Source organism: Gossypium hirsutum, chromosome A12 (genome assembly GCF_007990345.1).
Source record: "Gossypium hirsutum isolate 1008001.06 chromosome A12, Gossypium_hirsutum_v2.1, whole genome shotgun sequence".
NCBI classification, from domain to species: domain Eukaryota; kingdom Viridiplantae; phylum Streptophyta; class Magnoliopsida; order Malvales; family Malvaceae; genus Gossypium; species Gossypium hirsutum.
The window spans coordinates 7,235,219-7,307,307 of NC_053435.1; the positions used below are offsets into that span (position 1 = coordinate 7,235,219).

At 33.2% G+C, this 72,089-nt stretch overlaps 6 protein-coding genes and 2 pseudogenes across 9 annotated transcripts; 6 read left to right on the forward strand and 2 right to left on the reverse strand.

Moving 5' to 3' along the window:
- Positions 1–10,453: 10,453 nt before the first annotated feature.
- LOC107927831 (aquaporin-like) lies at positions 10,454–11,679 on the forward strand. Its single transcript, NM_001327278.1, has 3 exons — positions 10,454–10,567; positions 10,645–10,720; positions 10,802–11,679. Exons 1-3 carry the CDS (start codon positions 10,479–10,481, stop codon positions 11,543–11,545), a joined length of 909 nt encoding a protein of 302 aa, NP_001314207.1. The 5' UTR covers positions 10,454–10,478; the 3' UTR covers positions 11,546–11,679.
- On the forward strand, positions 11,662–16,339 carry LOC107920714 (probable aquaporin PIP2-7; annotated as a pseudogene).
- A 5,164-nt stretch (positions 16,340–21,503) lies between these two features.
- LOC107927860 (aquaporin TIP1-2-like) lies at positions 21,504–23,102 on the forward strand (annotated as a pseudogene).
- Positions 23,103–23,174: 72 nt separating this feature from the next.
- On the reverse strand, positions 23,175–26,065 carry LOC107927843 (uncharacterized). 2 transcript variants are annotated; one of them, XM_016858978.2, is made up of 5 exons: positions 25,768–26,065; positions 24,290–24,586; positions 24,004–24,210; positions 23,740–23,868; positions 23,175–23,556 (listed from the first exon to the last, which is right to left on the reverse strand). In XM_016858978.2, the coding sequence occupies exons 2-5, from the start codon at positions 24,500–24,502 to the stop codon at positions 23,350–23,352; spliced, it is 756 nt and encodes a 251-aa protein (XP_016714467.1). In that variant the 5' UTR covers positions 24,503–24,586; positions 25,768–26,065; the 3' UTR covers positions 23,175–23,349. The 2 variants fall into 2 exon arrangements, with proteins under 2 accessions (XP_016714467.1, XP_016714461.1); XM_016858972.2 differs by lacking the exon at positions 25,768–26,065 and having other exon boundaries at positions 24,290–24,723.
- Positions 26,066–31,040: 4,975 nt separating this feature from the next.
- LOC107927871 (pentatricopeptide repeat-containing protein At3g12770) lies at positions 31,041–33,246 on the forward strand. The gene is made up of 2 exons (XM_041082604.1): positions 31,041–33,056; positions 33,140–33,246. The coding sequence occupies exon 1, from the start codon at positions 31,041–31,043 to the stop codon at positions 32,496–32,498; it is 1,458 nt and encodes a 485-aa protein (XP_040938538.1). The 3' UTR covers positions 32,499–33,056; positions 33,140–33,246.
- On the forward strand, positions 33,004–35,543 carry LOC107927880 (transcription initiation factor TFIID subunit 14b). Of its 2 annotated transcripts, none has more exons than XM_016859004.2 (6): positions 33,004–33,246; positions 33,583–33,662; positions 33,772–33,993; positions 34,631–34,818; positions 34,902–35,023; positions 35,229–35,543. In XM_016859004.2, exons 1-6 carry the CDS (start codon positions 33,133–33,135, stop codon positions 35,304–35,306), a joined length of 804 nt encoding a protein of 267 aa, XP_016714493.1. In that variant the 5' UTR covers positions 33,004–33,132; the 3' UTR covers positions 35,307–35,543. The 2 variants fall into 2 exon arrangements, with proteins under 2 accessions (XP_016714493.1, XP_016714496.1); XM_016859007.2 differs by having other exon boundaries at positions 33,050–33,246; positions 33,586–33,662.
- A 1,359-nt stretch (positions 35,544–36,902) lies between these two features.
- Positions 36,903–39,128, reverse strand: LOC107927897 (3-oxoacyl-[acyl-carrier-protein] synthase II, chloroplastic). Of its 2 annotated transcripts, XM_041082606.1 has the most exons (5): positions 38,919–39,128; positions 38,633–38,836; positions 38,426–38,536; positions 37,397–38,334; positions 36,903–37,246 (listed from the first exon to the last, which is right to left on the reverse strand). In XM_041082606.1, the coding sequence occupies exons 1-4, from the start codon at positions 39,030–39,032 to the stop codon at positions 38,305–38,307; spliced, it is 459 nt and encodes a 152-aa protein (XP_040938540.1). In that variant the 5' UTR covers positions 39,033–39,128; the 3' UTR covers positions 36,903–37,246; positions 37,397–38,304. The 2 variants fall into 2 exon arrangements, with proteins under 2 accessions (XP_040938540.1, XP_040938539.1); XM_041082605.1 differs by having other exon boundaries at positions 38,426–38,836.
- A 9,142-nt stretch (positions 39,129–48,270) lies between these two features.
- On the forward strand, positions 48,271–48,976 carry LOC107939144 (auxin-responsive protein SAUR50). Its single transcript, XM_016872427.2, has one exon. It carries the CDS (start codon positions 48,321–48,323, stop codon positions 48,633–48,635), a length of 315 nt encoding a protein of 104 aa, XP_016727916.2. The 5' UTR covers positions 48,271–48,320; the 3' UTR covers positions 48,636–48,976.
- The last annotated feature ends 23,113 nt before the right edge of the window (positions 48,977–72,089 follow it).

The window sequence follows — 72,089 nt, forward strand, 5'->3', positions numbered from 1 at the left end:
AAACAAAAGAGAGAAAGAAGAAACAAAGAACAGACGAAAAAGAAAGAAAGGAAAGGGGGAAGAAAAGAAAAAGGGAGAATTGGGATTTGGAACCTTCAAGTTTAATTGGTAAGCTAAACTAAGTTTTTTTCTTTTAAATTTGATGTTTTAAAAGCTTTAAAACAAGGTTTTATTGAAATCAAGTTGATATTTTAAGAGTTCATAGGTTTTCAAGTTTAGTTTATGTTGAACAAAAAGATGAATTAGGGATTTAATTAAATGAATTTCAAGTTAGAATTGATAAAAGGATTAAATTGTGGAGTAAGCTATAAGTTTTATGTTGTAGGGACTAAATAGAGAAAAATTCAAAATTAGGAAAATATGTTGGAAATTTAATAGTTAAATTTGAGTTTGGATAAAATTTGAATAGAAACAGAGAGTGAATTGAATTAGGAAAGTAAGTAAACTTAGTTAGGATTAAATTGGTAATAATGTAGGAATTGATTAGAAATTTAATTATTTATTATAATTAATACTGTAATTAATAGTATAATTATTTTAATTTCCGTAGCTAGCAAAGAACCCGAGGCATCGGCACCGAAAGGAAAGGAAAAAGTTATCGAGGTGTAATAAAAAAAATTCGGGTTTGTATTACTGTTAGAATTAAGTGACCCGAATTCTTATTTAAATAAAATACGATGGAAAATAAAATAAAAGTAAAATCCATATAGAACTAGACTTCTTTTATTTTATTTTAGAATAAGGTTTTTTAAACCTTATTAAACTCCATCTATTTTATATTTATTAGGATAAGGTGTTTCAATCCTACTAGAATATGGCTTTACAAGCCTATAAATAGACATAGTTTATTCCTCTTGTATTGATTCAAATTTTTCGACATAGTAAATTTTCTTCTCCACTGTCCGTGGTTTTTTTCCCCGAAAGGATTTCCACGTAAAATTTGTGTGTTCTTTATTTTATTTTATTTTATTTTTACAATTACTATAATTCAAGTTATTTTTATTAAATGTTAAAATTTTAATTATATGTATGGTAAGTAAATTATGAGGTAAGTATTATTATGAAATTGAAAAGGAAATTGAATTGATGATGGATAAGTATTGATATTGAATTTTATATTGATGAAAAGTGAAATCGAATTGATTCGTAAATGAATTGAAAGTGATATTGAATTGAGAAAATGAATCCAATACCCTATTAACTAGTCGGGCTGAGTTGGATATAGTTGGCATGCCATAGGATTGGAAGAATTCAGGGATACTTTGACTCTAAGTTGATGAGACACTGGATGTCATACTGTTACTTCGGATAGATTCGATGAGGTACAGGGTACCAAATTTACTTCGGCTAGATCGATGAGACATTGGGTGTCAAATATTACTTCGAACTATCCGATAAGGCACTGGGTGCCAATTTGGTGTGTTTGGTTGGATCTGTGTATCCGCAAAAGTCCGAGTCTGTTAATAGGGGTAATTAAATGAAAAGTTAAATCGAACAAAATGAATCAACTGAGCCATTGAAAAGAAACGTGATTGTGAAATATGATTTGAAAATGTTAATTGAATATGAAAATGTGAATAAAAAGCATGAACTAAATGTTCTTGAGATATATAATGGCTCAATGTGATAGTATATGATGTTAACTAATGAAAAGCCAAAATGAATTGTAAATATTGAGAAATGGAAGTTATATATGAATTAGTTTGGTAAATTTTAAAGTTAAATGAATTAAATTACTTGGTTGTTTTATTATAATTTGAATTATAGTAATACCACTGAGTATGAAATACTCAGCGTACGGTTGTTTCCGTTCGTAGGTTAGTAGAAATTAAAGTCCCGGTTTAGCATCCAGAGTGATCCCGACTCCAGCACAAAATTTGGTGATGTAATCTTTCTTTTGGTAAAGTGGCATGTACTAAGGTGTTATATTGGTCACTTGAAAATGTCTTATGCTTTTGGTTGAAATTGATACTTAAATGATATTTTGATACTTGGTTTAATGAAATGGAAATAGAATTATCATAACATATTTGGTATAGTTGGTAACAAGTTGAAATAGAATGAATGAAGTTTATTAAATTAAATAATATATGCGAATGTTTATTTAGTAAATTACTAAGTTGATGTTTAAGTTATGTTTCGATGTATTTGAATATGAAATTGTATGGATTGTGATATTGGTTTTGAATTGGTTGTGACTTGAAATTGCAAGGAAGGTTAAATATTTATAAAGAAGTTATATTAAGTTTTCTTTAAAAAAAGAAAGAAAGAAAAATAAAGTCAATTAGCAAAAGTTTTATATGAATTTATGATTATATTATAATATGTTTTTTATTTATTTAAAAATTATTTGTAAATTGTCTGATATGTTCGGTAATGCCTTATAACTCTGTTTCGGCGATGGTTTAAAGTTAGGGGTGTTACACAGTAGCCAACGTCATATCGGAATCCTCGACTAAAAAGGGGAAGGATAAAATCACCGTCGAATAGCTCGGAATCTACGGTTTGTGTTTCTATAATCCGTACTAAGTTGTAAATTATTATTTTTTGATTTCTTGCATATGATAAGCATTGGAGTTGAGAGCTATTATGTTTTACAATTGAAATGGATTGATTTGGTATGTGATGAATTTATTGAATTTATATTGATTGGATTGAATAGGTGTGATAATGTGTTTATATGAAATTTGATATTGGATATATATATATTGAAAGTGAAATGGAACCATATTAACTGTGTAACAGCCAAATTTTTTAGTGGTGTCAGAAACAGTGATTCGAGATCACTAAATCCGACGAGTAAGTTTAGAAATTTTAACAAATAATAATTATAGGCCAAGCGCGAACTTAAAAGAATTATTTTTAATTAGTGAATTTTGTGATTTTAAAAGAATTAATCAGTTAAATTTGGTTGAAAACGAGGTATCGAGACCTCGAATTTATAAACCGAGCCATAAATATTTTTATAAATATTTATGGAGTGTTATTAAGTTAGTATTAAAGTTTCGTTAGAAAATTTTAACGTTTGGTTAGTCAATTAATTAAAAAGGACTAAATTGAAAATAGTGCGAAATTTATTAAATTGTGATTAAATAGTTTAAGTGATTAAAAAGGAGGGATTTAAAAGGCAATTGGATCCAAATTGTATGGGCTGGACGGTTGGGCAAGAAAATCAGCAAAAAAGACAAGGAGAAACAAGGGCAAAATGGGAAATTTTGCAAATTAAACATATAAAACAAGACAAATTTGAAAAATCTAGAGATATCATCATTTTTCTTCAGAAAAAATGCCATGGGAGGTCTAGAAGCTGCTGGTTTTTCATACTTTGACATATGTGAGTTCAATTCTTACCCTTTTCTTTGAGATTTTTATGTTTTTGTGACTTTTACAATTAGGTCCAAGTGTTTAATTCATTAGTATTTGATTTTATGAACAAAATTAAAAGCTATCGTTGATAAGTGTTAGCTGTTTATGATGAAATAAAATGAATTTGAAGCTTTGATTTTGTTGTTTGATGATTTTATCAAGTAATTTCAACAGAAATTGATTTTAGGACCTAATTGTGAAAAAGTTGTGAATTAAGGTTTAGTGTTAAAATTCTGATTTTCAAAGATTGTGTAATAGTTTAGAATGATGGAATAAAATGTTAATTGAGAAAAATTAGCTTAATAGATGGGCTACTTGAGCAAGGACTGAATTGTATGACCTTTGAAATTTAGAGGAAAAATGGTAATAAACATCTTGAACTAAAACAATATTGGACAGCAGAAGTAGACTAACTTTGAAAAATCACCATAAATTGTAGAAATCGAATTAGAAGATGAATAAAATATGAAATTAAAGCTTATTGAGTCTAGGTTTTTTATAGAAGAAACGGTGTAAGCAGTGGATTTGTAAATTATGAGATATAATGAATTTTGTGAGACAAGGTTAGAATGAAAACGGGTTCCCCTATTTTGACTTTGGAAAATCACCAAAAATTGGAGAAAATTAATTAGAGTCTCAAATTTATATGCTTAGAATCCTTAATGAGTCTATTTTCAATATAAATCAATGGGAACATTATCCGAGTTTTGTACTGTGATATAATTAATTTTTAGTGAAGAGAGGTCAGAACTGTTGGATAGTGAAACAGGGGAAACTTAAATGAATAAACTGTACTAATTGGCTAAACCAAAAATTCTTAAAATTTTATGGTGGAATTATATATGATTCTAGTTTTAGGGAAAATTTACGGATCTTAATTTTGAGCTCTGTAGCTCGAATTATAAATAATTGAGTGACTATGACTCGTGTGAACAGATTGATGTGAGCATTAATAAGTAAATTGTGAAATCGTACTTACAAGAATGTTATATACATTAAGGATGTGGAATGGAGAGGAGGAGGAGAAAAAATATATATGAATATTCAGTTAGCATGGCTAATTTGCATGTTTTAAGCTCATGGACTAAATTGAATAAAAGTAAAACTTTAGGGGGCAATTTTGTAAAAATGTCAAAAATGACTAAATTGAAGGGAATAAATTGTTTTATTATCTAAATTAATAAATTGAATGAAATTATCAATTTAAGATTGGGTGAAATTTGGGAAAATGGTAAATTACCAATATGCCCCTAAATCTTGGTATTTCTGCAATTTAGTCAGGTAGGTTCGGATACCCTGAATGAGCATGTAAATATGAAAATTTAAGTATTGTATCGTATTTTATATGATATTTTGAATTGAATATATGAAAAGGATGTTACATGAAACATGAAAATGAATACTAAATAATATAAATTAATTGAAATTATTCTGAAAATTTCGATAATGCCTTGTATCCTATTCCGGATCTCAGGTACGGGTATGGGGTATTACAAACTATATCAGGTTAAGTCGGATATAGATGGCATGCCATAGGATAGGAAGAGCTCAGAGATTTCTTCGACTTTGAGTCGATGAGGCACTAGGTGCCAATTTGCTTCGATTTAACCAATGAGACATTGGGTGTCAATTTATATAGCGCTGGGTGCAGTTATTACTTCAGATTTATTCGATGAGGCACTAGGTGCTAAACTGGTGTGTTGGTTGGATCCGTTCGAGTCCGAGTCCATGTCTAAGTCGTGTTAATAGAGGTAATTAAGTATTAAATTTCTATATTGATATTGGAATGGCATGATATATTAAATGGAAATGAGATAGAGAACTGAATCATGAAAAGTGAAAAATGTCGTGATCAAATGAAATATATGAGTTATGTATTCATGAATTGAACATGGAATGAATTGTGCGATTGTATAAATACAATGTTGATTGATATGTAAAAAGCTATTTATATAGCAAGAGATGTGAATTGGGATATTTGTTAAACAAATAAAAGATGATAGCATGTGCAATTTGAGTATAGTATGAAATGATATGCTATTATACATGAAATTGATATGGTGATAAATTTACAATTGCTTGTTGATAGAAATGCGATTATGCAATTTAAATTGAGCATTTATGTATCTTTATGTTTTTAAATGTTCAGATTATAGAAATATCACTGAGTTTTACTCAGCGTACGGTTTTGTTTTTTGTGCGCAGGTTAAGTACTTCACTTTTGATCGCCGGCTCAGCATCCAGCAACGATCCCGAACTCAAATGTGGTGATGTTTATCTTTTGCGTCGGCATGTACTTAGGATGTCTAGTTGATAATTATTTTGTGGATGGATTGTAAATGAGGTTATAAGTGTAATGTTGGTTTGGTTTATATGTAATCATGTGTTTGTGTTTGAAGCCATAATATGGTATGGTGAATTGAACCAATGCTTGATATGTGTATGTGATTTTGATGGATTTTGGCATGTTTATCATTTTGATTTGAATGATGCATTGATGATAGGTTTTGATGATATAAATGTAGTACCAATGAGGGTACATTGGTTAGGCACCTAGAATGATTGTTTTGGCATGTTTTGAGTGTGTTTGATCGTGTTTTGAATAGGTTAAACGAATGGTTTTTAAGTTACTTAATGCTCAAGCAAGTAGGAAATGGTAAACTTGTTGTTTAAGGCACATTTTAGGTCCACACGGCCAGACACACGGGCATGTGACTTGGCCGTGTGAGATACACAAGGTTAGCACACGGGCGTACGAGGCCATTTTCGAAGGGTACATGGCCTTGCACACGGGCGTGTGGCTTGGACGTGTGACCCAAGTCAATGAGTTACAAGGGCTAGGACACGACCGTGTGTCCCTACTTCGAATGCCTACACAGCCAAACATACGGATGCGTGACTTGGCCGTATGAGTCATACGACCTGACCACACTGGTGTGTGACCCTTGTAGTTAAAATTTTTCTAACTTTTTCCTAAAATTTTCAAATATTTTTGATTTAGTCCCAAATCGTTTCTAAAGTAATTTTAGGCATTCAAAGGCTTGAATAAGAGACTTTATGCATGTTAATGATGAATTGTTTTATGATTTTTGAAATGTTTGAAATGAATGATTTAGATTACGGTTACTTGGTAATGCTCAAAACCCTTATTCCGGCGATGGATACGGGCTAGAGCTATTACACATTGTGTCTTCAAGTTCATTTGCTAGTAACTCTATTGCACACCAAAGTATGGGTGGGGGCGAATAGAACCTTAAAGATAATGGCATGGTTATACGCCTTTAAGCCTTTGTTTATTTCTCATTTTTTTTATCACCATGCACCAACATGCACCACTTAACCCTTAATTCAAAATGTCGCTTTATCTTATTCGATATTCATTTTAAGTTAGTGGTCAAGTCTTTAAAAGTAATAAGATTCTTTTCTTCTTAATCTTTATAGTCTTTGATCAAGACAAGATTCTCGTGTTGTTATCCTCTTATCTTGTGAAGAGGCTCCATACACGTACATGTAGCCTAGTCTAGGTATATAATTTTGTTACATTTCAAGGTGGAATAAATACAAGTAATATGTCAAAAACTACAAACTAAAAATTAATTTGCCGATTAAGTCTTAACTCGATTGGCATTGGCATTATTACCAGTGTACGATGATGTGGGTTTGAGTGCGCTGAAGTGTTTTATCCTTTTATTTAAGGGTTGGGGAGGGGTTATGGGTAGTTCTAGGCATTGTATAAAAAAAGAGCAAATATGATAAGAACCTATAATGAGACTAACGTTAAAAAAACCAATTTTGTGGCGATTAAGGTTTGAAAGAAGCTCATGTACCATATCATTTTTTTATTCCCTCTACAATTAAAAGAAACATTTTACTCCCTACACGTTTAAAATTTTAATATTTTAGTCTTCCACGTTAACTTTGCTATTAATGGAATCACATGACTTAAAAGTGGCTTACGTGACATTAAATCAAATATTAAATTAAATTAAAAAGCTAAACAATAATTTTGTAGAATGAGTTGAGGTTAAAAACTAATTTTGATGTTTACTCCGTATGTTTTTTTTTTAAGTTCATTTTTGCATATAGTTATATAGTTGTTGTGTTTAAATTATTTGTAGTTTGGTCCATGTTACCACCATTAAGTCACATCATTCTATTTATTTTCAAGATTAATAATTTTTTTAAATTGATTTAATGCCACGCCAGTCACCATTAAACCATATAATTCCATTAACGATAAAGTTAATGTGTAAAGACTAAAATATTAAATTTTCAAATATAATAAAGCTGAAATACTCATTTTAATAGTAAAGGACTAAAATAAACTTTTTTGATATCATTGTGGGACTTTAGTAAACTTTAACCATGTTGTGGTACTGCAAGTCCAACCACAAAATTTGCTCCACACATACCCTAACATTTCGAGTTGAAATCAGACACCATTATAATCAATATATAGAAGGTTCCTTTCGCCAAGTGAGACCCTACTTAAATTACGAACAAGATTTTGCCAAGATTTCTTATAGGTTTAATTAAAATTGAAATGCCAAATCCATACTTATCGGAGAAAGGAATATATGAATCATTTGTATATTTTCTTTTAAAAAATTATTTAATATTTTAATTTTAGGAAAAAATTAATCCAGCATTATATGCTAAAATTTAGAATGAAAATACTAAAAAAATATTAAATTATTAGAAAGAAATATCAATCTCAAATTTATACCATCCTTTCCTACGTTTATAATTGTCAGAAATTGACAGAAAAAAGTGAGTTATACATTTCATCACTTTAAAACTCAACTATCAAAAATTATAATATGGTCACTCGTATTATCGGATTGTAATGTTTTGTCATCAATTAATTTTCATTAATGTAAACACTAAATTATAGTTAAAATATTAGTTTAACCCTTTTAAAATTCATAAAAGTCTAAAACATTCTAATCATAACTCGTTGATACTAATTACTGTCCTCTCTTCCATTTTATGTCTGGACAATCAAACTTCATCTTCATATGATGTTTACAATAAAATTTAGATATTCGCCCTCTTTTTTCGAGAAAAATGAAATTTGGATTAAAATATTGTTTTTAAGAAAAAAAATATTTATGAGAATATTTAATTTACCAACTGAAATTATATATCTCTATATACCTTTATGTATTCGTCAAAACAGACAACATTTAACTTGTAATTTTTCTATGCAGACCTTGATTTTTTTTGGGGGGGGGGGATTCCATACATATATTTATTGATTGCATGCATACTCGTAAACTAATTATAAGTAAAAATTTGTAGTTCATTCTCTTATATTTAATTATTGCAGGATGTCTCTTTTATGAAATATGTATAACAATCTTTTTGTTGATTGAGTTTTAATTCGATTAATATCTGTATTGTTGCTAATACAGGAGTATGTGAGTTCGAGTGCATTAAAATCCATTATCCTCCTATTTATGGATTGAGGAAAGGTTATGCCTAGTTCTAGGTATTGTGTCAAAAATCATTGTAACGATCAAGTGAATTTTTTTTTCCTTTAGACTTATTAAATCACTAATTGAACTGATTCTCTCTATTTTTTTAAAATATATTTTTATTTTTTTTATAATTTATTAAATTAAACTAAACGAAAAAATCGAATCAAATCAAGAACTATAATTTGTTCACTGGCCCGATTTTAGAATCATTTCCACTATATTGTTTTGTTCTTCAATGTTGACTAAAAAAAATTGTTTTGTAAATTAAAAAAAAGTTTTTAGAGTATCATTAGGGGCCTTAGTACATTTATTCTATACTAACTTGCAAGCTGGACGTGAGAACTCTAATTGGTTTAACCAATTAGAAAATGGCGGTCTTTATTGCTGACAGAACATGAAAATGTGAACAAACGATCTAGTCTTTCACAAGGTTGTTGGCTTTGATATGAAATTTTTAATCGGAAAAATCCGATGAAAACCTGATTAGAATTTTATGAAATTTTAAATTTTTGTATAATTATAAATTTAAAAAGTATTTTTATAATTTTCAAAAATAAAGTATAAATTTTCCAAAAAAAAAAAAGAGAGAACTTGCCACACATTATATGGTAAGTTTTGATTGGTGAGTGAAATTTAAATATGGTTTAGTGAAAAGCAAAGGTGTTGTTTGAGTTTATCAGGTGGATGGATGAAATTTGCAATGAAATGTTGATTCTGAAATTCAATGAGCTTTCTTGCTGTTTATTTAAATAAGAAGAAATACAATCCATCCATGGCTGTAACTTGTCATTCTCAGCATCTTTTACTCAACAGCTATTATTCCTTACATTTAATAAAATGAAATTCCTAGACATTAGAGGTTTTCAGTCTAAACTCCATCTTGTTGTACTCTGAATTCAAGGATTTTCTGGTACTCATTTATATGTTGAAAATGATGAAAATATATAACGACTAGCTTTAACCACCTTTCGGACAACACTTATTACCAAAACCCTAAAACTGAGCATTGAAGACGTTGCAACTACGCACAGTTGAGAATGCTTGCATCCCAACCACTGATCACTTTGAATGCAACCACAACCCAATCTTATACACAGTCCACTGCTGCAAATATACTTTTGCTTTTTCATTATCATATATAGTTGGGAATTTAATAACACTGCCTACTGCCTAATTATATTGCTAGATAAAGATTGACCAGCTAATATGTATCAACCAAATGTGTGGCAAGTTCACATTAATTGGACTCTCCCAATTTATGAGGCCAATTGAAAACTGGTCCAGCTCTCGATATGGAGTGTCTATTCTTGATCGTGATGCCATTAATTCTTGCAAGTTGCATCTCAAGATACTTGCGGTAATTGCTCTCATTGGCCTCCAGGGTCAATAAATAGCAGTTTATAGGTTGAGCATCTTAAACGCCTACATCTTTATGGTTGAAAAGGCATAAATCAAGCTCAGATATCGCATACTAAATAAGCAGCAGGATAATAGCGCCGATTAAGTAGTTCAAGATAAAGCTATGTTACATAATTAAGTTAAAGATTTCATGCACTTTTTTTTGTTACATTGATTATATATAGAGAGGATAGATACAAGGCAAAACTGGAGCAAGATAGCTTTAAACCAAAGATGGCTGGAACTGGAACTGTTGGTGTTATTGAAGACGAGGAAAATGCCTATACTGGAACTAGAGTCCGGCCCTTTGTTGCCACGCCAAGGCAAGCCTCACATATTCTTTAATAATCTTTGGACTATATTGAACTTGAAATTGTCTTTTCTTAAAATAAATTTGCAGGGTTGAGGATGAGAAGAAGCAAAGTCCCACTACCTTGAACAAGATTTTATGTCTTGAAGAGCTTTTCTCTTTGGAGGTTTCTGGACTTTTTCCTTTTTCTCCTTAATTTTCTTAAAGGCATTACTAGTCCAATCCTATAATGCTACTGAATTGTCAGGTTTGGAGAGCATCTCTGGCAGAGCTCCTTGGGACAGCAGTGTTGGTCTTCGCAATGGATACCATAGTCATCTCCTCCTACGAGACACAAACAAAAACGCCCCACCTTATAATGTCATTTCTTATTGCTGTCACTATCACAGTTCTCCTCCTAGCCACGTTTCCCATTTCCGGTGGCCACATCAATCCTGTTATCAGCCTTGCTGCGTCACTCACCGGAGTTATCTCCCTTTCACGTGCCGCCATTTATATATTGGCTCAATGTGTTGGGGGCGTACTAGGGGCACTGGCATTACAGTCTGTGGTGAACACCAAAATTGAGCAAACATTTTCTCTTGGTGGGTGCACCCTCACTATTGTTGTGCCAAGTGCAAATGGGCCACTTGTGATCGGACTCGAGACGAGCCAGGCCCTATGGCTGGAGATTATTTGCACCTTTGTATTTCTTTTTGCTTCCATATGGATTGCTTTTGATAAACGTCAAGCCAAGCACTTGGGTCGAGTGGTGGTTTGCTCTATCATTGGTGTTGTGGTGGGCCTTATCGTATTTATCTCAACTACTGTAACTTCCACCAAGGGATATGCAGGGGTTGGGATGAACCCTGCAAGATGTTTGGGTCCGGCTTTAATTAGAGGCGGCCACCTTTGGAACGGACACTGGGTTTTTTGGGCTGGACCTGTCGTTGCTTGTGTAGCATTTGCCCTCTATACAAAGCTCATTCCAAGTCAGCTGTTGCATAATTGAATGCCTGAAACAAGGGTGGCATAAATAAGTAATCTTTAAATGATGTAAGAACATGGATACTTAATCAGTTTCGGATGCTTACGTATCAAACTAAGCTGATCCAACTATAAATGAACATGTCGTTTTCTCCGGAAGTGTGAATGGTTTACAACCTCAGACTTTTTGAACTTGTTATTTGACACAAACATGATGGTGTTGATGGGACGGGCCGGGCCGGGCCCAACTAAAATTTTAGGCCTTTTTGTTAGGTTCGGGTTTGGCACAAAAAATGGGTTTAATATTTTGCTCGGGCCTAACCCAAATAAAAATATTAAAATCCGGGCTCGGTCCAGCCCGCCTGTATTATTTTTTTATATTATTTATTATATAATTTTTTAAAAAATGTATAATATATCAAAAATACTAAAAATATTAAAATAAATATTTCCCAAAAAATTGAAAATAAATATATATATACTTAAATAACACTAAAATAAGTGCAATATAACAAGCAAATGTCTTTAAAATAGTAACAAAAGTAAGGAGTTATACAATATCCAAACAATAACAAGAAAATAATAAAAAAAAAGTAAAAAACAATAAGAAAAAACAACAGCTCTTTTTTTTTGCGTATTCGGGCCGGACCAAAAAAATCTTACCTAAGATTTGGCCCGTTTTCTAAATAAGTCTTAAATTTTTTTTGTTTAAATCCATTTTCTAGAATTATATTTTACTTAAACTCTTTCATTTTTCGAGTGGGTCATCTATTCTGTATCCAAAACAGAAGGGATCTGATGGATTGCATGTCAAAGTATGACATGTAATGATATCCTGAAGTTCATGCTATAATTGTATTAAGATGATGGAAGGGATTCATTTGTTACAACTTAATATCTGCTACCAACTTAAACACCGAAAGTCTCTTACATTTTTTTTTTATAAATATATGATATTCCTATTTACAATAATTATCTAATTTATTTTTTCAAAATATTGATAATGTTATAACAAGTGGGTTGGGGTTAATTTTGTAATTTAAATTTTATAATATCACTACGTCAAGAATTTTTCTAGAAAATAAAATCAACGAAATCTATTTTAAAATTTATTATGATAGAATTAAAATGCATGAACGGTCCGATGTAGTGTTGGCTTTTCTGTCTTGTATGAAAAATTAATTTATTAAAACAGTATCACATTTTATTCATGCTAAGTCAAAGTTCGTATTTATATGTTTGCTTGTTGCAGATTGAGTCTACTTTTAAGATTGTTTGTAAGAACAACTTAATTTTAAGACCCAAACATGCTGCTGCTAACTTTGAGGAGAAATAGTTTTTTTTTTTTTATGTAAAGAAATAATTCATTTAACATAAGTAAATAATTAAAGTAGTCTTAAAAACTTGTTCCATATGAATGATTATTTATTAAATAAATATTTTTATTGAAATTTAAATACAAAAAATCTACATATTAATTAGAATATTTTAAATATATAATTTGAATTTTTTTTTAAAATTAATGATTGGATGATGCTTTGAACGATTGATCTAATTCATAGTTAATTGTTTTGATATAATAAAAAAATTATTAGAAATATAATATCATCACATTACGTTACACATGGCACATATGTAAAATCACAAATAAACTTAAAAATTCAGGTACAAATAATAATTAATTTTTGTTTTCAAAATTAAAATAAACATGAAAAAGGAAACTTCACTTTTTTGGAAACTGGAATAAAGCAAGTTCAGATATCGTAGAGCAAATAGCGCCGGTTGTAGTTACATTAATTATAAATAGAGAGGATAGATACATAGAAAAAACTGAAGCAAGATAACTTTTAATCAGGATAGACACAAGGCAAAAACTGGAGCAAGATAGCTATTAATCAGGATAGATACATAGCAAAAACTGGAACAAGATTGCTTTTAATCAGGATAGACACAAGGCAAACTGGAGCAAGATAGCTTTTAATCAGGATAGATACATAGCAAAAACTAGAGCAAGATTGCTTTAAACCAAAGGTTACTGGAACTGTTGGTGTTATTGAAGACAAAGAAAATGCCTATACTGGAACCAGAGTCTGGTCCTTTGTTGCCACGGCAAGTGTAACGCCCCTAACCCGAATCCGTCACTGGAATAGAGTTACAGAACATTACTGGAGTTACCGATTTATTTATCAGATATTTCATTTTATCTAACGTTTATATTTGAAACCAATTAAAATCAAACATATTGTCCCTTAACATATTTATTTTTCTCGATATGTTGTACTTGAATTTATTACTCGTCTCAATTTAATTAATTTCCTTGTATCAACGTATCAAAGATAATCACCTATTTACATGTCATGATAAATATCATTCTCTTGCCATTTCTTCATAAACATAAATCAGGTAATTCATTATATCGATATTTCATGCAAATTAGTCGTTTCTAACATTTTTACAAATTACCCACAAAGTTTTATTTTTATTCAATTTAGTCCCTGAGCCTAAAACCTGCAAATTAACCATGCTAGATGAGTATTCATACATATTTTCCTCCTCCTCCTCTCCATTCCACATCCTTAATTTATATAACATGCTACAAATAACAATATCAATAATTTCACTATTTACTTATATGTATATTTAAAACTGTCCATTTGCGTCATAGTCACTAAATTATTTATATCTTGAGCTACAGAACTCGAAATTAAGATCCTCTAATTTTCCATGAAACTAGACTTATGTATATTCTTACCATAAAATTTTCAGAATTTTTGGTTTAGCCAATAAGTATAGTTTATTCTTTAAAGTCACCCTCATTCTGATGTCTGACAATGCCGACCCTTATTCACTAAAAATTAATTATCTCATTGTACAGAATTCAAATGATGTTCCCATTTATTTCTCTTGAAAATAGACTCATTCATAATTCTAATCATATAAATTTAAGCCCCTAATTATTTTTATCCATTTTTTTTATGATTTTCCAAAGTTAGAACAGAGGAACCCGAAATCATTCTGACCTTATCTCACAAAATTTACTATATCTCATAATTTACAATTTTATTTCTTACACCGTTTCTTTTATAAGAAAGACTCAATAGGCTTTAATTTCATATTTTATTTAACCTCTAATTCTATTCTCATAATTTTTGGTGATTTTTCAAATTTAGACTATTGTTGCTGTCCAAAACTGTTTTAGTGCAAGGTATTATTTACCATGTTTATAACACCCTTATTTTCTTTCTCTACACTATTTTTCATTACTTTCTCTTATTTTCTCTTCACTAACATGACAAGAACATAAGACCATATATAAGAAAACTCTAAATCAACATCAATTCCATGTTTTTTCAACAATATTAAACTTAAAAATATATTGAAATCTTGATGTTCTTACCTTTTCTTATTGACTTCAATCTTTAACTTGATTTTTCTCTCTCCTCCAGCTTCTATTTCTTGAATCCAACTTGATATTCTTGCTCCCCATCATCTCCTTGCTATCTTTCTCTCTTGATGGCTATGGAAATTTTTTCAATTTTTAGGTGAAATTAATGAATTTTTGGTGGAAGGACTAAATTGTAAAGAAAGAAAACTTTTTTTTTCTTCTTCCTCTCTCACTTTGATTTGCATGGGAAAGAAAAGATGATGATTCTTCATCTTTCTTTCCTTATATATACTAAATAAAATAATAATAAAATAATAAAATATCATTTAAAAATCAATTTAAAGTATTAATAAACTAATATTTATTTATTTAATTTATCTAAAATATCTCCAACATCATCATTGTCTCTAGATTTCTCTCTCTTCCAATTGACCATTTTGCCCTTATTGATCTTTTAAAATTCCATTCTTGAGTCATCACTTAATTTGGTAAAATTGCAATTTAGTCCCTCATAATTCTTCACCTATTCAATTTAGTCCTAATTCATCAATTTTCCTTGGTTTCTAGATCATTCCACCCTTAAACTATTTGCACTATTAGTCCTTCAACTTTTCATATTTACACTTTAATTCCTCAAATTTTGAGTATTTACTCTTGGGCCACAAAACTTTTTTCACTTTTATAATTTAGTCCTTTCTTGAATCAATATGTCATAATATACTTCCCAGTGACATAACTCAATTTTTTCTCTTCTTGTCACTTTATTTCCTTATTTTACTATATTAAGGATAATATCTTACTATAGAAATTTTCAGCGTGTTACACCAAGGCAAGCCTCACATATTCTTTAATAATCTTTGGACTATATTGAACTTGAAATTGTCTTTTCTTCAAATAAATTTGCAGGGTGGAGGATGACGAGGAGAAGCGAAGTCCCATTACCTTGAACAAGATTTTGTCTTGAGGAGCTTTTCTCTTTTGAGGTTTCTGGACTTCTTTTTTCTCTTTAATTTTCTTAAAGGGTATTACTGGTCCAATCCTATAATGCTACCGAATTGTCAGGTTTGGAGAGCATCTCTACCAGAGCTCCGTGGGACAACAGTGCTGGTCTTTGCAGTTGTCTCCTCCCACGAGACATAAACAAAAACGCCCCACCTTATAATGTCATTTCTTATTGCTGTCACTATCACAGTTCTCCTCCTAGCGACGTTTCCCATTTCCGGTGGCCACATCAATCTTGTTATCAGCCTTGCGACCTCACTTACCGGAGTTATTTCCCTTTAATGTACCGCCATTTATATATTGGCTCAATGTGTTACAGGTGTACTAAGGACACTAGAATTACAGTCTGTGGTGAATGCCAAATTTGAGCAAACATTTTCTCTTGGTGGACTGGCAACTACGAAATATTGGAAATGTAATACTGCAAAATGAAATTCTCTGCAAAATGAAATTCTTAGTACTGACAAATAAATAAATTGAGCTTAAATAAATAAAATAATTATTGTGTTGCAGAAAATTATTGTTTTAGAAGCAAATCTGTCTTGATCGGTGTAATCGTGTAGTGAACGCCGCCCCCAAATGTGAAACACAATTAGTATTGCTCTTCTCAAAAGTATTCGGAAAAGTACATTGGAAATTAAAGCTGAAAACTTGGTCGAAAATTTGACTGGAAAAGTTTTTTGAACAGAAAACAAGCGAGCTAAGAAAGGTAGAGAAGAGATTGTTGTTTGCTTCTTGTAGTGGAAAAATGAAAAAAATGATCTGCTATTTATACTATTTTTTGAAGGGACAAAATGATAAAATAACAATTAATTTCCAAAAATAGCAGAGAATTTATGAAAGAATATCTTGAAAAACAAAAAAAAAACTTTGATAAAAGCAACATAAATTTTATTCAAAAAGAAGCATATACATTACATGTTAACACAGGCTAAGCGATAGCGGTAGCGCGCATGTTAAGCCTTAAGCCTTAATTTACTCAATAAAATAAGAGGCAAGACTATATTTAAATACCTTTATAAACATTTTCTCAATGAACATGGGACTACCTACTTTGCATTATCAACATCGAATAACTATGGAATGGATTGTTGATGGCTCATTTCTGAATTGGAACTGTCACTCGTAATATTATGGGACTTGGCTGTTTATTATAAAAGCCATGGCACTCATAGTGTGACAATCGTTGGCCATATTCTTTCTCTATATTTATATATATAATAGATTAACCATTAATGGTTTCTTCATGCACGAAGCATTATTTCTTGTAAATAGTCTCATAAATATTTTTCAAGGCATGGATTCTATTCTTTCTCACGAATCTTTCAGCAACAAGTTCAGTTGAAAATCACGAGACAAGGATCCCAAAGAAATCTAAATCTGTAAAAGCAACATTGTTTGGTTGCATTTGTGCCCGAGAGTTTACCTCACCAAAGGTAATGATCTTCAACCTCAAATGGTTTAGTCTGGTTGATTCAATTTTCAGAAGAAAAGGTCAAGAAAGGTTTTTGGTTTTAAGGGAAATTGATAAAAAGTTTTGAGGTCCTTTCTTGAAGAGTGTTTTAGTTTTAAGGGAAATTGATGGTCCTCAAGAACTTTTTGGTTTTAAGGGAAATTGATAAAAAGTTTTGAGGTCCTTCCTTGAAGAGTTTTGTGGTTTTAAGGGAAATTGATGGTCCTTTTTTGAAGAGATTTTTGGTTTTAAGGGAATTTGATAAAAAGTTTTGAGATTTTTTCTTGAAGAGTTTTGTGGTTTTAAGGGAAACTTATGGTCCTTTCTTGAAGAGCTTTTTGGTTTTAAGGGAAATTGATGGTGCTTTCTTGAAGAGCTCTTCTGTTTTCTCATACTCAGCAGTGTGATGAGCCAACATGCAGCAAAAAAGTATTCCTTGGGAGGTTGTACCATTAATGGAAACAAAGCCAACCTTTGGGGGTTAGCTTTAGGATGACATTGATGTTGGAATTTTGTTGTATATTTGTGGTTTTTTTTGTTAGCGTAACAATAGCATTTGACAAAAGAAGAAGCAAAGAATTATGGTTTGTGCAGTGATGGCAGGGGTGATGGCACTGGCAGTTTTATTGCATTTGTTTTATGTTGAAAATTGCCTTATAAACTAGAGTTAGCCTTTTGGTTTGATTTCATTTTATTTTATTTCTAATTACATCGAGATATCTAAACTTAGTAATTTATGTTCATTTGGTATTTAAATTTTTTTGACCTAATCCCAAAAGACTAAAAGTTTAAAGTGACAATAAGTTATTGTTGAAGCTGTGCTTTAGAGATTTTATTAAAACAAAATTTTCTCATTTTTTAAATCATTTCATTATTGTTGCTGATTTTAGGAGTTTGTTAATTATGAAATTTGGTAGTTGCTTGATTCTAGGATGTAGTTGTTATTTTTTTTCATGTATTTAAGCAACACTTCAGTTTAATAAAAATGTGACTTTATCCACAAATATTTTTATATTTTTTCTCTTAGTCTCCAATGTGTCAAAAGGAGAAGCTAAGCAAAGAAGATGAAGTTGAAAAAATCGATCAAACCTTTTACAAAAGTTTAGTTGGTTGTTTGATGTATACAAGACCTAGTATCTTACATTCTGTAAGTCTATTATTTAGATTTATAAATTGTACAATTGAAACACATCTTACAACTGCTAAAAGAGTCCTTAGATATGTGAAAGGGACACTAGATTATGGAATCAGGTTTTGCGCAAATCAAGATTATGTTTTGCAAGGCTATTCAGATAATGATTGTGAAGGTCTTGATGATTTGAAAAGCACTTCAGGTTATTGTTTCAAGTTTGGTTCAAATGTGTTCTCCTAGTACTGCAAAAAGTAAAATTCGGTGGCACAATCTATAGCAGAAGCTGAATTTATTACAACTAGTACTGCTGTCAATCAAGCTTTGTGGTTAAGAAAAGTTTTTATGTTTTTGAATCTAAAGCGGAAAGGATCCAAAAAAGTGTTCGTTAATAATCAAGCTACAATTTCTACCTCTAACAATCTTGTTTTTCATGGGAAAACGAAAACTTCAATATCAAATTATTTTCTCTTAGATAAGTGCAAAAAGGAAGGTTCAATTTGCTTAAAGTACTGCAAATTTGGATTTCAACTAGATGATATATTGTTGCGAGATAACCGTTCATGCACCATGCAAAGTTGGCAAATCCTCTAATATTGGCGGACTCACGAAAGTGGCGAGCTCATAACTTTGGCGAACTAAGAATACGAACTAGATTTGAAGAGCTTGCTTGCAAGTTATGTTTACAAAATATATTTTCTTTCTAGAATATTTAGTATTTATTAGTATAATATATTTAGCATTTATTAGCATAATATATTTAACATTTATTAGCATAATATATTTGACATTTATTAGTATAAAATCTTTGTTATTTCTTTCCATATTTAGGAGTTTTTTCTTGTTATAAATACCCTTGTTATATTGTTCAAAATATATAAGTGAAAAATAATAAAAACCTTAGTAGATAATTTTGTTGCTAAATTTATCGTTTCTTCTCTGCAATTCTTTCTTTTTTAGTATCAAAATTCCAACAAGTGGTATTAGACCTATCTTCTTATAGGCCATTACTGTTCTTTTTGAGTTATACATGGCTTCCGTCCGTTTCTCACCACCTTCACCATTTGTTTTAATGGAGAAAAATATTATATATGGGTTGTTATGATAAAGACCTACCTACAAGTTTATTACTTGTGCGGGAGGTTGTGAATACTGATGTTAAGCTAGCACATTGGGGGACAATGCTTCAGTCGCTCAAATTAAACATCATAGTGAAGAGCAAGCTAAAAGATACAAGGCAATGTCCTATATACAGGATGTCATATTCATACGCATTATGGCTTGTGAGATTCCCAAAGAAGTTTGGAATAAGCTAAAGAAGGAGTTTTAAGGTTCTGATGAGACCAAACAATAACAACTTATTAATCTCAAAAGAGATTTTAAGAATTTGAATATGAGGCTGAAACAGTGAAGCAATACATAGACAGGATTATGGTGGTAGTAAATAACATCAGGTTACTTGGGGAAAAGTTCGCAGATAGCAGGGTCGTTGAGAAGGCCATAACAACATTTCCTGAGAGGTATGAATCGATGATTTCCTCACTCAAATACTCAAAGGATCTCTCGACGATCTTTTTTTCAGAGTTAATAAATGATTTGTATGCTCAAGAGCAAAGAAGAGCATCAAGGCATTGAGAGCGAGTAGAAGAAGAAACACTGCGAGCCCTGAGTATTGATGATGCAAACCCACAGAAACATAAGGGTAAGAAAGGTTGGATAGAGAAGAAAGAGGATAGATGGAGAGATGGTGGCAAGGAAGTAAGCCCACCAAGCTCTTACTGCAAAAAGACAAATCTCTCGAAAAGGTAATATTGGTTCAGACCAGATTTTCAATGTAGAAGCTGTAAATAATTTGGCCACATGGAGAAGGTATGCAAGAACAAAGGATGAACTCCTCAATAGAATGTGCAGGCTCAGGCAATTGAGGGAGATCACATTTAAGAGGAGCAAGTGTTCACAGCCACAAGTTTTGCATAAAAAACAAAGCCGCGAAAGGCTGGTTGATCCACAGTGGATGCACCAACCACATGACCTCATATGAAAGCATCTTCAAGAAGATTGAAAAAAGATACGATCTTAAGGTGAGGATTGGTAATGGCAAACTCTTAAAAGCTAAGTGAAAAACGGGATGTGTTGATCAACACTCCAACATGTACGAAAGTAATTACAGATGTGCTTTTAGTTCATGAAATAGATCATAATCTTCTTAGCATTGGTTAATTGATGGAGAAGAAATACATAGTTGTTTTCAAATATAAATGTTGCACTATATTTGATTCATTAGCATAGGAAGTGGTCACAGTCTCAATGAATAATAAAAGTTTTACGCTGGATTGAAACTTTGAGGTTTCAAGAGCTTATACAAGTTCAATGGATAAATCATATAGTTGGCACAAAAGACAGAGACATGTGAACTAGAATTCCCTTAATCAAGTGTGCAAGTCAAAATAGGTTGAGAAGATGACTAAAGTTGAAGATAAAGATGAAGATGAAGGTTTTGATGATCTTCCTATTAAAATCAGTCCTATTGTTGAAACTTTTCACAGATATAACTTAGCAGTATTGGAGCATGCAATTTTTGAAAAAGTTGCATGAAAAAACAACATTAGAATTTGTTGCAAGATGGTCAAGAAAGAGTGGTGGGAACTCGGAAAAAGTGCGAGTTGACAAATATGCAATCTATGAAAAGTGCAAGCTGCAAACTGAATGAAATACTTTACCACCCTCGGGTTTATTCCTATGCCTTCTCTTTGAAATATTTTGTTTGGTAGGATTTCTCTATGTTTTCTGTAATATAAAATTCCTAGGTAACTATTTTAAGGGGGATTGGATTATTATCTGGAGTTGATTACTGTTTAGTGAAATAATAAAATTGACAATTTCAAAGTATAGATGAGAGGCGTAAAGTGTAAAACGCCAAGATTAAGCATCGACTGCTATATAAGTTAAGGATGCTTCATTTTTTAATAAACCTAGAGTAAGCATCTTAGTTGATCTAAAATGGATATTCTTATCGGATAAAAAGGTTTTTTGGATCGTGGTGGGTTTACTTCTGCACCTCCAACAAAATTTGCCTAAAGCATATTACACAAGATATACTTCCATTGTTAGTTTCTTTGGTGTTTTGCATTTGGTCTTTGCCAGAAACCAGATCAGATTTCGTCTTCTTGTAACTGGCAACTATGGAATGGATTGCTAATGTTTCGTTTCTGAATTGCAACTATCGCTTGTAATATTATGGGACTTGGCCGTTTAACATAAAAGCCATGGCAGTCACAGTGTGACAATCTTTGGTCGTATTCTTTCTCCATATTATATATAATGGATTAACCATTAATGGTTTCTTCATCCGGTAAGCATTATTTCTTGTAAATAGTCTTGGATATTTTTCATGACATGGATTCCATTCTCTCTCGCGGATCTGATCATAATCTTCCAACAACAAGTTCAGCTGAAAATCACGAGACAAGGCTCCCAAAGGAATCTAAATCGGTAAAAGCAACGTTGTTTGGTTGCATTGGTGCCCGTGAGTTTTCCTCACCAGAGGTAATGATCTTCATCCACAAATGATTTCTTCTGCTTGATTCAATTTTCAGAAGAAAAGGGCTCTAATGCTTCCCTCCCCATTCGTTTGTTTTAGATGTGGAAGGCAGCACTCACAGAGTTGGTGGCGACTGCTTCACTAATGTTCACATTAACAACATCCATTGTCGCCTGCTTGGACTCGAACGAGTCTAACCCCAAGCTTCTTGTCCCATTTGCAGTATTTATTATTGCCTTTCTGTTTCTCATGGTGACAGTTCCTCTTTCAGGTGGACACATGAGCCCAGTTTTTACTTCATTGCTGCCCTCAAGGGCATCATATCTCTAGCACGAGCTTCCATCTATATCTTGGCCCAATGTGTAGGCTCGATAACAGGTTTTCTCATACTCAGCAGTGTGATGAGCCATGACGCAGCAAAAAAGTATTCCTTGGGAGGTTGTACCATTGATGGAAAGGGGCCAACCTCTGGGGTTAGCTCTGGGACGGCATTGATGTTGGAATTTTGTTGTACATTTGTGGTGCTTTTTGTTGGTGTAACAATAGCATTTGACAAGAGAAGAAGCAAAGAACTAGGGTTAGCTATGGTTTGTGCAGTGGTGGCAGGGGCGATGGCACTAGCAGTTTTTGTGTCCATTAGTGTAACTGGGAGGGCTGGTTATGCCGGCGTGGGGCTTAATCCTGCGAGGTGTTTAGGGCCAGCCTTACTGCGAGGTGGTTCGTTATGGGATGGCCATTGGGTCTTTTGGGTAGGACCTTGTTTAGCTTGCATAATTTATTATGGCTTCACCAAGGGCTTACCGAAAGAAGGCCTTGTTTGGGAAGATGAAAAGCATGACATTATGAAGTTAGCCGCTCCTGCACTTTGTTGTTGGGGACCTAGAAGTAGTACAAGTCAACTTAATGGGAAAGTTTTGGAAATTGTGAGACGCTGAATCACTGATGGAGGCTACCGCCTACTAGGTGGAGTGTATTATTATTCTCATGGGAGACTGAATATATTTATCTCCAAAGGATTAAATCAGAGTAGCAAATTGAATAAAATTGGATGTTCTCTATATATTGGTAATTGGTGTGATCATCATGGAAAATTTCTAGGGCTGTACCTGTATGAAAAGAATGTCAATGCTCCAAATAATGTCTGTTAGCTGATAAAACATGCATTAGGTTCAGTTATGTTAAGAGTAACATATTTCATTAGCACAACCCAGTAAACTGCACAACAAATGACTTTAAGCTAGTAGGTAAATGTATAATTAAACCAGAATTTATTGAACCTTTCTTTTATTTCATGACGCCTGATATGTGATAATAGGCAACTAGGTTGATGCCTGTAAAAGCGATAAGGATGATGGAAGGGGCTCATGAACAACAGAATTCGAAGAAACCGAGATGGGATTGCCCTCCAACTGCAGCATGATGCTCTCCATGATCTCTGCCAATAGTTTCTTGAACTCATCTTCTTTAATCATCTTCCAATCATCCGCGTCTATCCTGTTGAGAACATCAGCAACGACCTTGTCCATCTGGTGAATTTCAAAAGAGTTTTAGTTAGTGGAGTGAAAAAAAAAATAAAGGTGTTTTAGGGCATGCCAATCTAGCAACCCTCGGGAAACCAGTGCTGAGTGTTGCAGTTTGCAAGCTTTTTGTTATGTATTGATGAATGTGAAGATGCAGGCGATCGAGATGTGTGGTTGCAATACCAATACCTGTTCAACAGCACCGATTTGAGGTAATCCAACTGATGGAGCCACTACATCTAGCACCACACGTAAATACTCCTTTGATATTTTTCCATTGCGATCCTTTGGCACATTTTCTAAACCTACATTCAGCAACTGTATTGCGAAAATCAAAGACTTGGTTCAGTAATGGTGGCACAAGAGAAATGTAAAATCCGACATAAATATATGCACACAGGGAAAACTAGGGTAAGACAAGATAATACCAAAGCATGTATATGTATGTTATACCTTGTCTAATTCAAACTTGTTGGATAGTAGTCTTTTAATGCCACTTCCATCAAAGGTGTTTTCACTATGAGCAACAATCACAGGCTCCTCATTGAGATTTTGAGCGACACGCTTAGCTACTTTCTTTGATTCTTCCAAGAAGGTTTCTTGAGAGACAGGTTTGTCATCCCATGATTCCAAAGCTGGTTCCACTATGTTCCTCATAACCTACACAAGCAAAAGGAAGACCATAGTCACATTCTCCTAATATTACTGACTGAAACGAAAGGTGTAAAAAGCCAAATACCCAAGAATCTGACGAAGGGGGCATTCCTTGATCAACTGTAAGTTTCTCCAAAGCCTTAGTAATACAATCACGCAACGATGCATCTTCACACCCTATCTGTGAAAATATAGACACCATCTCCGCTTCATAACTTGGACCATTGATGAATTCCAACAGATCTTCTCCATCCATACGGAGGATCACAATAGGATCTCGCTTCAAACCTGCAGCCATACCAAGTAGAATATCTGAAAGAGCCTCCTTAAGCCCAGTTTTGCTCACCTTTTGTTGTTTTCCATGGGTGAATTCTTTCAAAACCTGAAAAACATTTCTAAATAATGTCAGCTTCCATATCCCATCACCACTCTGATGATCCATCATGTGATGAGTTCAGTTCCTAATTCCCGATCTCTATTCACAACCTATAAACAAATATGCAGAACCAGAAGCTTATGCGCTTATTTTATACGCTAATGATCGGAAATCATACTGGCACTGGTCCCTGGACGTGGTCCAGAGTCTTACCTGCTTTTATATTTCTCTATCATGAGAATAGTGCTCAATTGTCTCGTCTCCAATTTTTATCAACTCATTCTCCTAAAGGAAAGAGGGGGCCCCCCGATAACTACCTTTATAGTGTATATGACCATATTGATCATTATTTAAAGGGAAATTTGAGTAAACGATTCACGAATTAGGTATAAAAGTGGAAGATGGTCCAATATTGAAGCAAGTACTTGCGTTTTCCCCACTAATCATGACATTCAAAACATACAAACAAGGCTTTCATTAATTTAATCTTAGTCCGAAGTGTGGCTTGATTGTGCACTTTTGGCCGCAATGGTGTCACAGTTTGATTGGATAACGAGGCAAGCAAAGTATTAAATTAATCATTCATGGCTTGTATGCAGAATAAAGTTCCTAAAAGACAACCCTAGTTTCCACAAGATTCGTCACTAGATTCCTTCCCATATATGAAGATAAAAGGAAAAGATAAAGCAAGTGTGAGTGGGAGAATTCCAGAAAGTCGCCCATAACACCGACTGAATCAATCCATAGGTCGATTGTTCTCGAGCAAGTTAGAAATGGAAATTTTGACAATTAAATACCCCTTACAAGTCAATTGGTCAAAGCCTCAAAGGACAATGGGTTTTTTATACTTGTGACCTTGGTGGCTGACTGCCTGTATGTTATCCATTAATTTACAACTTACAAATGATACAGCGACAGCTAAAAGGTTGGATTATTGGAAACTGTAAGATTAGCAAATAAGATTACATTTTTTTTTTACTTGGTGCATCTAGACTTGGCTTCTTGTTTTTTTTTTCTAAGATGATAGCATAAAAACTCGTTTAATAGAAATTCTCTTGTTACCTGTCTTAGCCAGGAAAAGAATCCAAACATGCATGAGCTTTACTTAAAGCACGAAAATAACCAAGAAAGAAATGGGAAGAAAGAGATAGAAAATGAAGTATGTGGGGTTTTGGGACAAGACAAACCTCAAAGTAAATAATATGGTCTGAAGAACACTAAGCCGCCAAGCCAAGAGAGGCACTGACATCAACAACGCCAGGTTGTACTGTAAATCCTTCCCAGAAAGCTGACCATTACTGTCCTTACCAAGCTCCCTTGAACTTAAACTTCTTTAGGGAGGTTCCTCCTGTCCTCTACTACTTGTCTGCATTAATTCTCCTTTAGAACAAAAGCTGGTGGTTGTCTTGTGAGTTAAACAGCTAGGCCTCTTTATTTTTGCAGTGGTCTCGTGAGTCAAATACGAATGGCCTTTTGACGGGTGCTTCTTTAGGCTGTTTTATATACAAGGATTTAAGTAGGTGTTGAAGGGAGTCTCGGTTTGGGGGTAGGACACGTGGGATGGCAGTGAGCCTCCGATAAGGAAAGTTAGATATAGGGAGCACAAAAAGTCCATCCCTCCTTTTTTACTTTTGTCACCTTCCCCCCACTTCGTGGTGACGCGTGGATTACTGTTGAGATTTTCTTTACCCTCGATGATACGTGGTAATCAAATGTTGATGGAAGCTATTTTGAATAAATCTTTGTTTTTATCTGTGTTTGAAGTCATTCATTCGGTAAGAAATTCTCATTTAAATTTTTTATAATTTATAAAATTTTAAATTAATAATGATAAAATTATATTTTATTATTATTAAAAATTAAAAAATTATTAAAACAATAAAATTATATTTTTACTATCATAAAAATATATAATTTAATTATATCCCTTAAAAAAATTTTAACTTTTTCACCGGTCACATTAAAACTTTATCGAGTACAACAACCATGTTAAGAATATCAAGTAGACCTAACCATCAAATATATATAATGACTTTTCTTTTCTTTTCTTCCTTTCTTTTAAATTGTTTGTTTTTCATAACACAATTATTAGTTTTTTTTTTTCCAAACATCAAGTTCAATTAACATAATTAATTTATAATATGTTATATTTTTACAATAAAATTATTTAACACTTGATTTTATATGATAAAATAATTTTATATAAATTTTATGATAATAAGTAACAATTAAAATTTTTAATTTTAATGACAATATAATTAAAATATTTCATTATGATGAAAATTTACTTAATAATAAACTAATAATTTATATGGACATCAATGTTTTTGGAACTAAACTAATACTCGAATTAGTTAGGTAACTGGTTCCGATTCAACAATTATTACGCATTATTGAAATTCATAAAAATAAAACAATCATTAAAAATTATAAAATCCGGTTTAGTCAATTCGTATCGATTTGCAGTCAATTAAATATTTTTTTTGCCTTGTTCTGGATCGATGTACCGACGATTGTCGGTCCAATTAATATGACTAGTCGGTCCAGTCTAGCTTTGAAACATTAATTGGATGCAAACATTTAAATTACGTAAATATATAATTATACGGAATGTAAAATAAACTCAAACTCAAGATCGAAGTCAAAATAACCTAAACTTGAAAAGATCCAAACCCGAAATAACCCGATTTGAACCCACCCAAACCCATCGATTGCCACCTCTACTATTAATCATACAATCATTAATTATACAAACATAATCCGATGAATTATATTTAGTCATACATTTAATGATCCAATTGAATTGTTTCTATGCTAGTGTAATGACATTATGTGCATTTGCCGTAATTGAATGAATTAAATATTAATTATATAATCTTTTATCTAATTGAGTTTAACTATGTATAAATATAATTTAATGAATTATATAATTAATCGTATATTTAATGATCCAATTGAATCGTTTATGTACCATTCTACTGACATTATGTGCATACACATTTCCTGAGTATGAACCTAATTGAATGAATTATACAATTAATTGTACAATCATTAGTTCAATTAAATCAGTGAATGCATGAATGTAATGACATCATGGTGTGTAAGTAATTTTAAGAGTATTGATCAATTATACATTCCTCAACCAAATGAATTATTATATTGATACTACAATCATTGATTCAATTGAACGACTTATATATAAATAATCTTAAGAGTAATGATCAGATCAAAATGCATTTCAGTTTGAATTTAAATTATTTTGAGTTTAGTTTGATGTCAAGTTTAAATAATGTTGAGTTTTAATATTTTTATATGTAAGCCTGAAATGATATAAATTCGAAATGATTCAAATTTGAAAACATTAAAACTTGCTTAGATCCAACTCTAACTTGAGTTCGGACTAAAACTCGAATATTAATTTTGTAAATAACACATTTAACTTCAATTTTTTTTAATTTTTGAAAATTAAATAAATCTTACAAAATCAAAACCTATGAAAAATCTAGTTAATTAAAATACGGTCATAAATTCATTTGAATCCAAAAACTATTCCATTTTGAATTCATAGAAAATAATTTTATAATTAAAATTAATAAAATAAAACCTTAAAAAGCTAACTTTTTTAATTGGTCAGATCTTTAAAAAATAGAATGAAGATTGTGAGGGTGACCTCACCTCTTGATCTGTCGTAATTTAATATATTAAATTAGACTTTCCATTACACTTAAAGAGCTTATTCTCAAGCAATTTAGGTGTCTTTTATTTACTTTTGTCGACTTTTAGTTTTTATTGTTAATAAATTTTTTTGTGAGTTTTATGCTCTTTTGAGACCCAAATTGGTCAATTGTGCTATGGGGAACCTAACAATATAATTGAGTGGTATAAGGGGTCAATAATGGGTCGAACTTGAAGAAAACATCACCTACAAGGGGTATCTCGATATCAAAGTTTGGGGTTGAAATGAAGAGAAGTGAGGCCATTTCTAGTGGTATTGCAATACCAAGACACCCCATGACCCTTCAATTCAAGACTATCATGGTATTGCAATACCGTTGCCTAACGGGTGATAACATTGCAGGGGCAATTTTATGTCCAAACAAGCTTAAGTCTTTGTTTTCATTTAAGGGCATAATGGTTAATGTTAGGTTAAATGTTAGTAGACTATAAATACCACTTTATAAGCCTTTGAATTCAGATTTTGTTGGCTAAACATTTTCTCTTTTAAGTTTTCATAGTGTTAAGGTTAGGTAAGGTTTTCTTTTCTTTTCTTTTCATTTTTTAGATTAGGTTTTCCTTTTTTTTTTTAGAAAAGATTTTACTTTTGTTGTTTTATTTCTTTTTCTTGCTAGAGATTTTTTTGTAAATGAAGATGGATTAAGCTTTTAGATGCTATTGGTTCTACATCTAAATGAGCATTTCTTACTTTTTACCTTTATATTGTGCATATCAACTATTCGATGAAATGTCTATTTGGGTGTTAAGCTTTATTATGTGTTAATATTGCTTGTTGGTTAATTAATGAATTGATTGTTAAACTAAGTTAACGTCTATGATTGATTGTTTGGTTATTCTTTTATGTCGAAATAAGTAATACGCTAGAATTGTTGTCTTTAGTGGAAAATTTAGATAAACGAGATTGAAAGGAGAGTTTATCATTAGATAGTTCAATATAATTGTGCTGAATAGTAAGACCGAGAAAAGAACTTAGGTGGTATATTTTAGTCTAGGATGAGACCGAGTGGAAATTTCTAGCTAAGAGTGACAAACAATATAATCGATATAGGTTTATTATTAGCTTAGTTAACGATTAACGAATCAATCGATCATTATTTTAATCATTTACATAATCTAAAACAATAGCAAGAAAGTTTTGCTTAATTTGTTCGTCGAAAACAATAGTAAGAAAGTTTAGCTTAATTTGTTTAATTGATAGTTTAAATTGAGTTTATAAACAATTTATATTTTGGATATGAGTATGGAAGCTTCCAACTTCAAGGGGGAAGGATACCATTTGTGGGGTGATAGATAGGCTAACAAAGTGTGGTCACTTTGTGGCCCTTGCTCATCCTTATTCTGCTTTGACGATGGCTTAGGCTTACCTGGATAACATCTTCAAACTCTATGGCTTGCCTGACTTTATTGTTTCTGATAGAATCAAGGTATTTAAAAGTTTGTTTTGGTAGGAACTCTTCACCAAGCTGGGGACCAAGCTACACCTGTTAACAACCTACTATCCCCAAACTGATGGGCAGACTGAAGTTTTGAGTAAGTGCCTTGAAAGCTACCTTAGATGCATAACTGGGGATCAGCCAAGGGAACTGGACTTGTTGGCTTCCATTGGCTAAGTGGTGGTACAATACTACCCTCCACTTGGCCATTCAAATGACTACTTATGAGGCTTTGTACGACCAACCTCTCCCTTAGCATCTTTCATACTTGGTTGGCTCATCTAGTGTGGAATATGTAGATCGAAGCCTTCAACACTAAGAGGCTACAAGAAAACTTTTACAGTTCGATCTCAAACGTGCTCAAAAAGGACGAAACATTTTGCTAACAAGAAAAAGAGTGACCAAGCCTTTCAAGTGGGAGACCTGGTCTATTGGAAGCTTCAGCCCTACAAACAACATTTTTTTCCAGAAGGATCCTCATTTGGAAATTGGCCCCTAAATACTTTGGACCCTTTATTGTGGAGGCAAAGGTCGGTTAGATAGCTTACAGCCTTCAATTACCCCCGGGGGCCCGCATTCACTCCACGTTCCACGTGTCTCAACTCAAAAGACACGTGGGACAACAATTGGTTTAACCTATACTTCTAGCAGTGGACTTGGATGGAACTATAATCAAGGAACTAGTCTGTATTTTGGATTGGCGCCTAGCCAAATGAGGCAATCAAGCGGCCATGAAGGTGCTGTTCATGTGGCCCAACACGTTCCTTGATGATGCCACTTGGGAGAGCTTTGTAGAGCTGCTATCCAACATTCGATCCTTGAGGTCAAGGATCTTTTTGGCACGGGCGTATTTGTCACGAACTAAATTTGAGTTTCTTTTATTACCGTTAATAATCTAATACGCTGCATTTTAATGTTAGTATTGTTAGTTATACGGTGAGTTTAGGGGAAGAGATGCGGTGCGTTGTATGTTAATATACGCAGGTTAGTACTACGAGCACGTTTTAGTTTAGTCTCTTAAGTGAAACGGGGCGTTTTGGGTAGAACAGCTGTGGAGATAACAGCAAGCCGAATTTCAATTGTGACAAGGGCTTCTTCATTCCATTAAAACAGCAGAATGGAAATGAGGTGGTTATGCCATCAATTGTTACAAGGGCTTCTTCATTTCATTTCCTCTTGAACTTTTCTGAGTTAGTCAAGATCGCCACCGTGTCATGGCTTTATCAAGGAACAATCTCCTCTTGTTATAATTGATTGAATTGAAAGTTCGAACTACCGTTCTGAAGAAGAAAATGCGTTTGGAAGACTCCATAATATTTTCTTCTTCCAGTTTAATTAGCTTCAACTCCCTCACCAAATTCTTGCAAAAATGTTCCCAAATAAAGAGTCTAAGAGCCACCAAAATCCTTCATGCTGTCTTACTTAGAAAAGGCTTGTTTTCTGTTTCACCCAATATCCACAGCGAACTCATTTTCACATATGCCGCATGCCTGGAAAGCAAAACCAGCATTAAAATCTTAACCAATTACTTCAAATCCATAAACCCCCCAAACCCATTGCCCTTTAATGTAATAATATCTGATTTTTCAAAAAATGGGTTTGCGTTTTTTGCACTAAAAACTTTTTCTTTTATGCACTTTAATGGCATTTCTTTGGATACTTATGCTTTGTGTAGTTCCATATCAGCGTCATCTTCATTGAAGAAAGCTGAATTTGGTAAACAAATTCATTCTCACGTGGCGAAATCAGGTTGGACGTCGAGTGTCTTTGTAGGCAGTGCTCTAGTTGATTTATATGCAAAATCGTCACTTATCGAAGATGCAGCTGTGATGTTCGATGAAATTCCTTTTAAGAACTCCGTTTGTGCAAATGCACTTTTATCAGGATTTTGTGAGGCTAAGTTGTGGATTCAGGGACTTGTACTTGTTAGGAAGATGCCTGGATTGAATTTGGATTATGACCATTTTACTTTATCGGCTATGTTACGTGCATGTGCAGGGCTTTCGGCTATTGAATTGGGGAGGCAAATGCATGGATATTTATTCCGTAAATTTTATAATTTGGTGGAGGATGTATTTCTGCAAAGTTCATTGATTGAAATGTATGGAAAATGTGGGTTGGTGATGCAAGCTTTCCAAGTTTTCAGTTTGGCAGGGCTGAGATTGGGGAGGGAGAAAAGAAGGGATGTTGTTCTTTGGACTTCAATGCTTGGTGTGTATGGAAGAAATGGACACTATGAAGACTTGATTTTGTTATTTAAAGAGATGTTGAGGGAGGGTATTAAGCCTGATGAGGTGGCATTTGTAACAGTCATCTCAGCCTGTGGTCACACTGGACAAATAAGACTAGGCCTTGAGTATTTTGATTGCATGACTCATGTTTACAAGTTGATTCCTGGTCCAGAGCACTACAGTTGTGTGGTTGATCTACTATGTAGGGCTGGTGAGTTAGAGAAGGCAATGAAGGTGGTCAATGAGATGATGCTTCAGAAAGGCCACAACAATGGCAGTGTTTCCTTATGGGTGGCTTTACTTAGTGCTTGCAGTGATCATGAAAATGTTGAGTTGGGTAAATTTGCTGCTCAAAAGGCACTCGAGTTGGATCCTCAGAATGTTGGAGTTTATGTTAAGCTATCAAATTTATACGCTAGGTTAAGAATGTGGGATGAGATTGGTCAGTTAAGGGAGACAATGAAGCAGAGAGGATTAAAGAAAGATACCGCATTTAGTTGGGTAGAAGTCAGTGGTTGAATAGAGCAGGTATCAGTCATGAAGGAGACATGTAGGATGTAAATGGTTTCATTTGAATGAACATGTGGGATTCTGAAGCATGCAGTTTAGAAGGGTGAATACGTTGATAACTTCATGTTACAACATGCTTTGGAGGAAACTGCAGCATCTTCATTTTGGCTGCTTTTATGGAGCTTGCAAGGATTGTGTTGTATAAATTATGTTTAGTGCACATCATTTTCACGTTAGAATTCCAAAGCTTTAACCTTATGAACACGGCCAAGATTTCATAGGCATAAAAGTTTGGAATTAAATTCCAGTTTGGGGCAATTTAATTTGTTCCTTATTTCTCTGTCGGGGCTGCTGGGCCAACTACAAAAGGGCCAGACTCAAGCTGGCCAATCCTACTGAACATAACATTAAAAATAAGGGCCTTTTAGTCATTCTATGGTGCACTTGTTCGTCTGTCACATTACATGTTGCTCTATTATTGGCTAAAATCATGAGTGTTATAGAAACCTCACTTACGCAATCAATTCCTCAAACCCCATGCCCTGCAAACCAGGCACTGTAACTAAGGTGAAAGAAAAACCCTAATTTTCTTTCTAGTTGAACCTTGATTTCTCACGAGGTTGAGCCGATTTTCTTACATGATATGATAGATACTTCATTGTCGAAAAAGAAAGATCCAGATCAGCCGGAGATTAGCTTGCCCACGCTCAAATCACAGCGCACCAAAATGGGCAAATCCGAAGACAGTGAAAAGAAGGTAGTCTTGAAATCTCAATTCAATTTCGGACTCAATTCACCTAAATAACATCACCCCAAGAAGCCAAAAAGCTGTCTTTTTTCTTTTCTTTCAAATTTCCGTGTTCAGCTATTTGACTGATGTTTAATTGAATTTTGGAGCTACAATTTGTCATCATTTAAATTTGGAGTTTTACCCAATATGTCGGCAATCAAAATGATGTAACCTATGAAAAGAGAAATTAGTTTTCAACCTGGTTGCACTAAAAAACTATGATTTGAAATGTTTTTATTACAGAACAAGTAGTTCTTTTGTCAGGAATATCTTATTGTTGTATTTTTTATGATTCCGGTGCAGAAGAAGATCAAAGATGTTGAAATAAGTGTTCCTATCGTATATGGTAATGCTGCATTTTGGCTTGGTAAAAAGGCAAGCGAGTGAGTATTTGCTTAACACTTGGAACTTTTGGAACTTCTGCTTTCTTCTTTGGTTTGTTATTTGCACGTTTCAGTTACGTTTGGTTTGTATTTTCAATGCTTGATTCAGGTATCAATCGCACAGATGGACTGTGTATGTTCGTGGGGCAACGAATGAGGATCTTAGTGTGGTTGTAAAGCGGGCTGTTTTTCAGTTGCATTCCAGTTTCAATAACCCAACAAGGGTTGTGGAGTCTGCTCCATTTGAGTTATCAGAATCAGGGTGGGGCGAATTTGAGATTGCCATTACACTATTCTTCCATAACGATGTTTGTGAGAAGCCCTTGAACTTGTGAGTTGCTTTGCCTGTTAATCTGGTTTTAGTTAAGTTGGTTTATTCCAGAAATAGCAGAGGTTTAGTCCTAATACAGTCATTGTTTAATTAGGACATTGTTAAAGATATGTAGGAGAAGAACATACAATTATGTAGCACTAGAAAGAACTTCTACTCGTTTTAATTTTGATGTTGTTAATAGTCATTTGGCCTACAGTGGATAACTCTTACCATGAAAGACTACTTTACTGTTGATGTGTCTCAGTTGGTAATCAAGTGTAGAAAATTAATGATTTGGTTATATTTAGATATAACTGTGAGATACATGAATTACTTTATTTGTTGTTTTCCATTTTATATTATTCAATTTCTTAAGGAGTTGGCTGGAATCAAAGTAAACATTTTAATAATCAGCAGATATAATGTTCTGATTATGTTGAATTAATGTTGGATTTTCTGACATTCCAACCCCCCCCCCCCCGCGCGCGCCGTACTGAAGATATTTAGTGAGTGCTGGAATTTTCTCGCAATGATTCAGTTTTTAACTAACAATTCTTGCTATCAAAATCACATATCACCCACTCCATTGATGGAAAACCAAAAATCTAAATAAAGCCTCAAGGCAAAATGTTGATATTAAAATTTTATTCTCCAGATATCATCATCTGAAGTTATACCCAGAAGATGAATCTGGCCCCATGTCGACCAAAAAACCTGTTGTTGTGGAATCCTATGATGAGGTTGTATTCACAGAACTGTCAGAGAGTTTTTTAGCTCGTGTGCAGAATCATCCAGCAGTAACCTTCCCCAGGTTACCAGCTGGTGTTACTTTACCACCCTCGGGTTTATTCCTATGCCTTGTCTTTGAAATTTTTTGTTTGGTGTTAATCTTATGTTTCATGAGGATACCTCTAAATTGCTTGCAGTATCAACTGAAGATGAAAGTAAAAAGAAGAGAGGTGACACTAAGGACCATCCCCTAAGCCAGTGGTTCTTGAATTTCTCTGAAGCAGATGAGCTATTACAACTTGCAGCTGCTCGTCAGCAGGTAAGCAAGCATGATTTTTACTTCCTAGGATGAGTTTCCTATTTGTGAAATGTGAAATGCAAAGCATCTTTACTTTTTCTATTTCCAGTTACATTTGGTTTGTTCACAAACTTGTTCACCGACATCTTTTCAAAATAATTGGCCCATTATCATGTAAAGATGTCAAGAAATTCAAATGTTTGGATATTTTAACTGGAATGTGTAGGTACAAGCTCATATTGCTAAGCTCAGGCGACAAATTAGCTTGACCGACGGGCAGAATCAACAGTTCAAACCACTCTGAATAGTGAATTTACAGTAGTCTTGGAAATTTTGAGACTTCCACTTCCAGTTTAAATTGATTTTGCGGCAAAGGCACGTGATGGCATAGTAATGTAACTGAGATATGTATTTTCTAAGACTTTGCTGAGTTTTGTCTTGTTTTCTTCCTTTTCATGGCTTTTGAGCTCTGAACTAATAAAAGCATGGCAAAAGGAACAGTATCTACTATTTCTTTCTTTAATAGAAGGTAAATTCACTAGTTAAAAAAACACCAGTTTCTGCTAGTTCTCCTTGAAGATATACAAGTATATACTGCCTGAAAGTAAAATATAGTGGAAAATAAGAACTAGTCCTTAAATTTTAGTTTTTTGCAGTTTTCTGATAAGATGCAGTGCTACAGTTCACTGTCATGCTAGGAAAACTCATGACAATGATTTAGTCTAATCCCAAAAGACTAAGGGTGCGTTTGGTTCGCTGTATTGGATTAGAGGTGTATTGGATTAGAGGTGTATTGGATTAAAGGTGTATTGGATTAGAGGTGTAATAGCAAATCAACTGTTTGGTTGAATGTAATGGAATAGAGGCGTAATAGTAATCTTGTGTTTGGTTGAATGTAATAGAGGTGTAATAGCATAATGGAAAAAATTAAAATGACTAGAATACCCTTAGCATAAATTTGTTTTGGTAAATGATTATTGTTATTGTTATTTAAATTATAATAAGATTATTATTATCAATAATAAATAATTTAATCATATTTAAACATAATTTTTATTAAATATATTTTAATTAAAATATATAATTTAATAAAATTCTTAATAATTAATATTCTTATATTAATTTACTGAAATCATAATATATGATACTGTAAAATATAAATTAACATAATTACTATTAAATATATTTTAATTAAAATATATAATTTAATAAAATTCTTAATATTAAATATTCTTATATGAATTTTCTAAAATCATAATATATAATACTATGAAATATAATTTAACATAATTATTATTAAATATAATTTAATAAAATATATATTTTCAATTACTTATTTAATATAAATTCAAATTAATGACGATTAATTATATTAGATATATATGATCTTGTACTAAAATTATTTTAAATTACCATATTATTTAATAATTAGAATACAGTTAATTTCTTACCAAATTATCTAAAAATTTTAAAAATTGTGTTTGGTAAAAATTTTAAAATAGCTGGCACAATAATTATGTTTTAAATTTTTTTTTACCGTACCATTCTAAAAAATTCAAATATTGTTTTCTTAAAAAGTATTAAAGTGCGAAATTATCATCATACTATAGATAAATATTGAAATTTGTCACTGTACTTTATTTTTATTTATATTTGCCGTTATTTTTTAAAAAAATATGAGTAAATTTGTAACTTAATTTTTATGTTATTGAATTTTACCACTAAAATTTAAATTTTATTAATTTTTGCCACTAACTCTTATTTTTTAGTTAAACTCTTATTTTAAATTTATATTGAATTTTTATTTTTTTAAATTACAAATATCTTCATTTAACTTAACGAGTAAATATAATTCTTGACTTTCCTTTCTCATCATCTAAACAAAAGCACAATAAACAAATTGTCAAAAAGAAACCCAAATCCAATAGTTGGGAGATTCAAAAGCTTTCTCCAATAATGTGTTTCTTCTATAAGAAACAATGCTTATAAGCAGCTTGTCAAAGCTCAAAATCTATTTAGTCCTATGTCATACATCTAATGTCATTTGAATACAAACAGATAACTGGCTTTAAATGGCAAAAGATATAACCTTAGGTGGACTCATTACAAGACTAGCAAGAATTTGACCAGTGATGTTAGAACACACATTCACAGATGCTAATTTGTATATATGCTCCCTCACATCAGCACCAAACCCAGTAACCTCCATGTAACCTCCTCTTTTTCCACACTCTCCATAATACCCTGGAGACAGTAAAAGAGTTTATATTCTGTGTCAAAATTCCAAACTTTGTATAAGCTCATTCACATTCCGTAAATGAAATAATAGAAAAATGAAATTGCATGAACCTTTTTCATTTATAATATACTTTTCTGAAAGCATTTCATTGATACCTGTCCTGTTGGGTTGCCTGGATTTATTACAACCAAGGCCCTAACAGTGATGCCATTAGACTTGGCTTCCTGCAGTTGTTTCTTAAGCTCAGATACTTCCAAACCCCATCCTGTAGCTTCATCAAGATAGTAGGGAACTTGTAAAATCCAAAAGAAAGTTGCAATTACAACAACTGGCCGATCAAAAAATGGTTGGACGGTTAAAGGAAATCCCTATTACCAATCATTTAGCAAGTTCTACCGGGAAAGACAGCTAATAAGTAATCCTCAAGAAACATAACGCAACTTGATATAGGTCAGTTAAAGCTTGGTCAATGAAGCAAAAAGTGAGTACTTACTTCACTAACAGATAATTAAAGACAGCTTACAAATAACTAAATACTAAATAATGCTTTAAGTTATTATATGCTTGGAAACTAGATGCACTAACAGTAAAAACGTGACAGATAAAACAGTCACACAAAGCAAAGACAGCATTCTCTACATGTAAACTAGTGTATCCCTAATTCATAATAAAACCCAATGTAAAGTCAATCAATATCATATATCAAGGGAAATCAATCAAGCATACCCCAACAGATGCCAAAACATGAAGATCATGCTAAACATTAAGAATAACTCAATGTGACTACCTTAGGACTTAAAACCATGCTAATTGGACTTATATTTCAACACTCAACATTGAAAACAAGGGCCCCTTCTTTCTCATTAAAAGATAGAAATGAAGTAAAATAAACACAGCATAACCATTTTCTCAAATGAAAAATCATACTCTTAAGGCATATAGAGGTCATTGCAATTAGGACTTCTTAATATTATCAATATCATATAAAATATTATCGTTCAGGTACATATACATCGTTCAGGTGCATATAGAGGTCATGCAAAAATAATATACATATAAAAGCCTAGATTGAATAATTAGGACCCATCCATCCCTGAAGAAATCATCAGTTTAAAACTCAAACTCGAAATTTTAACATCCATCAAGGTCTATCTTAACATTGCAGAATCTAAATTTAAGCTAACCAAATCCATTGCAAGCATTGTAGAACCCATATTTGTTGTAGCAAACGGTACGCAAAAAGGATTCATCTTCCTGTATGAGATCCTCAAAGCTTCAATCGCATCGTTGAAAACCTGTTCATTCCACAACAAGCAATGTATATGAATCGATGGATATAGAAAGAAAACTATATACCATGACTTTTTCCTTCTTCTAGAAAAAGATTTTACCTTCATGCCACCCATTGCTGAACCAATCAAAACTCTGCATTTCGTTTTATCTAACTCCTCCATTACATCTTCATTTACTCCCCCATCTTGCAAAGCTTTCTTTCCGGCAGTAAGAGAATAAAGCATGAATTTGTCCATCCTCTTGGAAAATTTTGGTGCGACCCATCCATCAGTTGAGAAAGATTTGATCTCTCTAGCAATCCTCTGGAGAGAAAACAGGAGCAGTAAGAACGAGCAGCAGTACAAACAAGAGCAAAACAAGAGATCCCAACCAAAGACAACTTACTTTCGGAAACTGAGCGTAGTCAAAAGTCTCGATTTCACTTATACCACTAACACCCTCGAGCAGGTTGTTATAGAAAACATCAGGCTCATGTCCAAGCGGAGTTACTACTCCCATCCCGGTCACAACCACTCGTCTTTGCACTAACAAGGCAGTAACCTTTACCTTTCGAGAGAGCAATCGGTCGAAAGAGTGTCGAAACCCACTACTTGAGAGCAATCGAAAGAGTGTCGACTGGTTGAGAAGGCCAATCGAAAGAGTGACAGATAAGTTGTAAAGAAAAAGAAAAGAAGGGAGAAGGTAGAAGGAAATCAGTCGAAACTTGAGCAAATGGGCAGAAGGTAGAAGGAAGGAAGACAATAGGGAAGGCAATCGGGAGGGTAAAACAGAGAGCAAATCGACAGAAAGCAAATCAGCCAAAAAAGAAATGACATGAAATGGGGGGAGCAAGCTTGAAGGAACGGAAGAGGAACACAGGGGATCGGGGAGGGTAAAACAGAGAGGGTTTGCTGAAGTCGTTCCTAATCTGGGCAAAATGGGGGGAATAGAAACCGGTGATTTTCACCGATTAAGAAAGTAACCGATTACACCCGTATTACCAATACTTTAAACCAAACACGGGATAGAGAGGGATTAGGTGGGGTCCACCGATTAGGGGTGTATTGGCTTAGCCAATACACCAAACCAAACATGTTGTAAGAGTTTAAAGTGGCAATAAGTTATTTTTGAGGGACAGAGGAACAAACCAAGAACTATGGGCACAATATTTTAACTATTAAATGTAAAATAAGCATGTTGATAAAGATTAAAATCACGTCTTTTGTAAATATGACCAGCTAAGAAAATTTCATATCATCTTCTTTTTGCTTTTAATGGTCTTTGTTTATTTGGTTAGGTTATGGCCATTTGCCAGAGGATGCGTGGCTGATGAATCTTTACCATTCTGCTATCAGTATATCAGTTTCTGGTTATAGATGGTTCAATTTTTTTCGTGTGTGTGTTATTTCTGAAGCACCTCAAACCGACTACTTGATTGATTACTTTTGTTTCAATGTTACTTTGGAAGTGGTAGAATTTGGCTTTCAAACTTGTATCATTATCTACCAGACTGCCATTTCTTGTACTGGAAATGCATCATTAGATCTGAAACTTTCAATAAAGCTGCCTGATCAAAGGGCCTTTCCCCAGGTACTAAAACCAGTCCTTGTGAATGCTCTTTAAGTGTGGTTATAAATGGAAATTGAGTCGTCAATTCTGGCATTTCGATAGGTCTTTTTTCTTGCTGTCAATATCATTTCAATATGATTCCATTGTCATTATCATCTTGGCTTTGCAAATATACTGTACAGCCCTAGATATATATCCTTCTGTCTCAAAAACCTTCCTAATTTTGTTATAGCGGGTCCAAACCTTCTACTTTGCTTAAGGAACTTCCTTATCTAGTCTTCTCACACTCAAATTTTAGATCCATTGGATATGAATGTTATTTATTTTCCAGAAGTCGCTGAATTGACTAGTTAGATCAATACTCAGATTTTGTAAGAATGTTTAGTGATGTTTGTTCCATTGGTTCTTTCATCTGTTAAACATGATAAAACCCTTAATATATATAACCCCTATCTACTTGTTCTCTATCTCTTCAGGTTTAGGCATTCCTTTAGATGATTTACACTAAAATATGTATAGATGAGCAAAATTATATTAAACTTTGATGTCCTCACCTCACCTTCTGTCAATCTGATCAAGGATCCATCTTTCACGAAAGCCACAAAAAATTGCTGGTATGTATGTCACGATCTTATAGCTTAGCCCTGAGTAATTTTTCACAATCATGAGTCTCATAACTTAAGATGAACTGTGGTGTTTGGTATTGTCCATGCATGTATTTTGCATACAGCTACAGATCATACAAAGATTTGATAATTTTAGATACGACACAATTATTCGACATACATTGTACATGCTATAAAATAAGAATGTTATTTTTAAGTATTATTATGATATTTGTTTAAAAAAAAAAGAGGGTATTATCATGATATCAGATTTGGGGACAAAGGGAAATTGATGACTTTTAAAAAAGTTTTGGGGGACTGATAAAAAAATTCCAAGATTCCAAGAGAATTGTAGTATACAGTTTTAGTAAAAAAAAAAAAATCAGGGGTTAGCGGTTTGAAGCAATTGGGTAAATGATAGTCTTTACAGGAGAACTTGGTAGGGGCAAAAGTAACATGGCCTTCACGTGCCGAAGTCATTTTCAACTATAAACAAAGAAGGAAAATGATTTGTCTGTCAATTTCTCCTGGCTCAACGGGGTACCGTATTGTTGTAAACAATGATGGGCCTTTTTATATTTTTTCATATATTTCTCTTGCATCCAATCTCATTCACAGAACATGCAAAAGTTCTTTTCATAGATGGCGTTATTTCTCCCTTTTTTCAGCCTGTCAAGATCGAAGTAAAGCAAATTTCACAATGCTTCAATGCCGTACCAATATAGGTCCTACTGGTGGATATATAATGTTGTGGTCTTAAATCTATATTAAGTAATTTGAGTATCACCTTTTTCAAATTGTTGGTGCATTTCGGTGTGCGACTCTTGGTGCCAGGTATATTCTTTTTGTATTTAACTAATTTTTTTATAATTAAAATCAAAATTAACTATATCTAAAACATAACGGTGAATCCGAAAGAATATCTGGGCAGCTGGCAACCTTGATTTTCACTGGATGTCAAAGAATTTTGATTTGACCTTCCTATCAGGTTTTTAAATTACACCATAGATTTGGGTAATGTTAAGGCCATAGGTTTGCAGTACATATGTGGTTGGTGGCCTGTTTTAGGGATTATGGCTTGAGAATAACAAGAAGAGAAGAGAGTGTAGAATGAGACATTAAATCTGAGCCTTGGGAAGATGGTGATGCGCATTTCAAGTATAAACATTTTGCGTCTAAAACTAAAACTATTAAGTATTTCCACACATTGGAGTAGGACCCCATGCAAACCCAGCCCTAATTTGCATTGCACATCCCAACTTGCTGCTTGTCATTTTTATTAAATGTAGCTGCAGTAGTTGCATCCACCAACCAAACCCCAGTTTCTCATCCTTTGCTTCTCTTGGATAATTCATTGCCATTAGAAACATGCTCCTTTTTGGTTTTAAGCAAAACCTAAGGGTTTTTATGGCTTAATGCTTGATGAAGATATGACCAACTAAGTCATCACCGACCACGTAATAAACAATGCAACATCGGTCAAAACCTGCAAATCTAGCAGTAAATAACACATGGGTCTCTGCAATTTGAAAACCGGGTATTACTGTGACTCTCATCAAATGTTGTTATTTAATTTTGTTTTTTAATGTCTCTAAAACTAAGAATCAGCAATCACAAGTCCAAACAATCGCAAAATTCCAAACCAACAAAACTGTTGTACTCTATAGTACACGTATTATCGGTCCGTGAGTTCAGGTAGAGAGTGACACACATAAGATGATTCAATATAATGTAGGTAAAATTAAATTTATATTTTAGTCATTCAATCTTAAAATTTTTTAAGGTGGTTATTAAATTATTTAAATTTTTTTATCTAAGTTATTAGACTATTAAAACCGCTATTGTATTGACTTTTCTGTTCACATCGCTTTCACCAATCGAAAGCTTTCATTCTCTTTTTCTTTTATAGTTCAATTTATTTTCATGAAACAGTTTTGAACATAAAAAATTTACAAACCAAAATTCAAACAACTTTCTTATTTAATCTTTGAATTTGATCGCAATTAACTTGGATTTAATGTATGTTCTTCCACTTGTTAATGTGTACTGATCTATTATATTGATTGTCGAATCATTGCTTAAAGCTTGCTACCTGAACTTTTACAAAAAGAATTAATAGCCCAATTACTTAAATAAAAAAAACTTTTGAATTGTTCAGTGTGTTGCGGAAGCGACGATAATATTAATAACAATATTATCAGAAATATTTAGATAATTATTATGCCAACAATTATACTAAGAAAATTCCCAGTTAAATTGGAGGGGTCACAATGGTCCCGCTTAAAACCCAACAACTAGACAGAACTCACTTAGATATTTATAGCAATAATAACTAAATAAATATAACCAACATAAAGCTATTAAATAAAAGCAAACAAATAAGAAATAAAATACCAGAGTTTTAACGAGGTTCGACCAATTTAGCTTACGTCCTCGGACACTACCAAATTAATATTTCCTCTAGAAATATTACAAAAGAGAAGATTTTGGGATGATACAACCAAAGGGGAGGGGTTCTATATATAACAAACCAAACCCCCTCCCTTTCTATCTTTTCCTAATGTGGGATATTGCCAATATTCAACAAATCTCCACCTTGGCGATATTCCACATCTTCGAACATCTTCTCATAACACAAACTTCAATAGTGTCTTCAAATTTGCGCCAACGACGCCATATCAAATGTGTCGGACATTGATCAAGTCTAAACAATGTTCAAACTTGGCCCTTGTAACCACCTTAGTCAGCATATCTGCAGGATTCTCCGTAGTGTGAATCTTTTGGAGAAGTATCTCCTCTTCTTCGAGAATTTCCCGCACAAAGTGATAGCGAACGTCTATGTGCTTCGTTCGTGCATGAAAAACTTGATTCTTTGCTAAATGAATAGCACTCTGACTGTCAGAATACACCTTAAGTTGTTTCTGACCAACTTCCAAGTCTTTAAGCAATCCATGAAGCCAAATTGCTTCCTTCACAGCCTCTGTAATTGCCATATACTCTGCCTCTGTTGTAGACAAAGCCACCGTGGACTGTAAGGTAGATTTCCAACTAACTGGCGCTTTCGCTAAAGTAAACAAATAGCCAGTTGTAGACCGTCGCTTATCCAAATCACCTGCATAATTAGAATCACAATATCCAACTATGCATTGACCAAATGATTCATCCTGCTCGAATGCCAATCCGACATCTATGGTATTTTGGAGATACCGCAGAATCCATTTCACAGCTTGCCAATGACCCCTGCCCGGATCATGCATGTACCTGCTAACAACACTAACAGCCTGTGAAATATCTGGTCTCGTACATACCATTGCATACATCAAGCTTCCAACTGCATTTGCATATGGGACTTTTGCCATGTACTCTTGTTCTTCCTTAGTCGTTGGAGATAACTGGTTACTTAGTTTAAAATGAGGAGCAAGTGGGGTACTTACAGGTTTTGTACCTTCAGACATACCGAAACGTTGTAGTACCTTCTCCAAATACTGTTTTTGTGACAGCCAAAGTTTGCCCCTCTTTCTATCCCGAGTTATTTCCATGCCGAGAATCTTCTTAGCTTCCCCTAAATCCTTCATCTCAAACTCTTTACTCAACTGAGCCTTCAGTCTATCAATCTCCATTTGGCTCTTGCTGCAATCAGCATATCATCAACATACAAGAGTAAGTAGATGTAGGAATTATCTTGAAGCTTGCGCAAATACACACAATGATCGTATTTGCTTCTTTTGTACTTCTGGTCCTTCATGAACCTGTCAAATCGTTTGTACCATTGTCTCGGAGATTGTTTCAATCCGTACAACGATTTGCTAAGTTTACACACCCAATTTTCTTTACCAGCAACCCTGTATCCATCTGGCTGAGTCATATAGATTTCCTCCTTCAAATCACCGTGTAGAAACGCGGTCTTCACATCAAGTTGAGCTAGCTCCAAATTCAACTGCGCTACCAAGGCCAACAAAATTCTAATGGAGGAATGTTTAACAACTGGAGAAAATACCTCATTATAGTCAATTCCCTCCTTCTGAGCGTAGCCTTTAGCCACTAACCTTGCCTTGTAACGAACATCTTCTTTGTCGGGAAATCCTTCTTTCTTTGCAAATACCCATTTGCAACCAATCGCCTTCTTCCCTTTTGGTAGTTGTGCCAACTTCCACGTCTTGTTTTTCTCTAGAGATTGCATTTCCTCTTCCATTGCACCTAACCATCTATTATTCTCTAAACTCTGAATGGCTTCGGTGTAAGTGGATGGAATATTATCAACAACTGGAAGTGCATAAGCTACCATGTCAGTGAAACGAGCTGGTTTCTGAATTTCTCGTCTCTGCCTTCTGACTGCAATTGGCTCTGATTGCTGTTGAGGTTCTTGGGTAGAAACCTCTTCCTCATCTGACTCTGCATCTGCCAATGAAGAATCACTAGTGGTACCTTCTGCTGGAATTACCACACTCTGCTCAAACTCCACCTGCTGCGGAGTACACTCCACCTGCTGCGAAGTACTACTCACTCCTTCTGGATTTACCTTATTCAACATGGCAGATTCATGAAAGGTAACATCCCTACTGATTATCGTCTTCTTTGCCTCTAGACACCACAAACGATATCCCTTAACACCAGCATTGAAGCCCATGAATAGAGCCTTCTTTGCTCTTGGATCTAACTTTGATTCTTTCACATGATAATATGCAATAGAACCAAAAATGCGCAAGGTGTCATAATCAGTAGCAGGTTTTCCATACCATTTCTCCAAAGGAGTCTTGCCATTTATAGCAGATGATGGCAAATGATTGATGAGATGTTGAGCGTACGTCACAGCCTCAGCCCAAAACTTTCTATCTAATCCAGCATTAGATAACATACATCGAACTTTCTCCACAAGCGTTCGATTCATACGCTCTGCCACCCCATTCTGTTGCGGTGTTCCACCTACGGTGAAGTGCCTTACTATGCCACAATCTTGGCATATCTTCAGGAAAGGATCGCTTTTATATTCTCCACCGTTGTCTGATCGGAGAACCTTAATCTTCCTTCCTGTCTGATTTTCAACTTTAGTTTTCCACTTAAGGAAAACTTCAAGCACCTCATCTTTGTTCTTCATAGGGAACACCCAAACTCGTCTGGAAAAATCATCAATAAAGGTGACAAAATAACGTCTTCCTCCAAGTGATGGAGTCTTGGACGGTCCCCATACATCAGAATGCACATAATCCAGAATACCTTTAGTATTGTGAATCCCAGTGCCAAATTTCACCCTTCGTTGTTTTCCCAGAACACAATGCTCGCAAAATTCAAGTTTGCAAGTCTTTGTACCTTTCAATAATCCTTGCTTGGCTAGAGTTTGCAAGGATTTTTCACCAGCATGGCCCAAACGCATATGCCACAGCTGTGTTGCCTCAGCGTCCTTCTTGGTACTCGTAATTGCTGCTGCTGTTGTCCCGACCACTGTACTACCTTGGTAGTAATACAGATTGTTCTTTCTTATGCCTTTCAACATCACCAATGCTCCTGAAGTTGCTTTAAGAACTCCATCTCGTATTGTCACAACTAGGCCTTTAGATTCTAACGACCCCAAAGAGATGAGATTCTTCTTCAACTTTGGGACATATCGTACATCCCGCAAAATTCTAGTAGATCCATCATGACTCTTCAGTTTAATTGAACCTATCCCGGCTATTTTACATGTGTTATCATTACCCATGTAAACAACCCCTTCATCTAGTTTTTGAAATTCAAAGAACCATTCCCGAATGGGACACATATGATAGGAACAACCAGAATCCATGATCCACTCATCTGCATATAATGTTGAAGATGTCATACTAAGAGAAAAGTCTGACTCTGCTTCACTATTGCATTCTGCAACATTTGCATCTTGCGGAGTCTTCCCTTTTTTCTTCAATTTTGGACAATCTTTCTTCCAATGTCCTTTTTCTTTGCAAAAAGAACATTCATCTTTGGCAACAGCTCGACCTTTGGACTTTCTTCTCTTCCCCTTAGACTGACTTTGCTGACGACCTCTTGTTACCAATGCTTCCACTGCTGCTTCACCTGAACCTTTCAACTTATCCTTTCGGCGTAGTTCATAGCTATACAATGCAGCAGTTACTTCATTGAAAGTTACTTCCGATTTCCATGAAGTAGAGTAGTTTCAAGGTACTCAAACTCCTCAGGAAGCGATCCCAACAACATTAACGCCAAGTCTTCGTCTTCAAAAGTCACATCCAAATTCAACAAATCAGCCACCAGCTGATTAAAATTGGTAATGTGCTCGTTCATCGTGGTACCAGGAACATAACTGAAACGAAACAGTCTTTTCTTCATATGTAACTTATTTTGACTGTTCTTCTTCAGAAATTTCTCCTCCAATGCTTTCCACAATTTACTTGCAGAAGTCTCTTTACTGAATGTATACTTCTGCTCTCTGGAAAGACATGATCGAATTGTACCACATGCCAATCGGTTGATGGTCTTCCATTCTTTATCATCAACCCCTTCTGGTTTTTCTTCCTCAATGGCAATATCTAGACCCTGTTGAAAGAGGGCATCTAGAAGCTCACTTTGCCACATGCCGAAATGACCTGTTCCATCAAAAATTTCCACTACAAATCTCGTATTTGCAGTTCCAATCCTCGGCAAAATGTACGAAGTGGAAGTTGTTGATATGGATGGTTTTTCTTCTGTCATTTTTGCCATAGCTTCTACTTAATAGCCACCAAATGTAGAATACCCACAAGCTTTAGGAAATGTTTCTGATGTGTAAGATCAGACTAAGCTGCAAACACAGAGCATACTACAAAACCTTGGCTCTGATACCAATTGTTGCGGAAGCGACGATAATATTAATAACAATATTATCAGAAATATTTAGATAATTATTATGCCAACAATTATACTAAGAAAATTCCCAGTTAAATTGGAGGGGTCACAATGGTCCCGCTTAAAACCCAACAACTAGACAGAACTCACTTAGATATTTATAGCAATAATAACTAAATAAATATAACCAACATAAAGCTATTAAATAAAAGCAAACAAATAAGAAATAAAATACCAGAGTTTTAACGAGGTTCGGCCAATTTAGCTTACGTCCTCGGACACTACCAAATTAATATTTCCTCTAGAAATATTACAAAAGAGAAGATTTTGGGATGATACAACCAAAGGGGGAGGGGTTCTATATATAACAAACCAAACCCCCTCCCTTTCTATCTTTTCCTAATGTGGGATATTGCCAATATTCAACACAGTGATCATTTTGTAACTTTTTAAAGTTGAGTAACTAAAATGTAAACTTACTAATAATTTAGAGACTTTGAGTGTAATTACCCTATAATTAAACGGAATTAGAAAGATTACAAATCAGCGCGAAAAAAAAGAGGCTTGCAGACAATTTTTTTTTTATAATTTATTTATGTGTCTTATTTGTATTTTATAATCAAAATATATAGATAACACCCGTGGTACTTCCTTCTGTAGCTAGCTTTGTCCCCACAGTCGCACATGATCCCTCGGCGGCCCCCCCCCCCTTTCTCTTCCATCCAACTTGATCTCTCGTATTAAATAAATACCCCTTTATCTCCTCCCCCCCCCCCTCATAAGTAATCCTCCATCTCTCGCTTCCAGTGCCGCAGCAACAATGGCAATGAGAAAGTCGTCCAAACTGCCACAAACTGCTGTTCTGAAGCAAATTCTGAAGAGATGTTCAAGCTTAGGCAAGAAACATGGGTACGACGAAGATGGACTCCCTCTTGACGTTCCCAAAGGTCATTTCGCCGTTTATGTTGGCGAAAACCGAAGCAGATACATTGTCCCTATCTCCTTCTTGACTCACCCTGAATTCCAATGCTTGCTTCAACGAGCTGAAGAAGAGTTTGGTTTTAACCACGATATGGGCCTTACCATCCCTTGTGAAGAAGTCGTTTTTCGCTCTCTCACTTCTATGCTTCGATAAACATTGATTAATGTCGTCAAACGATAGGGCTTGGCTTGGAGAATGATGGCCAAAAAGAAGCTTTCTAGCTTCTCTTTTTTTAACGTCCTTCTCTTCACCCTTCTTTTTAGGCTTTACTGTTTTGAACCCATTAACTTGGGTTTTTTTTTTTTGTGCGTGTTTAAGTAGTTAGTAGTGAATCTAACTTTGCCCAAGAATTATAAAGTTTTTCTGGGTTTAGATGAATTTGTACAAATTAAGTTTGTTTCCTGACAGATGGTGGATTAATCCTAACCCACGTGTGAGAGATGTTGAATGTTATGGAAAGCAAGAAGATATATAAATCAACCTATTTAACTTCACAACCTTCATCTCTCCTTTCTTTATTTCATCCCACAGTTTAGTTCCCATGCAAATTATGGGATTATTATCAGTAATAATGTCATTTGTTCGATCTGAATCCTAGTCTAATCAAGTGAAGGACATACAAGGGAAAGAAAACATGAGAATGTGAATGTGCTTCCACACTCGACAGCAACATGTGTTGTCAGAGAATGTGGGTACCTAAGCAAGTACGGATCACAAGGTTCGCTTTAGGACTGAAAAAAATAATTATAAAAAAAAAACCAATTTGAACCTTGATCAAATAATAATATTCTGGATTTGATTTCATTTTAGAAAATCAAAATATTATATATCACAAATAATTTTCTTTTTTCAAATTAGATCAATAAAATCCCTACTTTTATTCTCCAATTTGTGAAATTTTTTTAAGTTAATTAATAATTACTTAACCATATATTAATTCATGAATTTGATAAATATTCATAAGAGATTAATCGTGTCATTATCATCAATCCTTCACTACCTAATTTGGTGTATAACTTATAATAGTCTACAGTTGGTGTATATCTTAGTGAGGTGGGTAACTATCCAATGGGGTTTGCTAAGGTTAAGTCAACATTCTGTTGCATTCTTCTATGATATTTTCATTAACCTATCTATCACCTAGGTTAACTAATAGTAACAAATTGAATAATTAATCTACCCACAGTCTAAACCTATATTTAACCTACTTCAATTACTAAACCATTAATACAATTTCTCAACCACTTGGAAAAACTAGTGCATGGTGAAATTAAAATCAACACAACATATAAAAGAAAACATAAGTGCAAAGGAAAATATTATAGAAAAGAGTAGAAAATTTTTATTTGATTGAAGCAAAGTTCTCTTTAATAATTTGATCCAAGAGTTGATTGAAATCCACAAGCAATTATCCAAGCAACCACTCTTGAAAGCTAGAGAGAATAAAATTGAAAAAAAAATTCTTGAATAGCACACACTATCCAAAGACTCAATAGCACCCTTAAACCAGCCTAAAATGTGTTATTTATACGTGTTTACATAGCATTATAGGGTTACAACACAATCTACGAAAAGATCAAAATAGCCTTGTTCCAAGTAAAAAAATGAATAAGAAACATCAGATGGAAACCTTTAGAGCACTGCAACCATCAAGCTAGGTGTTACAATGCCCATATTAAACTGCTCAAGCTTTAGATCTCCTTTTCTTTACATGATCATCCCACCTTCTCACTTCCACAAATCTTCATTCAAACTTGTTCTAACCTTCACCAAAGCCATATGTAGGCATGTTATGCAAATTATGCTAAATTAAGAGGGAACGCAAGAGGGGATTTCATTTAAGAAACAAACTAAACCAAGTAAAAAGAAGGTTAGAACTAGAAATGAATGTAGAAGGGGGTTTTAGATCCAATACAAATGGCATTGAAATTCCTAGACCATGTTGATGCACTAAATGTTAGACATGGTCACTAGGCTAGATCAAAAGAATGCTTCCCATGCTAACCATTGACAATGGACATAGGAGCTCATTCTTGATTGTATATGACCATTCGTAGGCATACAGGCCCATTACGGGGCGCCAGAGGCTTACTCTGGGGAATAAAGAGCCCATTTTGGCATGGAAAGGCTATCCAAATGTCATAATCAATTGTAAGTGAACACTACTTGCACTCTTACAAAATTAATAATGTGCACGTACCTTAAGCAAACACCTAATTCCTATTATCTCACAAGAAGATATGTGGCCAGCACCCAACTTGATATGTTTTCTTGGCAAGGAAAGTACTATAAATAAAAGGGTTTGCCTATTTGAACAATCATATCTCAAAACATAATACAATCAAATAAGATCTTATTCATTTAAGAGCAATTTTCTTTGGTTCTTTTTTACTATATAATTTTATACCCCTCCCTCGACCAAAATCATTACTTATCACAACAATACGTTTGTCCAAGGACATTTTTCTTCACTTTGTTTGCACTTTAAGCATACTACTTTTTATACCTAGTTAATTTTTTTGGTTACTTTACTTACTTCGCCCAATTACCATCTTGATCGTTGGAATGCACCTTGAAGGACAACTTTCGACACCCTTACTTCATTCGTAAAGGATCAAAATCACATCTTAAGAAAGTATCCACAATAAGGGACTATTCTTTTTATCCTTGAAACACCATTCAAGACTCTCTTTATGGAATAGACCATCTCTTGACATCTTCATCCGTCCAAGATCCTTTCCATGGGGAAAAAAGGGCATTCTTTGGTATCATTCATTAGAGATCATCCATCTAAAGGCTTTCCATGAAGGAAAGCTACCCATAGGCACCATATACGAGTAATTGCTCATCTGATATCATATTTTATGAGAAATCACATCTCCATATTGCAAGGCCAAATTCATCACCAAATCAGAATAGAAATCCTCTTTCCATTCCATCATCTTTATGAAACATGTTGTCATGCCTTCAATATCTTATCTATTTCCACCATTACACATTGTTTGTGAACTTTGGTCATTGTGGACAAAAAAATTCCTCATCTGTAATAGGTTCCGTACAAGCTTGTATCCTATTAAAGTTTATATTTATCATTATTGTGTGTTAGAATTAAGTGACCCAAATTCTTATTTAAATAAAATACGATGGAAAATAAAATAAAAGTAAAATCCATATAGAACTAGACTTCTTTTATTTTATTTTAGAATAAGGTTTTTAAACCTTATTAAACTCCATCTATTTTATATTGATTAGGATAAGGTGTTTCAATCCTACTAGAATATGGCTTTGCAAGCCTATAAATAGACATAGTCTATTCCTCTTGTATTTGATTCAAATTTTTCGACATAGTGAATTTTCTTCTCCTCTGCCCGTGGTTTTTTCTCGAAAGGGTTTTCCACGTAAAATTTGTGTGTTCTTTATTTTATTTTTATTTTATTTTATTTTTCACAAACTGGTATCAGAGCTTCTGGGTTATTCATCTCGATCAAGGTAATGGCGTCTTTGAAGTATGAAATTCCGCTGTTGGATCGCAACACCAGATTTGCATTGTGGCAAATTAAGATGCAAGCAGTTCTTGCACAGATGGATCTGGAGGATGCCGTGCTAGGGATAGATAAGATGCCTTCGACATTAACAGATGAAGAGAAGAAACGTAAGGATCGAAAGGCATTAACACAATTACATCTGCATTTGTCCAACGAAATTTTGCAGGATGTGATGAAAGAGAAAACTGCCGCTGCATTATAGAAGAGGCTAGAACAAATATGTATGTCGAAAACTCTAACAAGCAAGTTGCATATGAAGCAGCGTCTTTATGCTCATCGTTTGGAGGAAGGTGCGTCTATACACGAACACTTAACAGTGTTTAAAGAAATTCTCTCAAACTTGGAGGCCATGGAGGTTTAGTATGATAAGGAAGATCTAGGGTTGATTCTATTTTGTTCGTTGCCCCCGTCTTATTCAACCTTTAGAGACACGATTTTATATAGCCGCAAGTCTCTCACAATTGATGAGGTTTATGATTCTTTAACCTCGTATGATAAGATGAAGTATCTTGTGGTTAAACCCGACTCTCAGGGAGAGGGTCTCATTATTCGTGGGAGACAAGATCGGAATGCTGATGATGATCATGGTAGGACACAGGAACGGAATCCTCGTGGTAAATCTAAGGGTAGATCGAAGTCTTTAAACAGAGGTAAAACTTGTAACTTTTGCAAGAAGAAAGGGCATATTAAATCTGAGTGCTATACAAAATAAGATTAAAAGGGAGGCTGCGAATCAAAAGGGAAAACAACCAGAAAATTCTGGTGAAGCTGATGTTGTAGAAGACTACAGCGATGGTGAACTTCTAGTCGCTTCTGTCAATGATTCTAAAGTAAGTGAGGAGTGGATACTTGATTCAGGCTGCACCTTCCACATGAGTCCCAATCGGGATTGGTTTACAACTTACGAAATAGTATTTGAAGGTGTTGTTTTGATGGGAATAATGCTTCGTGTAAAATCGCAGGTGTTGGAACAATTAAAGTTAAGATGTTTGATGGAGTTGTCAGAACACTTAGTGACGTGTGGCATGTTCCAGAATTGAAAAGAAATTTAATTTCGTTGAGTACTATTGATTCAAAAGGGTACAGATACATAGCTGAAAGTGGGGTTTTAAAGATTTCCAAAGGGTCCTTTATTGTGATGAAAGGGCAGAGAAAGATTACCAAGTTATATGTTTTACAAGGTTCTACTGTTACTGGTGATGCAGCTGTCGCTTCCTCTTCCTTGTCAGATGATGATATTACTAAACTTTGGCATATGCGCCTAGGGCATATGAGTGAGAATGGTATGGGAGAATTAAGCAAAAGAGGACTTCTTAATGGGCAAGGAATTTGCAAACTAAATTTCTGTGAGCACTGTGTTTTTGGGAAGCAAAAGAGAGTTCGATTCACTAGAGGAATCCATAACACGAAGAGAACGTTGGAGTATATTCATTCTGATCTGTGGGGGCCATCCAAAGTGCCTTCGAGAGGTGGAGCTAATTATATGCTAACCTTTATTGATGATTTTTCCAGAAAAGTTTGGGCGTTTTTCCTGAAGCAGAAAAGCGATGTGTTTTTCGCATTTAAGTCTTGGAAAATTATGATTGAAAAACAGAAGGGAAAACAGATAAAATACCTCCGCACAGATAATGGCTTAGAGTTTGGTTCTGATGAGTTTAATAGATTGTGCAAGTCAGAAGGGATCATGAGACACTTGACAGTTCGTCATACTCCACAGCAAAACGGCGTTGCAGAACGAATGAACAAAACGATCATGGAGAAGGTTCGATGTATGTTGTCAAATGCTAACTTACCGAAGGCATTTTGGGCAGAAGCGGCCTCTACTGCATGTTTTTTGATCAACCGATCTCCATCCGTTGCCATTGAGAAAAAGACTCCACAAGAGGTATGGTCTGGTAATCCTGCTAATTATTCTGATTTAAAGATTTTTGGGTGTCCTGCGTATGCTCATGTTGATAATGGAAAATTGGAACCGAGATCTATTAAATGCATTTTTCTTGGTTATAAAGCTGGTGTAAAAGGGTATAAGTTATGGTGTCCTGAAAATAGAAAAGTTGTGAATAACAGAGATGTTGTTTTTGATGAAACTGCTATGCTACCTAACTTATCTCTTAAAGACTCTTCCAATAAAGAAAATCAAAAGCAGGTGGAGCATCAGATTAGTACAGAGTCAACTCCTCAAGCCAGAACAAAAATTGAGAATAGAGTTGCTTCTTCACCACAATATTCTATCGCCAAAAATAGAACTAGAAGAGAAATTAAACCTCCAAAGAAGTATGCCGAGGTTGATCTAGTTGCTTATGCTTTAAATGTGGCTGAAGATATAGATGGGAATCAAGAGCCATCTAATTATTCTGAGGCGGTTAGCTGTTAAGACCCAGAAAAGTGGATGTTTGCTATGCAAGAAGAGATGGAATCACTCCACAAAAACAGAACATGGGACCTTATGAAACTTCCTAAAGGTAAAAAGGCTGTTCGTTGTAAATGGGTGTTTAAAAAGAAAAAAGGGACTCTAAGAGTTGAAGAACCCAGATATAAAGCAAGGCTTGTTGCAAAGGGTTACAGTCAAATTCCAGGAATGGACTTCACAGATGTGTTCTCTCCAGTTGTTAAGCATAGTTCGATTCGAGCTTTGCTTGGTATTGTGGCCATCCATAATTTGGAGCTTGAGCAGTTAGATGTAAAAACTGCATTTCTGCATGGAGAACTTGAGGAAGATATTTACATGCAACAACCAGAGGGTTTTATAGTCTCAGAAAAAGAGGACTATGTTTGCTTGTTGAGAACGTCCCTTTACGGTTTGAAACAGTCACCAAGATAGTGGTACAAGAGGTTTGATTCCTTTATGACTTCTCATGATTTCAAAAGAAGTAGTTTAGACAGTTGTGTTTACTTTAAGAAAAACAGTGATAGTTCTTTTGTGTATCTACTTCTTTATGTTGATGACATGTTGATAGCAGCAAAAGATAAAGGAGAGATAAGAAAGGTTAAAGCCCAACTAAGTAAAGAATTTGAGATGAAAGATTTAGGACCAGCAAAGAAGATACTTGGTATGGAGATTCTCAGAGATAGAAAAGCAAGTAAATTGTACCTAAGTCAAAAGGGGTATATTGAGAAAGTTCTTTGCAGGTTCAATATGCAGAGTGCTAAGCCTGTTAGTACTTCTTTAGCAGCCCATTTCAGACTTTCATCGGCCTTGTCTCCTCAATCAGATAATGAGATTGAGTACATGTTACATGTTCCATACTCTAGTGCAGTGGGATCTCTCATGTATGCTATGGTTTGTTCACGTCCAGATTTATCATATGCAGTCAGTGCAGTTAGCAGATATATGGCAAATCCTGATAAAGAACATTGGAAAGCAGTTCAGTGGATTTTAAGATACTTACGAGGCACTACTGATGTTTGCTTACAGTTTGGAAGAACTAAAGATGGAGTTATAGGGTATGTTGATGCTAATTTTGCTGGAGACCTTGATAGAAGAAGATCTCTCACAGGTTACGTCTTTACAATTGGAGGTTGTGCAATTAGTTGGAAAGCCACTTTGCAAACTACAGTCGCTTTGTCTACCACTGAAGCTGAGTACATGGCGATTACTGAGGCTTGTAAAGAAGCTATTTGGTTGAAGGGACTATTTAGTGAACTCAATGAAGACCTTCAAATCAGCACAGTATTTTGTGACAGTCAGAGTGCCATCTTTCTTACAAAAGATCAAATGTTTCATGAGAGAACAAAACACATTGATATTCAATATCATTTTGTTCGTGATATTATTGCTCGTGGTGATATTGTTGTGAGCAAAATTAGTACTCATGAAAATCCTGCAGATATGATGACTAAGTCACTTCCTATAACCAAGTTTGAGCATTGCTTAGACTTGGTTGGTGTTCATTGTTGAAGTTAAACCCTTAAGGGGTTTTATGGAAGAGGTGGAGAACTTGTTTATTAAAAGTTCGCGATGAAGAACTTGTTCATTGAGAATTTGTGTCAAGGTGGAGATTGTTAGAATTAAGTGACCCAAATTCTTATTTAAATAAAATACGATGGAAAATAAAATAAAAGTAAAATCCATATAGAACTAGACTTCTTTTATTTTATTTTAGAATAAGGTTTTTAAACCTTATTAAACTCTATCTATTTTATATTGATTAGGATAAGGTGTTTCAATCCTACTAGAATATGGCTTTGCAAGCCTATAAATAGACATAGTCTATTCCTCTTGTATTTGATTCAAATTTTTCGACATAGTGAATTTTCTTCTCCTCTACCTGTGGTTTTTTCCCGAAAGAGTTTTCCACGTAAAATTTGTGTGTTCTTTATTTTATTTATTTTATTTTATTTTTCACATTGTGAAATATTCCTATATAATTAAATCTAATATGTTGTATCCGGTACTTACGATAAGCATAATTCTATAGGCTTCTAAGACAATTAAACACAGCTTTTTTCGTTGTTGCTCTATTAGATATAATGTATATCCCATATTGCATGACGACATTCCTATGCAAGTATTTCAAGAAAAAAAATCCCAAGCTTCTTTCATCTCCTTTTTGACAATTGCAATCGATATTAGCAAGATGTTTTGGTTACCATCTTATACAATAGCCAACAACAATGTCTGTATATATTCTCATACATCCAAGTATTATTTTTGAACCATTGGTTTACAAACTTGAAATACATTAATACAAGGCTTGAATGTCTAAAACATTAATTGAATTTTTTTTAATGTGGCCATCCAATGTCCATAGTATGCTGATTTTATTTGCATTTCCACCACGGTTCCTAAATTGTGTTTCTCCATTACATTCAACCATCAAAGTAGCTCATTAAAGGATTTATCTCAATTTTTATACAATTGAGTCATATCATCTTGTTTTGTATGCCATGCTTTAGTGTATAAGACAAGAAATTGATACTGCGATTAGACATCAACGATCAAGATTAAAACATGTATTCTCAAATTGGCTTGCACCATAGGCACTATATAGTCACGGATAATTTTAAAATCCCACTTTCAATGATTCTGTGATATACCTCCAACAACACATACATGCGAATCATTATATTTCTTTATCTGCTAGACTTGCTTTCTCTATCTAAGTGATGCCACAATACTTTAATTACACCCATCACCATGCTTTAAGCACTTTGCAACATATTCGATCGTAGTAGATTTTTTAACTTTGAAATCTACTAAATGTTTAATATTGTAATGCTTTATTTTTAAAAGCAAGGCCACTTTATAAGAAAACTTTATCCCAATATACAAATTGTTGGAATTTGAAAAATAGTTCACATGCCTTGGTATCGAAAGAGGTAATTTAAAAAATTCTAATACATACATTGCATTAATGTCAATGTTATATATATGGGATGGGGGGTTCATACAATGGTAGATTTCCATTTGTTCCTCCAGTACACTTTTTGTTAACAACAACATTGTTAAGTACTTCACCATTAGAATCATTGACCTTTACACCAATTGGAATGATCTCAAGCTCAGAAAGTAAACTTGTTTTAGCACCATCAAGGCTAAGTTCTTGGGCTAGTTCTTCATCATGTTCACATCATTTACCTGTTGGGATCTAGTGCCCTTAATGTAGCATTTTTCGAACAAATCGACTTAATAAATATACATTAATTACATTAATACCCTTTGTATATTGTCTTTGATGTTTTTGCACGCAAAGAATAATGGAAGCAAATATTGGCTCATTGGTTATCTAACGTTTAACTAATTCTAAGTGGTATCATGTGGTCAAATTGTAATATGGAAAGACAACTTGCATTAGTAGAAAAACCTAAACATTTCCTTAGTCTAATCGAAACTTAGAAAACAATTTAAAGATTAATATGTCATTTATCAAGCCCAATTGGGGAGATGATTTTTCTTAAGCATCGAAGCAGATGACTTCCAGATGATAGATACATAGATGTGATTGATTGAACTAACAGTAAATCAGGCAGGACCCAATTAGAATTGATCCTAAATCCATTTATGGATTTATTTGCTTGTGACGTTCATAGTGTGACATACCTTAATATTGAATGGATAATGGACTATGTACGCATGACTCGTATACTTTGATGTAAGTAAAGCCTGAGTTCAAATACATAAGGAACCAAAAGCTAGTGCGTTGGGTATAAGACTTCTACAATATGTAACATTATTCACAATAGTAGAATTCATAGCCCAACTAATGGGTAAAAAATATCCTCTCATTGGCATTAAATGATAGATGAAAAGTACATATGGCCACTAGTCGTTTATCTTTATGATAAAAGATTTGATTACCATTTGATTATAATTGACTTTTCATAAAGGAAAATGTAATAATTACTATAAGATAAAATAGGATCATATTGGGAGAACAGATATGATAAGGTCATTGGATGAACACTTATTAAGTAGATTTCATAATGGTATGTAATTAGTGAGAGCTCAATCACGATACTATAGTGGAATGACTTTATGACTAAATAAGTTTATAATTAATAGGCGAAAAACTGGTACTTAATTTATAAACTATTTAAGCCCTAATTATATATATCCAATCGGTCCCTCCCTAGCTCGTTGAAACTAGAAATGAATTGCATGTAGAACCAAATGAACAAAAATGAATAAAAATGATGGAATTAGAGAAAACGGTCACATTCACAAATGAATGCATTTTCTCGCTAAGTATATAAATGACTTCAGAATTAATTTAAGTTTTTAAATTATTATTTAATTAATTAAATGAAATTTGAAATAGAATTAAATTAATTAGTTATTATGAATCCATTTGAATAAGGAAATTAAATATATTTTTTCATTGACTCTTTTACGGTAAAGTTGTTATAACTTTAACAAAATTAGAATTAATATTGGGTTGGATTAAATTATAAAGTGTTGGACCAAAAGTCCAGGAAGCACATATAATTAAACCCAATATAAAAGAGACCCAACTCCCCTCATATTACATGAGAGGGATGACAACCCTGGAATTATTATCTAGGGTGTGCCGCCCAACCCTACTACAATTGGATTAGGAGTGTGTTTTTTATTAAATAAATATTATTTATGTTATTTTTATTAAACTAGGATTCTCCTGTCTCTCCTCATAAATAGATGGCACTAGTGGAGCTATTTACAATAAGTTTTCATATATTGTTGTTCTACCAGAAAGTAGTAGGAATTTATTTTCTTAGAATAAATTATGTTTTTTGGGAATGACAATTTTTACCGGTTTCTATTGAGAGAATTACTTTCCTACTAAAAGTAATAAAATCATTTCTTGTTCCATGTTTGATTCATATTGCTCAAACCCACACTCGACACAATTTGGGGTACAAGGATAGTGGAGAAGGTCGCTCGGTCGAAAGCCCAGAACAATTCAAATCCATAATGCACAAAGCATAGGCACTTGTCAGTAAAAATTTTATTGTTGTGAATATAAAAAATCGGCTCAATTTTCAAAAATTTTAAACTTTTTTTGTGATTAAAAATCATTTTCTAAATCGAATTTTTCCAACATTACCTTAATTACCAAAATCAATCTTAGTTTTCAAATAATGTAACTACTTGAATGTCCCTCCACTAGTGTATAGGCACAACTCAACATCATTCACCATCAAGAATTCTATGTTCAAATCGGATGTGCTTATAGAATGTATCGTGATTCCACATAATGTAATCTATGTATAAGAGTTTGAAGCATATAACATCAACATGGTAAAGTTGAAATAAAAGCCTCTTACAGAATGCCTCCCCATAGAACTTGATGGGATCTCTGCATACAGATTATTAGCAATCCTCATTGGTTTGCCAAAGTTGAAATTTAAGACACTTACAAAAGAATGCCTTACTAAAAATGATGACAATATCCTCGACTATGTGTTTTTCGAAAACGATGCAAAATCATGACACAAACATGTTATTGAGCCTTCTTAGTCATATTTCTTACCAACATTGGAAGACATACTAACAAGAAATTTGGATAAGCTCAGGCCAGTTACCTCAACATCCTCAAACTTTACGTATATCTCTAGTGTGCTATTCCTAGTTGAGTAATAAGCACCAATTTTCACTTTGACATCATCATCATCGTTTTCATCATTCAACTCAATAATAGTCTATTTTCTTAATCAAATAATGTTGGAAATTTATATTTCAAACTAGATAATTTGGTGAAGCTAATTTTTTTGGAGGGGCCGAAATTAAATTAAAATTTTTTGAGAGTCAAAATATAATTTTTCCTTATTGTAAGCTTAAAACTTTATAATTTTCAAAAGACTAAATCAGAATTTTATGATTTTAAAGAGGGACAGGATGTAATTTTATCATGTATTAACTTATAACTTTTAAAATTTTAAGGAACTAAATTATCCATTGTAGGGAAGTCAAAACCCCTACCTACCCTTCTAGTATCGCCCCTACTCTTTTAGCTTCTGGCTAGGAGTTTTCTAATGATTTTTTTATATAAATTTATCCAATTTGACGCTTTTCCTAAATGCTATGGTTACATAAAGAGCGGATTCAAATATGATCATTTGTTAGTAATGCAAAGTGAGTAATCTCGTATTGATTGAGAAAAGACTACAAAGAGGGTTTAAATATAGCCTTGCCTCTTACCCTCATTAAGTAATTAGGGATAAAGGCCCAACACATGTGTGCCGTCGTTGCTGCCCAGCCAGTGTAAACACGTATCGCACGTGTTTCTTTTTGGAAAAAAATAATTTTATTTTTTTTATTTTCAGAATATTTTAAGTTGCGAAAAATCCCCTGACTGTTGCAGAAAATCTAGTCAGTTTCTGGATGTTGCACTTTTTGTGGAAACTGACACTGCATTTTTTACCATTTTACCCCTTTAAAAAATAGTTTAAATGACGGATCATTCTCCTCATTTTAGACAATAAGAAAAACAGCAAACTCATTTTTCTTTTCTCAACTCGCTAGTTTTTTTTTTCAATCAAATTTTCCAACTAAATCTTCAGTTTTATTTTCCGTCCAGTATTTTCTATTCCTTTCGAGAAGAGCAATACCAATTGTGTTCTACCTTTTTTATTCGAGTGTACGAATATTGAAATACTGTGTTGACCTCAGGGGGTGACGTTCACTACACGATTACACCGATTAGGACGGATTTACTTCTAAGATAGTGGTCTTCCACGGCATAGTAATTATTTTATTTATTTATGCTCAATTTATATTTCTTGTTAATACTAACGATTTCGTTTTTAATAATATATTTCCAACAATCATGAGTTGAGTGTCATGAGTTTATCCATTGTGATAACTAATTTGAAAAATCTGCTATTCAACTTATATGCTAAAAACCTACATAACATTACATATAAACTAAGTAAATATATTTGACATTTTCATTTACATTTACCGCTAATATTGTTTGCACACAAGATCATATATCTTGGGATAAGAATAGTACTGTTGGGTTTGTTTTTAATCGATTTGGGTTATAGGAATATAATTCAATAATTAAATTAAGTTAATTGTTTAATTGCTTGGAAGAGGGTTAAAAAATATTAATACCTAGGTTACCAATCAATCTTTTGCATGTCACATTCTTAATAGACTATTTTCAAATTTGGAGAAATTAGAATGAAAATGATAATTTAGGTAATAAAATGTAAATATAAAATATTTATAAGTAATTTTTTTAGTGTAATCTATCATTCAACTAATTCAAAATAAATCAGAAAAAAAATCATCAAATATTTTTTTAAAAATATTTTTTTGACGTGGAATGCCACGTCATCATATTGTCATATTACTATCATGTGACTGTTTTCAGTAACTTTCGCCAACCATGTCATTGAGATTAACGATTAAACTAGTCAACTAACGGTTTTTGTTAATTGAAGGGGCCAATTGATTTTTAGTTTTTTTTTTGTGGCCGCTCAATTTGCTGCACTTTTTTCTTTAGAGTTCAATTGACTTTTTTTTTTATTTTTTTTATTTTTTACCTTTAAGCCTTTTATTTTTTTTAAAGTTGTATTAAATAGAGTTATTATTTGAGTAAAATTCTAAGCATATTAATTATCACTTAATTAATATTAATTATGTTACTTTACATTAATTATATAAAGTAAATATATTAGGTTGAATATGTTAAAAATGCTTTAATTATGATTTGAAAATATTCTATTATAATATTTGAATTGATAAATTAATATATTTTAATGGAGGAAGGATCCACTTACACCTATGAAAAATTAAAAATAGTTTTACACTATTCCCTATATTTTTGTATGATTAAAATTTTAATGATCAAACATTATATTTCATATTCCATTCATGTAGATTATACATGTCAACTTTCACGTAAATTAAAATTTTTTAACTACTTATTTTATATAAAAAACTTTGAACTATTCAATAAATATTAATATAAACACTTTTTTAGATCAGTATAATTGAGATATTAAATTAGTTCAAAATTTTACATGACAAGTACAATTATATCAATAAATACAAAGATTGAATTGTTAAAATATTAATAGTACAAAAATATATGAAAAGGTATAAAACTGTTTAGACAGAATTAATTAGAAAGGGTGGGGCTTATCTATTTGGTCCGTCTCCTCTATCTTCCTATATTAATGAGCAGCCACCCTCCTCCTCCATTGATTGTTCTGTTGACACATAACTCTTATCCTCACATGCAAACAGATACATAAAATCCCAAAACATAGATTACTATTTAATCACAAATATTGGAGAGGGATGCATTGCGTAAAAAATATAAAGAAGAAGCCTAATTCAATCACCAGCCATCATCTGTTTCTTTTCGGTTTTCGTTTTTACTTTATCAAAAAATTAAAAGCTAACATACTTTTGGGGTTAAAAAAAACTAACTAATCCATGACTTGCATAACTTTCCCCCCAACACCCACCTGGGCAGTGTTTGGGATGTAAGGAAGAAACAGTGCAATGCATGCAATGTAATCTGCATAGACCACCTCGCACATGCACAAATATTCATTCACACAACAAACAGAGTATTATTATTTTTATTTGGCTTTATTAAGTATAAACTTGGGGACCATGACAAATATTATATGTGTGTGAAACCATATAGTGAGGCATTTATTTATGTCAACCCTGCTGATGGTAACTGCTTTTCGTAAGATGGACCAGTAAGGACGCAAAAGCTGCCTCTAGCTTAGATGGTCCTCTCTCTCTTTTTCATTGCAATAATCTTTTCCCTACTTTCCTTCTAGCCACACATATATATATACCCACTCACATTCTCACCTCTTCCTGTCAGTATTAACTGCTTCTGCAACTTCCCCTCAGACCTCATACATACATATTCAGCTAAAACAAATTGAACCTATTTTGAGAATAACTTCCTCAGAATAAATATACATATCTTTTCCAACCCTCCATTATTGCTTTTTGGGTTGTTTCATGCGTTGCCCATGCTCTTCCCTCTCTCTTTCTCTCATGGGTCTTACTTGTCCTGATTGATAAAAAGAATATGATAATTCTTGTGTCTTTCACATATGTTTTATATAGTATATTAGAGAACAAAAATTGCCCATTGCTAAATGAAAAAGTTAAGCATACTTTCATGCACCATTGATTGATACAAAAACCAGACATGTTAAAGTTTACAAGTAGATCTACATGCTGGAGAAGTTGCCTAAGGTTAACCCCAACACATAAACAAAGAAATCTATTGTCTTCTCTCTTCATGTTTTAACCCTCCCATCCCCATGTTATGCTGTCAATAAAACATCAACTTTTCTTTTATTTAAACCTCTTCATTTTTCCAATCAATAACTATTATTATTACGATTGCTTTATTTATAGTTTTATACTAATATATTAAGGATGTTCGGTTCTTCGGTAATAATTACATCGATTCTACAAATATTCTCTTAAATTTGCTATATATAATTAGTATAAATATTTAAACCCCAACTTGGTAAGGGATTAAGGAATGGATTAGAGAAAAGAATAAATAAAAAAGAAAACAGGCTTTGATATGATTAAGAAGAGTACAGAATTCACATGAACCAATAGGAACTGATTAATGAAAAGGAGGTTATGTCTTTCACTTCATTTACAGGGAAAAGAACAAGTTGGAGAATTTAAAATGCGTAGAGATTGATACATACAATATCTTTTGTAGATTGTCTCCAACGTCCCCCACGTTGTATGAAAATTCATGGAAGGAGCTGTGTATAAATTTTATAATAATAATAATTTAAATCTTTGTAGGCATGTGATGCATGAAACATAAACCAAGGCTATAAATTTAGCCATTAAAACTGTTATTACATACTGGATGTAAGATTCATATCCAGGCAAAATGTAGTTGAATGCATTTTGATTTTTGTTTTGTTTCATTGGCTTGTCCCATATCGCTTTCTTTGAAAGAACACCAATGGTGTGTGGGGGAGACATGTTGGGCTCAACAAAATATTTGAAGAGATACTATGATCCAGCATCGTTAGACCAAATTGTATATTTTATTACTGTTTCTCCACATGATTTCGTACTTATAAAACTGAAATCTACAAATGCCCGCGACAAGTAATTGAGTTAACCTTTGCTTTACTAGGTATGACAAATTTATAAATTCTAAAAATTAACTATAAAAATATAAAAAAATTCAAAAATAATTTATATAATAAAAATATAATAAAATATTTTTAAAACCCCCGCATTCATACCTAATATTATTTTCAAGTTTTATACTAGAAATTATTTTTAAAAATTTAAAAATTATATATTTATTTTTGAGAAAACTACTTAATTTTTTTAAAAAACTTTCTAATATATAAATTTTCATATTCTTTTTAATTTTCGTAATTTATTTATTTTTAAAATTTTTAATTTTTTACTATATTTTATTGGTTTTTTTTAAACAAATATCTTTTTTTTCTCAAAATATATATAAGCTCTAGAAAATTGTAATAATTTTAAAAATATTTGTTTAAAATTTATTTTTGGTAAATTTTTATAGATTGGACTTTCACACAGCACAACTTTAGTATCTGAGATATAACTTGAGCTACAAGACTCCATTTCTGACTCATAATATACCAATTCAAGAAGAAATGAAGGATCTAACTAAAGTTGTTTCACAACTCAAGCCTAAAAACGGTTTGGAAGTTTGATACAAAATTTGCCGAAAAGCCTAGAAAAGCTATGCTTTGTTTAATTAATGACACTTTTGTATTTTTCCAATATATTATTTTTGCCTTATAAATAGACATTGTTAGGTTAAAACTAGGACATACTTAGATCTAGACATAATCTCTCTTAATTTTATATTGTTTTTGCATTTTTTTCTTATTTTATGAGTATTTAAACCCTTTCTTTCTAGTCAAAGAAAGTTTCAAAGTTCAATTCACAAAGTTTGTGAGATCTAATTATTCTTCATCTTTTATTTTTATTTGATATTTACATGTCTTCTTATTTAATTACAAATATTTAGGTTTGTGAATATTGATATAGTATTCGATTGCTTAGAATATTTTCCTTATCAATTAAAATTGTTAAACCCATACTCCTTTAATTTATTGTAATACTAGTGACAAACAACATAGGTGGGTATAATAGAGATTCGCATTCTATGTTGTGCGGGCTAACTTAAATAAATTCCGCTAAGGTGAGTTTGTTGATTAGAACTAGGTCTCTCTCAATCTTAATGTTGCTAGCAAGTTAAATCCTAAGCGTGAAGTTATAGGGTTGCATATTGGTAAGAGAAGTAATGTCAAATGGGCTACCCCTTGATTACCGAGACGGTAAAGAGAGATTGGTTGCTATACACGACGTTGACAACTATAATTAGTTTAGTAAAGAATATGAAAGTTTAGTTAATTTTGACATTAAGGACTAAATCAAATAAACTAAAAACTATTAAGAAAGTATGTTATAGATTAAAAGTAGAAGGCCTTTAATGAAAGAGTATGAAATTAGATTTTGGTCTGAAGTTAAATATAAAAAATACAAGTATTTCAGATATTATGATTCAAAAGGGTTAAATACATCTCATGACAATATTGTTGATGAGCCATTGAATGGCTATTATATGTCTAGTTCATGCCAGTTGTGTGTGTCCACATACTTGTATAGAGAAAGAATTGGAAAGTGTTGGGGCAAGTAAAGGAAAGGATAGTGTTATTGAATAAGCCTTGGAAAAGATTTATTCATTTGGTGTTTTGAAAGGCAAGTTCTCATGGAATTTACTATCCTTCCTTTCTTGATATGAGTAATTGTGTCCATTTTTATTGTAATACCCCAAAACCCGACCTAAACGTTATAATCTGATCTTGAAGGTTACATTGATTACATGAACCATCGAAATGACCAAATAAAATCATTCTTTGAAAATCATCATTTTTGTCAAGGTTTACATAACTCACCATTTTTGTTAAAACATCAAGTTTTAGGGTTGTCTTTATAATTATAGTTCATTTACTTAGTAATGACATTTTGGAAAAGAAAAAAAATGCAATCAAGTCGCAAAACAGTTTATATTTTCAAAATCGATTTCTTTACTACGCAACGGAAAATCATAATTTTTACTTAAACCCAATATCATGCAATTACTGATTATTAGGTCAATTGATTACAATAAAAACCATGCATGCAATTAAACCCAAATAACGCATCCCAAAATCCACAAACCCAAAAGAAATAAAAACAATTAAAATTTCAATCAAAACTAATTTAAAATTAAACTCAAATTTAAAACTTTAAATAAGTTTAGTTTCTGAAACGAGAATTCTGAAGGCCCAAATCCAGTCCTAAGCTCATGGGTTACCTGAAAAGTTTAAACTAAGGGGGTGAGCTTCAAGAGCTCAGTGTGAGTCTAAATAAGACAACTAGAGAATATTCACAATTTCAAACAGTAAGACAATTAATCATCAGGTAGCAATTTTACCAAAAATCTATGGCATCAATTCAACAAATTTCTCAAATATCATGTCAATGACGCACTTTATGAAACAATGCAAGTCCTACCCATACTATCTACTACACACCACGAGTTCCCCAAAACTTGACATCCGAACACCAAACAATTGGAGCCTAAGCTCAGTGTCATTGAACCACCAATATCAATCTTGCAGTTAAAACTACCAATTAAAGTTGCAAATAAATCGACAATATCAACTGCAGACAAGCTTCCAATCTCCCTAATACTGCGATGTTGTATACTGACTAACCAATGATTGCGAGTATACTGCCAATACTCCCCGAAACTCCTCTATCATCCATAAAAACCAACCCCATGCAATGCAATATTGCATTCTTTTCAATGAAACAATTCATGCTTATCATACTTTCCATATATCAATAACAATGGCATACTTTCATGCTTCGATCAATCCAATTTCAATAAACGGCATGCTTACCAAACAATAATACCCAAAATCACAATCTTCATATTTCAAGTCATGCAAAAATTCAATTCATGAAACATACTTAATAAGCACACCACTCAATTAATGTACTTACCTCAATCGGCCAATCTACCAATTTTACTGACCATTCGACCATGCGTAAAATTTCAACAACCAAATACAATTATAGATCATTATAAAACCACACACAAGGTTTAGAACCCACACCTGATTAATGATAAATCAGTGCACCACCACTTAATCCGCAACTCCTAGTTCTTAAGTCTAGACTAAGTCGATTTATTCTATACATGAGATGACAAAAAAAATGAATTAAAATCAATACCTAATTCCCCCTATAGGTTTGGCCAAATAGAAGAATTAAACCAAAGCATCAGATCCAATTTTTAAACTCACTTACTTTTACTTCAACTTGGCGAATAGAAATGAAAGCAACTTGGAAGTCAATGTTTATTCGGAGCGTTTAAATGGGTTTGCACTCCAATTTCTAGATCTAATATGCTTGATCTCTTAAACCTTAAATGGTAGTAACAAAATGAAGAATGGAGGAGAAGAAAGAAAGATGGCAAAAACAGAAGAAGGAAAAGGTGAAAATACAAAAAAATAAAAAAATACACAGATTAATCGATAAACTAAAGATAATTACTAAATTTTCAAATTAATCCAAAGATAAATTAGTATTTGAGTCAGACTAAAATATGTTCACAAGGTGAGAAAAATACTAACATTTAGTACTTTGCAAGGGAATCAAACTCAAGTCTTTAATAACAATTACACTAACTCTTAACCATCTAACCAATAACTCAATCTTTTTTATAATTTTACAAACTTTTAACTAAAAGTTATAACGACAAATCTTGGTCCACGAATCCAAATTCTTTTAACTTGATTTTCGGGATGTGACATTCATGTTAATTTTATCAATGGTTATAATTCATGCTAAATTTACAATCAGATTGACATAATTGGCAAGGAAGCATTAATGAATAGGAATTAGTTTGTGGTAAGTTGAATAATGATATGTTAACTATGAAATGGAAATAATGTTTATATGCCAAATGAAATGTCTTTTGAAATGTAGCCATGAGAATGATAAAATATCTTTAAATATGTTAGTAATTGTATATGTTATTCATACTCAATTACAATTTGTGAACTACAAAAATTGAAATGTAATTGTCACAACTTATGTATATATATGTAGATGAGTAGTAGATGCCCATTTAAACTTAGTAGAAATATTAGGATACAGTTGATATGCCAATAGGGTTGTATACGTACTTCTTTACGAGTTGATATTAATGTGGAGACTATGTTATGATATTATAGGATCCAGAATTTGTTGTGGATCATCAAGTATGCATTGTCTCTATGAAGACCTAGGTGTGGTAGATGGATGTGTTTTCATGTGTATATGTATTTTCTACCTACGAGCTTTGTACTCATGTGCTTTGGTGTCGTGGATGGATGTGTTTGCATGTGTATATGTATTTTCTACCTACAGGCTTTGCACTCATGTGCTTTGGTGTGGTGTAGTTAATGCTCTTTTAAGCTATCTTGGTGTGGTGTAGTTCACCCGCGTGTCTAAGCCCATTTTTTACTAAGGTTGCATTGGGCGAAACATTAAATTGAACATGAAATTGAGTAATGGAAAATAAACTTGATATGCTATGCTATAAACCTTTGTAATTATTATCATTATGGTATAAATGAGTAGTTTATTAAAAGGAATTGAGAGATATGATCATATAAGAAACGGTATGATTCCATGATGCTTTTGGTTGCGGTTATAATATTTGACACATGAGTATTTATGCTTCCCCATGCTCACCTTGCCTTGTAATGTTATGTGTCTTGTTTAGCTAGAATTGTGCTTAGTTCACTTGGTAGTTAATGTATCACCCTTAACCCGTAACCGTTGCTGGAATAGGTTAAAAGGCATTACCAGACTTATAATAACATTCTGAACAATCATTAACAAATAATCGTATCATTTCAGTAAATGTCATTCATTCATATTCAATAAGAACTTAAATCGAGCATACAAAGCCTAACCCATGCATTTGGGACCAAATTGATAACATATATAAGTTTTAGAAACTTAGAAAAAAATTTAACTTTTAAAAGGTCACACATCCGTGTGAACAAGCCGTGTACTTCACATAGCCTTAGACACGTCCGTTTGTCTAAGTCGTGGCAAAATAGGGCATACATACTGACTTATCCACACGGCCACAAGACACGCCCGTGTGCCAGACCGTGTGAAAATTAGGGAGGCTACTGACTTGGCCACACGGCTGACCACACACCCATGTGCCAACTCGTATGCTACACATGACCAGTAGACACACCCGTGTGTCTAGGCCGTGTCAAAATTGGAGGGCATACTGACTTTAATTTGTAGGGTACCCCAGGGGACACATAGCCATAGAACATAACCGTGTGTTACACACGGCTGAGACACACACCCATGTCTCTTCCCGTGTGGATAGCCAATTTTCCACCCCAATTCGTGTCAACCTACAAGCACGAAATCAAGCATATATACACAACCATTTCAGCCAATATCTATACCAAACCATACATAATTCATGCTACAACATTACCAATCATTTCAAATCTCAATTCATAATAAATTCATACCAAAACTTAAACTAAAATCATACCTAAACATACGATCAATACATCATTCAATCAAATACTCAAAACTTACCAAAACTTCTCAACATTAACCATTTCTTTTGGTCAACCAAAACATACCAAAATTTTCACATTAGCATCACATATCATATACCATTATCAAACTATAAGTTTAAACACAAACTAGCCATATCACATGGCTAAATATGTACATCACAGAACATAATTCCACAACTTCTAGCCTATACATGCCATACTTTAATATATACATTTTCAAAGTACCAAAATAAGGTTCGATAGTGTGGTGACGATCCCCGACGATCCCCGAGCTCACAATAGCTTCGATATCTATAAAACAATGCAAACACACACAAAGTGATCTTTCAAAATCTTAGTAAGCCATATACAAAAAAACATATCATTCAAAGCAAATAAGTATCATCAAATCATTTATACTTTGTATACCAATGCTAACACAAATCTCATATTCAAATACTTACATTTCATTCTCAAATAGGCTATACAAAGTAAACATGCCTGAATCTGATATGATTTCACAAAATTATTCATTTTCTCAGAATTCCCGTTTGAACCGTTCGGAAACATAAGGATACGCGGATAGCTCAGAGAACATATACAATATCAACGTCCCAGACGTGGTCTTACATGTAATCAAACATCGATGCCACTGTCCTAGACAGGGTCTTACACGAAGTCAGATACGATGCCAATGTCTCAGACATAGTCTTACACGCAAAACAGATATCGAAAATCCTATGTCATGACATATGTATCCTAACTATTCCTAAGGTTCGTACGGGGCTTTTCAGATGTCGGAACTTTGTCGATACTTTCTCGGATAGCATATATTTAGCTCGGACATTCATTCATCACAATTCAATATCATGTGAATAATAAGAATTCAATTCAAACACGTTTATTGTATATTGACTTACCTTGTAGGGATTCGGATAGATCGAATCAATTACTCGACGACTTTCGACTTTCCCCGATCTAATTCCGTATTCTTTAATTCCCGATCTAAATCAATTCAAATTTAACTTATTCAATCACACATTCATTCAAAACAATCCATATACAAACAATTAGGGCATTTTACAAATTAGCCCTCACATATTTATATTTTGACACTTTAGTCCCTAATTCACAAAATCACAAAATACACATAATTTGCTTGTACACAAGCTTAGCTGAATTTTCATAGATCTCATACAAGTATTAAATGTCAACTATCTTTTGTGAACAGTCTTATTGAATTTTGAAATGAAAATGTAGTTGCTTTAGCAAAAAATGTGACATTTCATATCTCAGACTTGACAATCGAGTTGGGAATGAGGTATTACAATTTGTGTGTAAATTTTTACAGATCAACCCAAATTTGCCTTGTTCCTTGGTAAAATGTTTTACCCTTTACAAAAGTGTAAATTTTTTTACGAAAGCCCCTCTCCGGTGTTTTTAAACAGTTTGGATCTTTTTTCTGCTAAGTCTTCTCTTTTTTTTTTTAAATTCAATTCATTATACTTTTTTATTGGAAAAAATAAAAATATTAAAGATTGTCTCGTATTGAATTTTGACAAGTTTACCTTAAATAAAATTTATAATAACAAACCAAACAACATAACCTTTCAATTATATTTGCTAATCGAATTTGAAAAAAAAACTTGTAAAATAAATCAAAATTTTAATTTATAAATTGATTTGAGATTTATTGTAAATCCAATTTTAAGGCAAAGTTAATTCTTTTTTAATTGTATAATATTTTCCTTATTCATTAATTTAATTAATAATCAAACTTTGTCCTTTAGATCAATTATGAAAAAACAATTCTTGTTAATATTGTATTTGTTTCATTAAAAACAACATTTAAAAAATGATTTTAGGAAAATTTTCTAAAAAACATAAAATATTTTACACACATCCATTCAAACATTGAAAAATATCAATTTTTTTCAAGAAATAAATACATTTTTTTCGGAAATCATTTTCCGTAAAAAAAAATTTACACCAAGCAAAA

Excerpts from the sequence above, each read along its gene's own strand:
- LOC107927831 (NM_001327278.1), top strand. The coding sequence starts at position 10,479 with ATGGCTGGAACTGGAACTGTTGGTGTTATTGAAGACGAGGAAAATGCC. Across the intron at positions 10,568-10,644 it reads CCCTTTGTTGCCACGCCAAG|GGTTGAGGATGAGAAGAAGC; the intron begins GCAAGCCTCACA and ends ATAAATTTGCAG. Across the intron at positions 10,721-10,801 it reads AAGAGCTTTTCTCTTTGGAG|GTTTGGAGAGCATCTCTGGC; the intron begins GTTTCTGGACTT and ends CTGAATTGTCAG.
- LOC107927843 (XM_016858972.2), bottom strand. The coding sequence starts at position 24,649 with ATGATGGATCATCAGAGTGGTGATGGGATATGGAAGCTGACATTATTT. Across the intron at positions 24,211-24,289 it reads CCCCTTCGTCAGATTCTTGG|GTTATGAGGAACATAGTGGA; the intron begins GTATTTGGCTTT and ends TTGCTTGTGTAG. Across the intron at positions 23,557-23,739 it reads AAATCGGTGCTGTTGAACAG|ATGGACAAGGTCGTTGCTGA; the intron begins GTATTGGTATTG and ends GAAATTCACCAG.
- LOC107927871 (XM_041082604.1), top strand. The coding sequence starts at position 31,041 with ATGCGTTTGGAAGACTCCATAATATTTTCTTCTTCCAGTTTAATTAGC.
- LOC107927880 (XM_016859004.2), top strand. The coding sequence starts at position 33,133 with ATGATAGATACTTCATTGTCGAAAAAGAAAGATCCAGATCAGCCGGAG. Across the intron at positions 33,247-33,582 it reads CCGAAGACAGTGAAAAGAAG|AAGAAGATCAAAGATGTTGA; the intron begins GTAGTCTTGAAA and ends ATTCCGGTGCAG. Across the intron at positions 33,994-34,630 it reads TGTGAGAAGCCCTTGAACTT|ATATCATCATCTGAAGTTAT; the intron begins GTGAGTTGCTTT and ends TTTATTCTCCAG.
- LOC107927897 (XM_041082605.1), bottom strand. The coding sequence starts at position 39,032 with ATGGGAGTAGTAACTCCGCTTGGACATGAGCCTGATGTTTTCTATAAC. Across the intron at positions 38,837-38,918 it reads ACTACGCTCAGTTTCCGAAA|AGGATTGCTAGAGAGATCAA; the intron begins GTAAGTTGTCTT and ends TTTTCTCTCCAG. Across the intron at positions 38,335-38,425 it reads CAATGCTTGCAATGGATTTG|GGATGGATGGGTCCTAATTA; the intron begins GTTAGCTTAAAT and ends TGATTTCTTCAG.
- LOC107939144 (XM_016872427.2), top strand. The coding sequence starts at position 48,321 with ATGGCAATGAGAAAGTCGTCCAAACTGCCACAAACTGCTGTTCTGAAG.